The sequence below is a fragment of the Pterocles gutturalis genome, unplaced genomic scaffold (genome assembly GCF_000699245.1).
Source record: "Pterocles gutturalis isolate BGI_N339 unplaced genomic scaffold, ASM69924v1 scaffold28085, whole genome shotgun sequence".
Lineage (NCBI taxonomy): Eukaryota > Metazoa > Chordata > Aves > Pterocliformes > Pteroclidae > Pterocles > Pterocles gutturalis.
The window spans coordinates 1-56,090 of NW_010146697.1; the positions used below are offsets into that span (position 1 = coordinate 1).

At 43.9% G+C, this 56,090-nt stretch overlaps 1 protein-coding gene across 1 annotated transcript; it reads left to right on the forward strand.

Moving 5' to 3' along the window:
* The first annotated feature begins 14,743 nt into the window (after positions 1-14,743).
* AMOT (angiomotin) lies at positions 14,744-46,394 on the forward strand. The gene is made up of 12 exons (XM_010085848.1): positions 14,744-14,903; positions 16,336-17,254; positions 23,705-24,158; positions 25,942-26,086; positions 27,470-27,562; positions 30,212-30,357; positions 39,816-39,965; positions 40,527-40,717; positions 42,590-42,715; positions 43,373-43,605; positions 44,456-44,680; positions 45,697-46,394. Exons 2-12 carry the CDS (start codon positions 16,383-16,385, stop codon positions 45,795-45,797), a joined length of 2,736 nt encoding a protein of 911 aa, XP_010084150.1. The 5' UTR covers positions 14,744-14,903; positions 16,336-16,382; the 3' UTR covers positions 45,798-46,394.
* The last annotated feature ends 9,696 nt before the right edge of the window (positions 46,395-56,090 follow it).

Genomic DNA, 56,090 nt, shown 5'->3' on the forward strand with positions numbered 1-56,090 from the left:
AGGAGCCTGCGCCGGGACGCTGACTTTCCCTTCTTTTTTTGTTTATTCAGCCATTCTTGAGATACCGCTATCCTCCTTCCAAGGGCTGCAGGCAGGTTGTGTCTGACTGTGTTGGATTTTTACCCGTCTATCTTGATTGCCTGTCTGAAAGTATATTGATTTTTTTAATAAAAGAAAAAAATCGAGCCACAAAGCCAGTTGATATCACGTTCCCCTTTCTGTGGAGTCCGGTTTATTTCTGCAGTTAAAAAAGTTTACTCCCCTCCCTTTGGTTTTATTGACACTGAGGATGAAGAAGGATTTGCAAGTGAAAGCGACTTGAAATACAACATCTTTTGGAGAGAACTCTGCAGTTCGCCTGTTGAGTCTTGAATTCCACCCTTTGCCCCTGCTGAATCCACTGTTCTGCCCTTTACTCTCTGGGGTAAAAAAACAAGCAACAACAACAAAAACCCGAGGGGAAAAAAAATACCTTTGGCAGCGGGGAAGCATTGTGTGAATGACCCAACGAGCTACAAGTGTCCAGTTTCTGAAAAGAAGAAAACCCTTTTGTCTTCAGCAGATCAGTAGGTAAGAGACGTGCTCATGGCGCAAGGGACTCTGCATTCCTCCTTGCAGCCTGAACCTGGGAGTTAGACTGGCTCTCTTTTCTGTCAGCTTTTGCCCATCACTTCTCTCTCCTGTAAAGATTACTCTTCATCTTGCGAAATTATTGCAGAAAAAATACACTCGTCCACCCATTTCACCAGTGGCAGTAAATAGTCAAAATTAATAGTGATATGCTTGTGTGTAACTGGGTAAAGTAAAATTCTGTGGAAGTGGCTGAATGGGTTTGTGTCAGGCTGTGTTTGAAAGCAGCCGCGTTTCTTGTGGTGCTCTTTTGAGAAAATAATCGCAGTCATTGTGCTTGTAATCCACGTGTCAAGATTGTCTTTGCTCGTCATGCTTCACGGAGAAGCATGTATGTGCATTTACGTATGCACGTGTGCAAACAGCTTCCGCAATCAGCTGAGATTTCTTGTTTCACACTGGGATTTGTTTTACATTAAGTGCTTTACTACTGTGTCACAAGGTGTAAAAGTGCTGAACTCATAATTAACATGCTTTAACAGATTAAGAACATGGCTAGGAACATGCTTGGCACTGTACAGAGGAGTGAATATGAGGATATGTTTTCTTTGGTTTGAGATTTTTTTTTTTTAAAGTAAGACTGAAAACGCAGCAGGGACATGTGCACATAATAACTGGATGGAGGCCCAGTCTCTATGCAGGGAAACATACTTTGTAGCATACTCTTTCCTCTAGGGGCCAAGCGCTGAATGTGTGCTGTTTTACAAGTGATAATACCACTGTGAATTACTAATTTTCCTTCTCCCCCAGCTCTGTACCCACATACCCGCTTCCCCATGGTCAGAGTTTCATTGCTACCAGTCTCTTGTGCAAGGGAAGGACCTGTGGAATTTTGTGTGGCTTTGCAGGGAGGATTCTAGTGTTCCCGGTGGAAACACAGCATCCCCCAGCAGGAGGATCTGGCTGTTTGTGTGGTGAAGCCAGCCTTGACATCTTGCTCTTCCCCACTGCGTGGGTTTTTCCTGTAGATGTTACAGGAAATACTAAATATTGGTCTGGTGTGGTCCCTGTTCCTCTTTCTTCTTTTTTTTTTTTTTTCTTTTTTTTTCTTTTCTTCCTTTCTTTCCCTTCCTCTCCCCTGGAGGGATTTTTTGTGGGGGGAAAAAAGTGGAAAAGGTGTCCTATTCCTCCCTTAGAGGGGGCAGCAAGTCATCATGCTCTGAGCTGATGGACCCTTGGAGAACTGAGGGTGCTTCAGTCTCTGTTGAGGTGCAAGAGCCAGCAGGGCACCTTGCGAAGGGACTGGGGCGGGTGACTGACCAGGATCCGTCTTGAGGGGAGAGGACATGGCACAGGTTTTGGCCACTGTCTCACTTTTTTTTGCTTCCCTTGACTTTTCCTGTGGACTGAGCCTTTCTGACAAATCAGGGTGGGAACACAAGGACCGTCTTCTTGAGCTTGTCCTGCACCCTTGTGCTGCTCCTGTGTGAGCGATGGACAGCATCACGTCAGTTTTTTAGGGCTGGTATAAAAACATGAACCCCAACATCAAGACCATGACCCTGTTAAATCTTTGTGTCAGACTTTCATCAGAATTGCCTCAGGGACTGCTCCTCCGAGGAGTAGGGTCATGAGTTGACCCTGGAAAATTTGTCCCATAACTGTAGTTGCAGGTTCATCTGGGGCCTTGCTCTCCGTCTCTTTTTCTCCAGGACGCTTATTTGCAACATAACCCCTGTCCTTATGATATTCCTGGGAGCCACAAACACAACACAGAATTACTTGTTTCTGCTCTAGCACTTTCTTGAGGAACGGGTAGGATTTCCAGAAGGAGGAAAAGAGGCGCCTGGTCTTCCCCCAAGCTCACTGTCTTTCTGATTCTGGAGATGTTTGATTCTGGAGATGTTTTGCAGGCGGTGCTGCCTGTCCTGCGGAGGAGGCTGGAGGCAGAAAGGAAGCTGGGCAGTGCGGAGCCAGCAGAATGGGCTGTACCGTGGGACATGGGATTGCAGCGGTGCTGGCACCTCGTAATTGTGGTATTGTTTGGCATGACACACATTAAAATTGTGATGGCTGGTTAATATACCAATAGCATGGTTCATCATTCCACCTGTTTATAGTGACACATGACATCAGATTGTGCCATAAACATGGGAGAATCAAAGCACTGCTCTTTCCTGAGGCATGGTTGAGCGATTTTGGACTAATGTATGCTTTGTAGAACAGAATGCCACAGCTGGGCCAGAGGGTTTTCATATGCCTGTAATACAAACGTATAAAAATTCTCTGTAGTCTGTAATACAGCTCAAAGGGCAGCTGATTTAGATGTGCTTGAGTGTTAAGGTCAGGAGAGCACATTCCAGAGGTTACTAGATGAAAGTGTTTGAAGACGGTATAGTATAAATATTTGATTCATATAGAAGGGATTGGTGCAGATCCTTTTGTCCCTTCCCCAAAGATGTTCTGTAGGCAAAGCACTGTTAGGAGGGAAAAAACACCAAACAGCAGAAAACTTGTAACTTCTTTGTGCTAGAGGAAGTAGGATGGTAACATAGTATATTATTGTTGAATTCTACTAAAATTCTTCTCATGGGATACGCCATCGTCAAGAACAGCTAGGAGAACTCGTGTTTTAAATGTAAAATGACTCATAATGCATGGGCTCTTGAAGTTAGGTTTAACGTTGTATGCAAACATTGCCAGCTGGTGGGGATCTTTCGGGATAAATAAGAACTATATTTGTACAAGAAGGCTTGAATGATGTATTTCAGATGCATCCTGATTAGCATAAGCCATTCACTTTGCAAAAGAATAGCAGGAATCCCAGAAGTGTAGATAATTTAATAGTTCTCTTGTTCTCTTTATCCTGTCTTTCATCAGCAGACTGACCAATCTTTTTGTTTATGTAGAAATAAGGTTGCATTGCTTTACTGCCACATGTTCCTAACCATGACAGTGATATTGTGAATTTGCAGCCCCCAGTTCTCAAAACATAAGCACTTTGTCCTCTCCTATCCCTTCCTTTTGTTTCCAGTAGAGTAGCGGGATTTTTTTGGGGGGAGTGGTGGTTTGTTGTTTTTTTTTTAATGGATTTTTTTCATGGAACAACTTGCACCATTTAACGCTGTGTAGCACCCAGCACAGTGATGTCTTGGTCCATGGCTAGGGCTCACTGTCACTGCAGTGAATGAGCTGCTGAAGTAAAATTTCAGCTTCTTAAAGGCTTTTTTTTTCATAATGTGGAGCAAAATCTGATGTAGATTTAGATTGTTGCTGTATTAATGAATATGCAGAGATAAGACTTTAGTTCTAGAATTATCAACAGTCTGAGTGTATGTTAATGTATAAATACTTTTAGCTGTGAATGAATTTCTCTCTCCATACCTCTCATGGAGCAGAACTCCATTTTTTGCAGTTCTCGCTTCATTCTTACTGATGGCTTTTAAAGAGCTGCAGAACTTTAACCCGATGGAAAGACAAAGCCAAATGTAAGAAAGTTCTTACATGTTAAGAGTTTGTATTAAACGAAAACCTGGCTCCAGACACCTGTAAATTACAAGGTTCTCTGTTCAGTGCAGAATATGGTGTGTGTTAGGTTCTGTTCTGAATTAAAAAGAAAACTATGACCTGGTTCTTGGCAAAAGGTTCTTGATTATTAGATGTTCCCACTTTGAGGTGAAGTGTAAATGCTTTCAGAATAAAGAAAGTTGTCTGTTTTCCTCCATCTAACTACATATTCCTGTATTTCAAGCTATTTTCAGACACTCACTTTTGAAGAAGTCTTCTCAAAGGTTTCCTAATTGAAGCAGCCTTATGGATATTTTTTTTTTTTTTCTCCTTGCTATTGTGGACGATATAGCAGGAGTGGAATGTCCTTGGTTGCCAATGTTTGCTGCTAGGTATCCCCCTTCCATGGCGACCAAATGTTTATAATAGTGTGAGAACGGCCATTCTTGGGGATTGGCAATGAGGTTGAAGGCTCTCTTTCTCCTCTTCTATCCACTGAAATACAAGAGAGGACTTGGATCTCTTGATTTTTCATAGAAGTGTTCCAAATTGCCTGTTGCTGGGGTTATAACGTTTCAGGAAGCACTAGAGGATTTGCTGAAACGATTTAGTCTATTGTGTTGAATCTGGGCCACAACCGATTTCTGTAAGCTCATTTTCTGCTTTCAGGAATTCTTTGCTTGTCTTACTTTCTGGTGAGTAGTTACTTTCTAGATGAGGCTTTCATCTACCTCTTGTGCCTGATCTCTCTGTATGTGCCCCATATATGACACCATTATATTGTAGGCTTTAAATCATTGTCTTTATGAAAGAACAGGCACATAGCTGCCCTATGAGTCCAGTTTGGCTGCAGGAGCTTCTCCATTGTTAAACCCTTTTAGACAGGAGAGAGTGTATTCCCAAACAGCTCTGGAATGCGGTGCCGGCCACAGGAGGAATTGCATACTGCAGCCTCCACACTACGGCCATACCTTCAGCTTTTGCAAAAGTATTTGGCTCATGCTTTGAACAGATCTGATGCTGAAATTGTATCCATGTGAAAATACTGTACTGTACCGAGAACTCTAAAGTCAGCAAATATCTAAATCTTGCACATTACTTGGCTCTCCAGAGTAGTCTTGAAATGTAATCTTCAAGAGGAAAAAAAAAATCTCAACAACTTTGGGGAATAATAATGCAAAAGAGCAATTAATTTTTAAATATGCAATATAATATTTGTCATACTTGCTTACTGTGCCTGTAGGTGAAAGGATTTTTTCAGGATTGATGAGATTTGTGTTTACCTAGACACTTGGATGTGATCTTTTCAGTAAGAATATATTTGAAACATACCTGTGTAAAAATGGCCATTTGGGGCAAACCAGACATTTGATGTAAGCAGGAGATTGGTGAATGAGGAGTGAATAGGTGAATGAATAGGAATGGAAAAAAAAAGTCGTGAGCAAAACAAAAAACTGAGAAGATGAAAAGGCCTGTGGAGACAGAGTTCTCAAAGCCTTCAAATCGTGTCTTAGAGTAGTGGTTATGTGAGGTGCTGAGCTTCGACGAAGGAAGAACATGTGTTGGAGCCTCCTGTAGAGCCTAGGGCTCGCGAGCTGTGGTCACCCCTTGTGATGGTTGTTCCATGGGTCACGCTTTGTTGTGAGCAGTTCCCATATTGCTAGGTTGGCCCTGGAAAAGCGAGTGCTCTCTCCTGTTTCTCATAGCTGAATCGTCTCATATTTTACTGGCACGCAGTCTGCATTCTTGGTCCTGGAGAAGAGGTTCAGAGATAAATACTGCTATTCATACTTGTTGCTTTTTTACTTTCTCATCCTCTCTCAGAATGACTGTTGTCTAGTTTGGTTGTGTCGAAGCTTAAAATAACCTTTTGTTTTTTTAAATACTAAATATTTGAAAATCTTTGGAAGTTTGGAGAGGTCTTTGTTAATTTTCCTTGATAACTCCTGTTGGACTACATAAGGTTAGAATATAGAATCAAGACTTTGTTTAAACCATAAAAAAGTTTGCTAATCTATTAAAATTGGTTTTTAAAGGCCTTGCTATTATTTGTATTAGCAAAGCACTCACAGTGTCTAATTGTAGACCAAGATGTTGTTGAGCAGTTCTCTTGTATGAATGTCTATGAATTAAACCAATTTAAATTTTTGTTTCATTAATTAGTTAGCATTTGTAAAACCTTGCCTAAGAGTTGTATCACAGTAATGTTTGTTTGCTTTAAAATGCTTTGTGTCTCTACACAATTTAAGGGAATTACTTCATCTCTTAGGATTATTTACTGTAAACCTCAGGGAAAGTAATTCCACATTTCAGTGACTTTGTTCACTGCAGGGTTTGGTGGACTTTTCCTGCTGTTCTAATTTGTGTGGTTCTGTGTCCAGCTGAAACAAATTTTATTGCTTCATACTCGGGCTAGCCCATCTTGTTGTGGGGCTTGGGAAGAACAGGGTGGGAAAGCATGCCTTCCTAGTTTTCCCATTGTCTTTTTGAAAAGAAACAAAGCTGAAACCTCCTCCATGTTTCTGGAGACACAGAACACAAACCCAGTGTAAGAGAGCCTGTGGAGGTGCACAAGGAATTGGTAATCTGGAGTTTACTGAAATCATCTCAACCGAATGCTGATATTCGTTATTAGGTAAGAACAAATTTGAAACACTTTTTGCTGCAGAATAATAAAGGCTGAAGAGGCTGAAAGCAATTATATAGTCTATTCCACCCTTCCTTTGGGTAAGATCAAGGAATCAGAGCAGGCAGAAAAGAGTACTCCAATGTTACATGAAAAAACCCAGCTTTTGCTGTTGCTGAGTTGGGATCGGGTGTGGAGCCCTTGGATCTTTTTTAACAAAAGGAAAAGTGATAAGAAAATCTTAGCACTCATGGGGGAAGAGTGGATTTACCACCTGGAGAAAGATCAGTGTGTTTCTGATCTGGACAAGTAGGGATGGCAAGAGGAAATTTGTCTGGGAGGCCACTGACCCCATCCCAAACTGCTCAGGTGGCATTTTGAAGGGATGTTTCAGTCGTGCAGTCTCAAAAGGCTGAAATGGAGTTCAGGCCCGGTGCTGGGTTTGGCTGGGATAGAATTAGTTTTCTCATCGTAGCTGCTCTGGGGCTGGTTTGGGTTTGTGCTGGAAGCAGTGTTGGTAACACAGGGATGGTTCGTTATTGCTGAGCAGGGCTCACACAGAGTCGAGGCCTTTTCTGCTCCCCACCCCACCAGAGAGCGGGCTGGGGGTGACAAGGATTTGGGAGGGGACACAGCTGGGACAGCTGACCCCAGCTCACCAAAGGGATGTTCCAGACCATGTGACGTTGTGCTCAGCATATACAGCTGGGGGAGAAGAAGGAAGGAAGGGATGTTTGGAGTGATGGTGTTTGTCTTCCCAAGTACCTGTTACGCGTGATGGAGCCCTGCTTTCCTGGGGGTGGCTGAACACCTGCCTGGGATGGGAAGTAGCGAATGAATTCCTTGTTTTGCTTTGTTTGCATGTGCAGCTTTTGCTTTACCTATTAAACTGTCTTTATCTCAACCCACGAGTTTTCTCACTTTCCGGTTCTCCCCCCATCCCACCAAGGGGGAGTGAGCGAGTGGCTGTGTGGTGTGGAGTTGCTCTCCGGGGTTAAACCACAACAGGGCCCAAGATGGTGCTTGTGGGAGGCAGACAGCTCTGAAAGAGCACTTCAGCTCTGTGTTGCTTTGTGAGACACAGGACAGCAGGTTTTCCAGCCCAAGTGAGGCCCTAGCAGCCACATTCCTCAGGCCCTGGAGAGCTCAATGCATTTCCTGCTGCAAGCGCTGCTGGCACTGACTACAGCTCTGAGTGAGAGCTGGGGCAAGGTTAATGATTTTGGGTTTGTGCTGAAGGAGCAACGTGGTTTCTCTGCGTTCAGTGAAGTTCATTTTAGTGCATCTCAGTGCTTAAGTGGCATAAGATCGTGGTGGGTTATTAGTTGCTGACACTGCACCATGAAGACACGAACATGCAGATTTCCTTGGTTAGGGAAATATTGTGTCTGCAGCTGCTAGGGATACCTTGCAGACATATCTTCTCCAGCTGTAGAAAATACTCAAAGTTCCCCTGCCTTCTGCTTGCACAAGTTCTGGGATGCCTACATCCTAGATCAAAACCATTTAGGCAGGATTTATGCTTAAAATTTTTGCTGCTCCAGTTATTATGGAAAATCTTTCTTGTAGTGATAAAGTTTATATTAGCAAGGAAGAAGTTTTGCTGGTATGGTTTACACAAGGTTTCCTAAGTCATGTACCTAAAACCAATTGTTTCCTAGTGTAGCTTCATCTGCTTTAGAGTGGTTGCTGGAATAGTTACATTGAAAGAAATCAATTCCCCGAGTGACATTGTTGTGGCAACAAAAACATACGCGTAGGCCAGGACTGAGCCAATCAACACTGCACTAAAACGAACATAGTAATATCTTCCAGTGTGGTGGTGAGGCTTAATTAATCATCTTACAAGTAATTAAAGGTTTTTACAGTGTGCACATGAAAAACCCAGGTGGTTATGATAAAAGTGGTTTTGGTGTTGTTCTTTCAAAACATCCTTGCTTTCGAAAAAATTGGTGGTCTGGATCTTCTGTTGGGTTTTCCTTTTAAAAAAAAAATGCAGATCTATTTATTTTTAACCCATGCTACCCACTGAGGACACAAAATGGGTTTGCTTCATGAGGCTGAGTTGTCCCAGCATTAGGTTTGTTCCCTTCTTGAGGCACAGCATCAGCATGAGCATTGCCAGCTCTGTTAGGTTGACTGACAACTGATAAGTGAACTGTATTTTAACTTTTTATAAAGAGAAAAAAAAAAAAAGCAGCCCTTTGAAAAAAGGAAGGCCCTTGCTTTTCATAGTCTGTGACTAGTCCCGTTAAATTATGTAAAACTTCTTTGTGAAATAAGAAGAGCACCTCCATATAGAGGCTTAAAATAGTTTAAATTGTGGTAATTCTAGAAAAAGCCAGAAAATTCCATGCTAAAGTTAGGCCATAGTGATTGTTTTCTTCTCTACACCCTTCTCCACCCCCAGTTTTTATGTTTGTCAACTTATGACACAAATTTTCAGGATGTCACAACTGACATAAGAGGAAAAATTACCTTAAGGTAGCATAAAGCGGATATATCTGTTTGGGGAGTGCAGTTCCATTGTTTTCAGGACTTAGGCTTTTAGGTTCGAATTCTGACTTTATTTTTAATGTAGATGGTGATTCTAACCTTTATCTCACCAGCAATTAAAACAGCCTGATCCTATCGGGAGGGACAAATGATGCACTGTCAACATTTTGCTCCCTTCTGATAATGCACATGAAACTGGTTTGCGTGTTTGAAGATTACATTTTACTCTCACATGGTTTTCATTATCTGAGAGCCCCGAGGAGAGGCCTGGACTAAATCAGTGAAGGAGTGGAGAAACCACACAATGCAATGAAAATGGTGCGGAGGCATACTTGGGATAGTTGTGGGACAGGGGCTGCTGACGACAGAAGCAGGGCGCTGCCTGAGTGCTAGCAGCAGCAAGAAGTGGAGCATTCTTAAAAGACAAAACAAAACTCAATGTTGAGTTAAAATTGCGTTTTGAGTTTACAAGAATCCCCTGGTTCCACAAGGATAATTACTGGAAATCTGTGAAGTTCGAAGCAGATGAATCTTGCTTGGTATGTGCTGGGTGGCAGTCCTCTGAAGTGAGACCCAGTGTGACTAAACCTGTGTAAGCTTGATTTGGTTTTATCAAGAAGACATCTAAAAGGTGAGATCTTGGCATTTATGAGTTTAGTAGCAGAACTCGCGTTCCCTGTGCTGGAATTAGTGTTTCATTAAATGTGCAGAAACTGCAGTACGTGCCTCTAAAGGGTTGGCTCTCTGCAGATGTGTGAGTAGCGCTTGCTTGTGCTGCCTAACAGTTTAAGTAACTGCATGGTGTGATGTATTCATGTAGAAATATTCCCAATAAAAACAGCTGATGAACACGCCTAGACTGGTTTTGCTATTAGACCGGTATATTCAGGATAAATCTTCCTGCCCCTCTGACTTTTGAAATTCTATGAAGGAGCTTGAAATTCCATAGCACTGTTATCAAAACGTTTAAAAGCTGTGAAGCGTTCCTATTTATGCCAGGTTCTGTAAGTGTTTATTCTTCTCTTTTTTTTTCCCCTTTGTAATACAAAACCTAAATTATGTTGGTGAAGATTGTAGGTTCTTCTCTGTGAAGAAATGGATACTTTATAGTGAGGGAGCAGTAATTCAAAGGTCAAGTAAGGTCTTTGCAGTTTTTTTCCTTAGAGATGTTATTTAGAGGGGGTCTTCCTAGGTTGTCACCTTGGCTTATTTGTCTTAGACCAAGTGACTTGCTGCTTTTTCTTTAGGCCTGCCAGGCTTTCTTGTACTGTTCTGTGCCCAATACCATGAGCATTTGAGGAGAAAGGTTGGTGGGTCTCGGTGAGGCAGTCTAGTCCTTGCTGAAGGTGGACTTGGTTCCTGGAGAGTTCTTAGAACCGAGATCAGTCTTCCAGTGTTCTGGTGGCCTCACTGTAATCGCCTGGTGATCTAATCTAATGGGTATGCGTATTATTTGCACCCCTCCGGGTGACATTGTTCTTGTTTTTGGTTAAAAGAAGGAAGTTTTTCTTGTTTGCCCAGTGACTCTGTCCTTCTGGTATGAAGATGAGTAATGTTGGCACTGCTCCATGCACCTGCTCGGTGCCACCCTCCGAGATCACCTGAGCCGCCGTCAGCAGATCCAGGCAAGCAGGGACGGGATGGTTGAACGAAAGCTGGCGAAGTGATTATGGTTGGAGGCTGAAATCCACTTTTTGGTTAGGAGCAGGTGCTAAAACACTGTCACAGCTCTGGGATTTGTTGTGTGCCGTCTTGCAGGTTTGGGTGTTAGCGCCAAGACGTCGGGAACATTTTTTCTTAAGGACTGTCCTAATGGATAATCTCTCCCTTCTTCCTCCCTGGCTAGGGCTGAAATGAAATGCAGAGCATTCAGTGATAACCTGCACTATTCATTACATAATTTTGGACCTCGCCCTTGCGAGTCTGGTGCTCCTAGCCACTTCAAAGTGAGTGTGTGCACAAAATAGCTGTGTTTCCAGTGGTCTTTTAGGCACTCGTGTTAAGCGAATTTTGCAGGAGCAGGCAATCAGCCTGCTGGGTTTTGTGTAGGCTGTGTAGCAAAGGCATATTTCTGTTAAACAGTGAGTGACTCAGCATGGGAGCTGGTCTCTGCGATTGCCTGGGGACTTCACAGCTGGTCCTTTCTGGGCTATCTCTGTTTTGTGTTCCCTCCTCTATTACAGAGTGCAGGTGAGTCTGACGATAACTCTGCACCTACAAAACCAACCTAAGTCTTCATCTCACTGATAGCATCCCATCACCTGTTGCCAACCAGGATAACCAGTATCACATGCACATCTTTTAAGAAAAACCCAGAATTACTTAGCAAAATTTACCGCTTGAATTTGAAGTCTGTCACTGTCACTGGATTGTTTTGTGCATGCGTGACACAAAATTTAGTAGTAAAACTGAAAGTGTTTAACTGTACTCCAGCCGTTTTGAGGTAGTGAACCTGTTCCCATCCCACCTGATGCGTAAGCTAATTAGCTTCTTGGCTAAGCAGTAGTTCTGGGCAAGTATGTACAGGCTGCCCTCACAGGGACTCTTGCATTCCTCTCCATTTCACAAGCTAAGAAAGATGCTTCTCTTCGCTTGTGAGGTTATTATTGCTCCATGCAGGTTAATTGAGCTCTAGCATTATAGCCAGTCATCAAACAGTGGTGAGTAGCTCACTTGTCTAAGCTTGTTTATTTTTATAATGCTGAAAAATATTTGCATGCTGTACAGAAATGCTCTGCCTTGGTTCCTTACAGCCTGGCAGTATTATCATTTTAAATTCTTCATTATTCTTTCTTCCTCACGAGGGACTGGCAAGGTTCCTGTACATAATTACATGATGTTTAAGACAGAAGCCTCAGCTACTGAGTTTTTACACAATGCCCTGCAAACACGGGTCTTTTCTTCCTCAAATAGTATCAACACTATCTCCTCTTTTATGTCCTTTCTTGATCTCAGCATGGTTACATGCAACACAATTTGCAATTCCTGTTAGTTCTGCCAGTTCTAGGCTCTGATGTTTCGCTCAAGAACATACAGATGTAAAGTTACCATGAACAATTTCAGACTAGAAGTTAGAATAAAATAGTAAGATGATAGAGCTACAATGCTCAAGGACAAACTGCAAAATCGGTTCAGCCTGGGAAATCTACCTCACAGTGGTTCCTTGGAGCAGAATAGATCTAAAACTGAATTTTCCACTTGAAAAGCAAGGTGGTTCTAGGCTTTGTGGTTAAGGAGAGCACAGCATCCAATCCATAAGCCAGTACAGTTTTGCAGAGTTGTTGGTAGTCTGAATTCAGCCCTATCCATTCTAATAGATTTAGGCTATTTAGCCCCAAATGTGTCTGTTTAAAGTGTTTACGGAACCTATTCCAATTTCCTTCCAGCTCTATCATAACAACTTTTCCAGTGCACCTCACTAATTTCCAACTTTGGCACACTGAAAACTGAAATTGCTGGAAGAGCCTAACACAAAGAGAATTTGAAGTCCAAATGAATAACACATGGGCTTCAGTACCGATTGTACTGGTCACTTTTGTGTTTCATTACATAAAAAAGTTAACTGGCTGGTTCTGCCATGACTTTCCAGCTCGCTCAGAAAGCAGATTCCAGGAATGCTGCCACCCAAGTTAATTGCACAAGATTTTCTTTGTTAATTACAAGTAATGGGATAAAACTGGAAAAAATAGGCTTAATGCTACAGTTGGTATTTAAAGAAAGTGGATTTGTTGGCCAGAATATCTTCATATTGCATCTCAGTCTACCTTTTTTTTTTTTTTTTTAAATTTCCAGGCTGATTCCTGGTTTGCATCAACACTGAAATTAGTAGTAATTGGTCCCAGCAAATACTTTTGGTGTGCACCGTACCCTCCCTTCATCAACCAGCAGAATAAGCTTGTATTGCTGTGAGGGGAAACTGTGTGAAATGGTTGCATACAGAATCGCTTCCTTGAACATCTGAAGGAGTTAAACACGCACAGATTGAATTTGTCTGTTGAGAAAATCTTTAAGGCAGAGAGATGGAATCTCAAGCTGGGTTGTATCTTTGTATTAAAAAAATAAACACCACCCTTCCCCCCCCCAGATTTTTCCAGTTGAGACAAAAGAAATCTTTGGGTGGAAAGGCAGCATCGTATTGCATAATAAAAGCCTTTTTATGCTCTAATAAAAAGGGTTGCTTAGGGCAACTTGGTTTTAAAAAAAAAATTAAAAAAAGAAAAAGAAGAGTCAGTGATGATACTGGTATGAGGCAGACAAGGAATCCTTAACTTCTGTTGTGCAACGCTGGGAGAAGAGGCTAGAAATGGCTGTAGTTATCTGCTATCTTAATGCCTGGTTTAAAGGTTCTTTACTGCATATTTGCTGGCAGCTGTTTTCAATATATCCCTCTCGAGCTAAGTCACCAGTCAAGAATTTGACATTAGATGTTTTTTTTTTTTCAACCACCATCTTGAAGTACCATGCCACACAAGTCAGCCTTGTTCCCTAGTTAGATATTGTTCATGTGCCTTGAAATTGCTGTTGACACCTCAAGTATTTAACTTGCAGATCTGAGATAATTTTTGTTGGGTGTGGATGTGTGCCATAATAAGACAGAGACAGAAGTATCCACGTCTGCATTCCTTCACTACGTATGTTCACTTTATTTTTTGCAAACGTTCCAGGAAATGAAGTTAAATTGTACATCTCAATGAATTTTTTAAATTTCACTAGTTCTGTTTTAATTGCCTGCCCTTAAAGGATAAGCACACCGAGTGCACAAGTATGTTCCACTTCTTTTGCATCATTTGCCTTTTTCTTCAGGACACCTTCAGTAGTAGATTTAACTGCTTCTTGAATAACACACCTAAATACACATTTTTCTATGTTCTCCTGATTCTCCCCTCAATGGTTAAAGTTTATTTAGTGCTTTATATTCTGAAAGGGAAAAGTAATGTAATTAAAGAATGTTTTGGGAATTAGAGCTGTGCTCTGCAATGTATTTCTGGCATATACTTGGTCAGTGTCCTTTTCTTCCCCTTGCTTTCCCAGTCTGTAAAATAAAGGTAATACTCATATACTGATCATTCTCACAGTCATTTCTGAGGCATAATTTGTTGAAGTTTAGAAAGGATTTAACCATATCACCTTTCGTCAAAGGATTTCTGCTGATATAGTTTGAAATATAAAGCACCCCTGGAAAAGGAGCCATAAGCACAGGGTATCATCATCTGTGCTGCAGCTTTCATTCTTAGCAAAAAATAAAACAATGGAGTTAAAGAATTAGCGGGTTTTAGTCACTGTTTCACTTGGAGGCACAGATGGGACAGAGCATTACTTGGCAACATTTAATCTTGGAGCAGAAATTGTCATGATTAAAGCAGCAGCTGGAGTAGATTGCTACGGACAGGGGGGTTCATTCATCCTAAAGGGATCAAAATTGTTGGGCTCTGGGAGAACACAAGAAGCTACAAAAGAAAAATCTGAAATATGGGCCAAGGTTTATTATTTCTAGGGTCTCATCTGCTGATTAAAATGATGTTTTCAATGCTTTCCTCAGAATTATTTTGGAAGCGAGGAGAGTATCAAGTGATCTGGCCTACTGAAGAGGAGACTGAAGCCATCTCTGAGTGGAGATTTTGGACTTGCGGGAGGAAGGCTGTGTGTCCCCTCCATGTGGCAGAACTGCTCCTCCTTACCCAGGAAGTCAAAGTGAAGGAAATAGGTATGTGCCCCTTCAAACAGGATTTCAGAAGAATCATGTTCCAAATCATTTAACAGGGCCTCAATTCCTAGTTTGATGAGGTATCCTGGAATGAAGTGGATTTTACCATTCTCTTCGTTAATGTTTGCAGGAGGGTTCTGCCTGCCTGATGTGCTGAGGCCCTGTGTTTCAGGGGTAGATTCCTGCAGCAGGCTGGCCTTGGGGAGGGAGCTGGGTGGTTGTGGAGGCACAGAACAAAGCAGACCCTTCAGGTCTCCTGACTCCTGCAGGCTATCCCTGCTTCTGCCACACAACAAGCTGTTGGGAGCAAGTTACCTTTTGCTAAGGGACAATGTTATGCAGAAAAAAGGGGTCAAAATAAAGTTCTAGCATACCAACATGGGTTCTGCTGTCAGGGCAGAGCCACAGCTTAGCCAACAAGTCGAGCATACTCTCTGTTCTGAACTGTTCTAGCTCAAAAGTAGCTCTGCTTTTAGTTAAATGTCTCAAAGGTATCATTAATTTTGGATACTTCAACTCGCGCAAGGCCAACGGGCTTGAGTTTCCATGACAAATTCCTGACTCCACGGGGAGACTGAGCGAAGTGTGATTGCTGTTGGTCACTGGCTTAATCTGTACTTAGGATGTGCTTGACATTGGCTCTTTGTGTTTCTCCTCCTGGCACACAGTGTTTTTTCCTGCCACTCAGAGGTCTTTTTCTGTTCCTTAGATCAGACAACTCTTTTTCCTCCTGTTGCATTTGCATGCATTCAGCTGACGATGTTTACATGTGTGAGGATTTGGTTGCCTTTGTATAGCAGGAAGTTACAGAGTCCTCACTTGCACCAGTGCATAGTTTTTTCTGCAGCAGGGAGACTAGATGCTGATCTCACTCTGGGTATTTCATAACTCTGAAAACCTGCTGGCTAACGAGGTATTCATTAATTGCTTTAAACGATCAAAGCTAAGAGATTTCTTTACTTCCTTTTGAACCGTATACTATCTCAATGGGCCTGTCTTCTGGTTTTTTTTCTTAAAACTGACAAATTGCTGATTTCACCCTTTAATCCTTGTCTGCCTGCAAATATGGGAAATAATATTTTACTGTTGGTCACCCTAAGTGTAAAGCAAACAGGTCTTAGGCATTTTTACCATCATCCTGTGAATTATAGGTCTCCTCTCTGCCTGAAAGCAGCCTTTCTGTCTGAGGTATTCAGCATGCATCCCTACAGCTTGCAGTCGATTGATATTCCTATAAATTTGCAAGTCACCTTTCATCACCTTTTGCCCCCTGGCATGCAAGTCCTTCTTAGGTCAAGGGCCGTGATGACCCCCATTGTTATGGGAACCTTTGGTAATCTAACCTGCTTTTTTTCTGTATTTCAAGCCATTGCTCTTAAATGTCTCTTGCTTGATCCACTCAGGCGCTAATAACCGTGTCTCCTTTCCTTAGGTCAAGGGCAGCTTTTACATTCCACCCAAAAGACACCACAGTTTGAGATGAGGAATTCAGAAGAGCAAGCAGCTACGACAGTTTTACAGCGCCTGCTGCAGGAGCAGCTCAGATACGGAAACCCAAATGACAACCGTAACCTTCTTGCCTTACACCAGCAAGCCACAGGAAATGCCCCCCCTTTCAACAGCACTGGGAGTCCAGCATCTCAGAACGAAGGGCTGAGCTCCCAGGACCACCAGCTTGTGACTCATGCTGCCCGTCAGGAGCCCCAGGGCCAGGAGATACAGGTGGACAACAGCATCATGGAGAAGCAGCTCTCCCCACGACTTCAGAACAGCGAGGATCTCCCGACCTACGAGGAAGCCAAAGTCCAGTCACAGTATTTCAGGGGCCAGCCGCATGCTAGTGTCGGGGCAGCGTTTTATGTAACGGGGGTCACCAACCAAAAAATGAGGACTGAAGGGCGACCCACTGTTCAGCGGGTGAGCCCAGGGAAGGTCCACCAGGATGAAGGACTTAAGGACCTCAAGCAAGGGCACGTCCGCTCCTTGAGCGAGAGGCTGATGCAGCTGTCCTTGGCCACCAGCGGTGTCAAGGCCCATGCGCCTGTCACGAGCGCGCCGCTCTCACCTCTCTCTCCACTTTCTCCTCAGCAGTCCAGCGACCCTTATAAAAATTCTGGCTCAAATGAGTTCTACAAGAACTCGGTGCAGCCCCCTTCCCAGCCCAACATGAAAGGAATGGAGCAGCGGGGTCCTCCTCCAGAGTATCCTTACAAAAATGTGTCCACCCCGTCTATGAACTGCAAACCTCAGGACTCGGGACATTTCTATAGTGATCATCGCATGAGCCAGCAGGGACGATCTGATGGGCCTATGATGAGGTATCAACATCCCCCTGAGTATGGGTCAGTCAGGTAAGCAAGATCTTAAAACAAACTCCGTGACAGCCACATAAGGAAAGACGGTATAAAACTCTGTCCTTTGCCCTCACTCCAGAGGCAGGTTTTCTTTCAGCAGAGATCCCATCTTTATTATGTGAGATGACATACTGTGTTCAGCTGCTGAGTGCTTCTGGAGGGACTGTGACCTGTTCCAGTAGCTTACCTAGAGAGGCCTGACTCTTTTAAAAAAAAACCCCACATATTAAAAAAAAAAAAACAACTGCACAACGAGCCAGCTTGATTTTATGTCATGGGGAAGTTTAATGCTGAGGTTCCAAAGCCTCACAAAAAGTTTTGTTACAAAAGCCAAAGTTATGCTGTGATTCATTGTAGAAACTTGCAGTTACTTATTGCAAGATTTAAGCTCTTCTTTAATTACATTTGCCCAGGCAAAAGATTTTTTTTTTTTTAGGTTTAAACTGCATCTAAATGCTTCATAGGAAAGGAAAAAGTGAATGAAAGCGATAATGGTGCAGGTAACAAAAATCACCTGAGCTTCCTTTAGAGTTGTTCAAATCTTATTTTCAGTGGACCAATGCGTAGGAGTGGAAAACGGAGCGTGCTTTGTGCCTCATCCCAGGCTTCCTTGTTTAGCTTTTGCTGATTTTCTTTGCATCATTTCAAATCTCAGCCTGTTCTGGTTTCCTCTAGATAAGGAGCTGGATTTGGCTAGAGCCAAACACTGATGTCCATGTGGGTGAAGATGAAGTTTTATTCAGGTTGGCTGAAAATACGGCTTTACTTTACCTGTTTCCTTACCACCTCATCTCTGCCCAAGACCAGGTGGGATTTGGTGTAATGATTTTGGACTCATTTTGACGCTAAAAGGTTAATACAAAGGAGCAACAGGAGGGTGTTGCTACTCTCTGCACTTGCACATATCATGTTGTGTTTTGAGGGGAGCGTGAAGAAGAAACCCGTCTGTATTTGGGAACAGAGTCTCAGCTTTGGGGAATTTGAATCTGCTCAGAACCTTCCTAGTCCTATGGGGAGCTATTTTCAGAGTTTGTCCACCATTGTTTGTGATCTGAAATGACTTCAGCAGCATACAAGCCTGATGAAAAGGCCCTTTGATCTGGCTAAATAAATAATAAAGAGGCCAGGAAAAGGGGAAGTAAAGGGTTTAGGAGGGGTAATGATTGTAGAAGCTCGTTGCAAATGTTTTTGAAAATTCAAAGGCCTCAAATCTCTGTGCACACAGGAAAGGGAAACAGATCCTTCATGGTTATGCTGCATCAGAAATACTCGTAATATTATATATAGTGGATCTGAGACGTAGCCTGCTTGCTGTTTAAGGGAGAGGTATTTGAAAACACGCCAACAGTCAGCTCCTCTAGACAGGGTGATTTTTGTCTGTATTGGATGGATCCTGGCTGCTTTGAAAGAACATGGGGGAGGGAAGGAGGGGGGAGGAGAAAGGTTCAGCTGGCAAGGTTTCCAGTAGGGGAAGCAACTGAAATTTGTCTTCAAAGCATTGGGAATCTAATGAGGTTACTTTTTAACCTAAATAGCTGCACAGAGAAGAGGTTTCCTTTGCAAGCAAATGCTGAAGCAGTAGAACAATTGCAAGACTAATCCATAAATTACAGAGCAGCGTAGCAAAGGAAGGGAGCGAGTCCTCTATTCCCCTCCCTCTCCCACACACTTTAAGAGAAACTGTCATTTAGACAAGTAACCTTCTGTGTTAGTAAAGGTGCAGCTGGGTAATGGTGTGAGGATTTTAAAGGCATACAACTTGCAGGAGTTCGTTTGCCTCGCACCAGGCAGTGCTAACGAGTGTCTTTGCAACCTTGCTGGAATGATAAAGTATTTTCTGAGATGCCAGTTTTCCTGCTCTGTGTTTATCGGGATTACTATGGATTGGTAAATGTGTGCATTTTTTGAACCGTGCGTCAAGGAAACAAAGCCCCTTCTTTCTGCTTGTGAAGCCACACCCTTTTCTGCGGGTTTTTCCCCTCATTGTTCGGGGGAATTTGAGGGTGACCTAACGATGCGGTTAAATAAAACTCGTTGAGCAAGATAAACATTGGGGAATTCACAGCATTCTCATGCTTCACCCTCCCCAGTCTGGGAAAGGAATGGGCTGTGTGGTAAGTTTCAACCAGTCTGCAAACAGTTTGCCTCACCTGCTCTTGGGCGGTGTAAGTTTGGGAACACGTATATATTCATAATGATGTTGATTTAATGTAAATACTGGGCATGCCAGAGGCATCTGTGCTGTTATTTGGAAATTTTAGAGAAAGTTCAGAAGAGGGCTGGCTTCATGTGGAGCTCCAAAATCCTGTTCTGTCCTTAACATCTCAACTTCACTTTAACACTGGTGATGAAAACAAACCTTCAGATCTAAGAGGAGAAGACGGGTGCCTTGGGCTCAGTGTCCTGTGGGGTTGCAAGGTCTCTTGTGGCCGAACAGTGAGAGATGGGGGAGAAGGGGCTCATGTTGGTGTGGTTTTGGGTGCAGAGGAAGCTTGCTGTCTCTCTCATTCAAGCACCATCCTCTGTTCGAAGCCCAAATGACTGAGCTCCTGCTGTGGTGATTAATCCCATTGACTTCACAGAAACTTTCTGAGAAGGAGGTCTGCAGAATTTGTCCCATAATTAGTAAATCGCTTCTGTGCACTGTGTTCCCCTGAGCAGCATCAAAGTAGGGGATAATCAGGTATGACTAGGAAGCAGAACAAAAATGTGTTGGTTTGATTTCAGCTGTCTAATCAAGTGGAGTCTGCTCCCTCCTGCCGCCAGCGTTTCCCGGTTTGTGCAGGAGGGCTGTGGAAGAGAGGGGAGCTATAGCTTCTTGGACATGAAACAGGCTGGAGAAGCTGGGAAGGCAGAAAAAATTTTAACGAGCCAGAGACCTTTTCTGATCTCTTCATTCTTCTGCCCTTCCCCACTTTGTTGCTCTGCCTGCGGATCTTCTGTGTGACTTGATGTTTGCAGTCCTGGCAGCCTCGGGGCTCCTGGTGGTAGGTTTGCTTGCAGAGCTGCCCTCATGCCATATCTCTGTCTTCGTGACTTCAAAGCTGATGTGACCCTTGTAGTTGCAGAACCATAAATCCAGGTTTGTACTTGGCCCATGTGGTGTGTTTCTCTGATACGCGCCAGGGACTGGAAGGGAAGCAGAGATTCTTGCGTGGTACAGTCTTCAGAATGAAGTGACCCTTAAAGTTATGCTTTCAGACTTAAACACTTGCAGGAATCATTACCCTGAGTTGTTTTCCTGCATTTGCGGTTTTTCAGGTCTTTGTGACACTGAGGGAAATGGAAGGAGATTGCATAATTTTATTTTCCATGTATTTTGAGAGTCTTTCTGCATTTTTGCATGAAGTGTTTAGTTTGGATATGATTTTAATTATTACTGCAGTGTTGCCCGAGGACTGATTCTCTCATGGAGGAAAGTTTCTACTACCATTCTATCGGCAATTCTGTTTGGTGACCCCCAGCAGTGGTTTGTACCTTAAAATTTTGCAGTCTGGCTTAAAAATCCTGAGAAGTCCAGTTGTTCATTTACCTTTCTGAATCTCTCAGTCCAAAATTGGTTTACCAGAGAAATAAATTCTGCAATTCTCATGTTAATCTGAGGGATCTTAGAGCCAGGCATTTTGAACCCACAAAATATGTGTAAGTCCTTTATGAGACAAAACTTGAAAGTAGTGGGGATGCTAAAATGTTGTTTGAACGTGTATGTACAGGTGGGCATTTTAAAGGGTGTAGTTGTCACTGTGAGGTTACTAGGATTTTTTTTTTTTAAGGCTGGATGTATTACCCCAGTTGTGTTATCTCGTTTTGCTGGGAATATAAACGCATTTGTGACATTTTGGAAGCTCTAATGCTGTTGGTAATGCAGCAGAACTAGAGGCTCCCGGCTCTCATGTTGCAGCTTGAACCCACGAGGTTGGTATAATTTCAAGATGCAAGAGGCTTTGGATGCGAGTGCCAAGATGCTGGAAATCTTGGAAATGTATCTTGTTTAGAAATACTCAGCCATGATTTCCTAGAGCTGTTCTTTATAATGGGTTTAAAAAAAATGTCATTACCGGTCATGTCAGTACAAAGAGTGTCCCTTCAGAGTTTAGCCGCTGCTGTTGTTTTTCTTTGGCCATCTTTGTGTTCCTTTCATTAGTGCTCGGGTCCTGTGGAAATGGCAAGTTTCTGCCCATGTGTCTCTGATGGCAGAATAACGAGATGCTTTTAGTCAGATCGCTCAAACTGATAACGTTGGCATCTAAATAGTCCTCATTAGGCTTGTAATATTAACACATTGCGATCAGCAGAGCCAGCCTCTCTGAGGAACGGCTTCGGGTTGTTGTCAGACTGGAAGGGAGTATTTTGTAGGAAAAGGTGTTTTTTTGCATCCATGAGGCAGACTGGCAACATTTTTGTTTTGATCTAACCTCTGTAAGTCATCATAGCTTCAATGTCACGCAGCAAGGTTATTCCCTAATTGACTGTAACATCAAAACAGGGGTGCATGATGTCAGGTAAAGAACAGGCTCAAGGAGACAAGTGGTTTCTGAAGATGGAAATTTTCAACTCTGCACATGACTAGGTGAGCTAAGAAAGGAGCTGGAAACTACCTGAGAGAAACCAAGTGACCTTGAGCATGGCATGGGACAGTTTTGCCTCATTCTTCACTATGAGAACTGGCCAATAAAGGTAATGAAGTACATGCAGTGATAAGTAGAGCTGATTTCCCAGGAGGAGAGGAACCGAATTGCTGCTACTAAACTGAACATTCCTGAGGATATTAATTGCACATCTCTCTTCTGCGTGACCCCTGAGATCCTCATGCAGCATGTGATCGTTTCTGGGAAAATACAGCTCCTGAAATCGTGTTGCTGACAGGGACCAGAGTCACCTGAGTGTGAGAAAGAGAGAAACAGTAACTAGAGCAGTAATTATTTGTTTTACCCTAAGTGACAAAGGCTAGATTTGTTTCCCTGTTAAAGAATTGGAGCATCAGCTTGGAGGTTTCTGTGCACCTTCTCTGCTGGAAAGCAGGGAAAATGAGACATAAGATGTACGAAACAGTGAACCCTGCGCTGGGCTGAGAATGTATGAACTCCTACATGCGCTGCCAGCCAGATGTGAGTAATGCAGATGTTTCCTCTTTGGACGGGTATGAAGAGTTGATGCGAGTTGATGCGTTCTTTCTGCAGAGAACAGGAAGGATGAGTGTTTGCACATTGAGAAGCCCGTTGTGTAACCCTTTAGTTCCCGGTACAGCTTCATGCTTGCTGTTGTCAGTTGAGGTGCCACTAACGCTGCTGGTGTGGTGGAGGAGCAATGCTGTGGGCTGCACCCAGCAGAGCAAGCGCGTAGGGTTGTTCCCGTGAACACAGACAACCCACGGGGGTGTTCTGTGGCAGCTATGGCTAGGTGGAACAACAGTATGTGCTTCTCCAGCTGCAGGGTTGAACTGCATCCCGAAGGGTGGGAAATTTTATCAGAAGAGCAGGAGTGTTTCAGAACACGTTGAACTGCCAGCCTGGGTCTGCACCAGGCTGAGGTCTGTGCTTAAGAAGAGAGTGGCTGCAGCATGGAGAGGGAGTGACTTCAACTGTTAGAATAAAGAACATCCAGAGAAGTTAAAGGTTGAATGTCTTTGGAGGAGGAAGCCAAACCTGCCTCCTGAAGTCATCCAAGCACAATAAATCTACAAAATCTTCTAAGAGAGATTTTTTTACTTGGCTAATAAAGCAGAAGTTGAGCTGGGGATCTCCAGTGACTGGGAAATGTGAGCTGATGTAGATTGGAGTTAGTTCTGTGATAGGCTGAAGCATGGTACAGATTGCTGGATCTGTCTTTGATATCCTACAGGTTAGCATTAGGAGCACTAAAGATCCTACTGCATATATCTGAAGGTGGTTCTGCATCAAAAGGCTGCTTCTGACTCTTAGGTTGATTTTCAGATCCTTTAACTGTTGTTTGACCAGGCTACAGCTTGTTGGTCGGTATTTCGGAAAACTCAAATCAGTGGTTCTGGCATACTAACAGAGCGCTCTGTATCCTGAACTGCAAAAGAAAATTCACGGTGTTCTCCATGAGAGATGGCATGTTTCAGGACAGAACAAAAGAGCCCGTTCCTAACAGTTCTCAGGTTAGCTGTTCTATCCACAAAGTGTGGAGAGAATTTATAAAATGATTTTGTTCAGCAATTGTTGATGGAGTTTCTCTTAGTGTTTCTGTACAAAATACACTCAAGAGGAAAGACCTGTGTGCACTTAGAATATATTTTCTGGTAATTATTTGATTTTGAAGCATTTTTTAAAGCAAACTTATAAAAATGAGGAAAGCCTCACATATGAGTTTATGTGTGGGAAGACCTGTGCATAGGAGCTCCACAGGTCATCCCACACCTTGTCGCTGGGTTTGTGCACCATCTTCTGCATGACTTTGACAGAACTTCTGCTCTCTGTTTTCCAGGCAGAACCCAGATGTGCAGCTGCAGTTACAACAGAGACCACCTCACCACCACAGCCCTACTTCTTCCTTGACGTCCTTGGGATCTTTGACTTTGCTTCAGTCTCCGCCACCATCCAGGCTGTCCCCTTCCCAGCATCAGCAACCTCTGACTCCAAGCCAGGGAGATCCTGGCATTCTGCCACGGACCCAGCAGCCATTCTTGTCAAACCAAGTCCACCAGGGAGATTTGTACCGACTATGCCAGCCCTTCCTAGGCCCGCAGCAGCAGCAAGGCGATTCCTATTCAGTAATGTCCCGGGCTCAGCAGATACCTTCCCCATACCAGCAGATGCAAGTAGATCCTTTTGCCATCGTTTCCAGGGCCCAGCAGATGGTGGAAATCCTGTCAGAAGAGAACCGGTCTCTACGACAGGAGCTGGATGGGTGTTATGAGAAGGTAGCCCGGCTGCAGAAGGTGGGTGTTTTTCAATATCAGGCACTCCTGTGTCTAGTGTCATCCATAATTGAATCATCTAATCAGCAACTATTACATTCCTTGCTTAGGGGATTGATTATCTACTTTAGAGTCTTTTATATGCAGATTGATTAGTCTGTATTGTGTCCCTTTGGGCAGCAGCCTAACTTTGTCAGAAGATAGAATCAAAGCCTTCAGTTTTATTCTAACAGCTAATTGACCATGCTCAAAAGCACACCCTCATCAGCTGTCTTGAAGAGGCTGACTGCTGGGCTTGCTTGGTGAAATTGAAGCTGGTGTTCCTATGTCCAGGATAGCAGCAGGCTTCATTTTCCCATCAGTCTGAAAGACTTTAGAGACTGCAAGAAGGGCCTGTTTGGAATGACATGAGACCATAGCCTCTCAAGGAGGCAACAGGGGACATTGCTACGATGCTGGTTGGCAGGACAGTGTGCAGAAGTACAGCTGTGGCTGCATGGAAGACATTTGGAGTGCAGGACTGAAACTAACGCTGCTTCTGTCACTCCCTTAATACCACACAATTGCCATGAAAACTCAGTATCTTGTTTTAGATGGAGCTGTTTGCCACCTTGGGCTTTACAAAACAAGTTAAAAAACTAAAATGCTAAAACATTTTTTTTTTTTAAATCCCAGTGAGACCCATTGTTAATGTGCGTGTTTAGAGGTATTTTCATTGGAGCCTCATAGAAATAACTTTGTGATGACCAGTGGTTTAAAACTGTGCAGCAGGTCAGCTTTGCTTTTGCCTTGCAGCTGTGAAAAGTCGGATGCTACTTGCAATTTAGGACTTTGTTAGCCTTGCTGTGCTCTTTGCACTGAGTAGTCTCCAGGGCCATAAAAATGTGTTAGAACACTTGTTTGAGTTCAGGTGGCCAGTGTGGCTTTCCACACTCATTTACTCCCTATGTTACCTCTTTCCAGGGACATACATTCATTTTGTTGTATTTTTTTTGGAAGGTTCCTAGCCAGGAAATGCCTTAGATAAATGTTTGACAGCTTCCTGATAATGAAAGAAGGATAAAAATGAACTTCCCTCCACCCCCCTGTTGATCCCTTGCTGTAGACAGTGCTCATGCGGTTTGCTGTTACGTGGATCCATCCTTCCATAGCAATGCAAAACTATGCCTGGTGAAGAGAGTTAGAAGTGAATCTCCTGCTCTGGGTGATCAGAGAAGCTTTACACTGGAGGCTGGGAGGAAGGATGAAACATATTTTACTGCAAATGTTTTCCTTCCCCCTTTTAGTAAGTTGAGTATTTAAAAGCACAACAAAATTGAGAAGTGTAAACACAGAACGTCAGGAGGTTTTATTGTAAATTTTGGACCATAACAATTATAGATCTGCAGCGTTCATCAGTGATGCAAGATCTACCACTAGTTTTGTCTGCCATTCTTGTTTTATTTTACTTACTCAACATGATATCGCATTATGTAAGTGCTTTTTGCCCAAACTAACAGTAGTGCCAAACTGCCCCAGTCTTATTAAAAAAATAGATGCATCTGCACTTCTTTGATTTGCCATACCTGTGCTCTGATTGTACTGGGGAAACAGAGCTAGAGTCTGGAATCTTCATTTCAGCCATTGGTATTCTTTATACAGAGGGATCCATCACAAACCTGAGACAGTGTTGTTTTACCTAATGTATAGGTGTAGGTTTCTTTCAATAACGAAAACTTGAGAAAAGGTGATGTACTTTCTGAGACTGAATGAAAAGGTTTGTTAGTGATAAAATAGTAAGTACTTGTTTTCACTTCCACTGCAGCTGGAAACAGAAATACAACAGGTTTCAGAGGCATACAAAAACCTGGAGAAATCCTCCTCTAAGCGGGATGCCCTGGAAAAGGCCATGAGAAACAAGCTGGAAGGAGAAATTCGTAGGCTTCATGATTTCAACAGGGATCTAAGAGGTGAATTAAGTAAAACTTCTCTTCTTCAATTTTATTTCTTTTTTAATTGTTGTACTTACTTGGCAGGACAGGGTTTTGCTGCAGAATTCACATACCTGGAATATGACAGTCAGGATGCTCGGGTATATTCAATAGTCTGAGGTTTTGAGTGCTTGCTGGGAGTATGGAAAAGACAGGTTTAGGAGAGTGCTGTAGTCTCTCATTTCCAGCCTGTTTCTCATTGAGGAGAAGCATGTGATAAGACAAATACCACAAACCAGATGCAAGCCTGGAATTCTCTCTTGTCTTATAACCCTAGACACAATTTGTACAATTTGTTCAGTTTATACAAATGGAAAGCCGTTTTGCTGACTGCCTAATCCCACACCAGGCATGTTCACTTTATTTCCTGTCCAATGACCCTTTTGCACTGACATACAAACTGCAGACTGACTGTTCTTCCTGAAGGTCTTGTCATTCCTTATCAATGTAGGCATCTGGTTTTTTGGATGTCCCTTCCTTTTCCAGAGTGAGGTGTTATTAGTGTCTGGTTCTTGCTAAGAGGCTGAGACAGTGCGACGGCTGGCAGTGGAGAGTGATGTTGAATGGTATTTGACCTTAACATGGGTCAAAGTTTAAGCGTTAGTTTGAAAGGCAAAAAACATCTGCAGTTTGAGATGTCTAAAGGTGTACATTCAGTCTTTTAAACTCTAATTTTTTTGTGAAAGCCTTCTGATTATCCTACATGTCATCTGCTCTTACTGCCCCTAGTCTCTCACTATGGCTGTGCTCCCAGGAATTGTTTTGCATCCAAGAAGTAAGTCCATGCAGTGCCTGGTGCTATCGAGAAGGACGGTACACAAAAGCCTGCATTAAATAATCTTATTCATAATAAAACACAGCATAAACATTTTATTCTTATTTTCATAGACTGATAGAAATTTCTAACAGCCTTCAGCAGCAGAACTGTTAAGCTGTCCTTAGGGTTTTATACTTTTCCCTGAAGTCAGGTAATTGGACAACAGTGATTTAATCTTTTAGCTATTAAGATTTAGTAGAGAATTATAAGGGAATATTTTAATTGCATGGTGAGATTTATTTGCATGGAAAAGTGTCTTAACATTTGTAAAAATTGAAAAAATAAACTTTTTATGTGTTATAATTGTTTAATTTATTTGGAACTTTCATTTAGCCCATTTTATCTCATTGAGAATATTTTCTCAAGGACAGAATTTGAAACATTTCAAAAGTTAGTGCCAGCTTCTCATAGGCTTTTTACTTTTGGCAGTGTAGAATTAGGAGAGCCATTCCCCTAGGTTGCATTAGAAGTTTCCTGATCACACGTGACTTAATGCTTGAAAGTTTTTAATTATTTAGTGTTCTTTTTGTTGAAAAAAATTACAGAACGTATGGAGACAGCCAACAAGCAGCTTGCGGAGAAGGAATTTGAGGGGTCTGAAGACAATCGGAAAACCATCTCTCAACTCTTTGCACAAAGTGAGTTACACAATCATTATGGGTCAGTAGAAATGCTCTGGTCACCCTGGGAAGGATAACAGTGCAGCAGATTAGTGTAGTTCAGATTTGTCGATTTTCTACTGGGACAGAAATCAGGGCAGTGACAGTCCAGAACTGGCAGTGGAGAAAGGAGGAGGGACTCAAGAATTTCTTTTCTGTCAGTATGTTAAGTCCACCTGATGGCATTTATTAGAGATTTTGGACCAAATGTAGTTTGCAGTTAAACTGTAAAATTGGTGTTTACTCCATAAAGTACGGGGTATTTTGTCCACCTATTTTGTCCCCTGGAAGCTTCGAATTTAAACCTTTCCAGGCTGACAGGAGTCCTGGCGTGAGTTAAGGCCAGTGGGACAGGAACCTAGTAGGTGTCTTAAGTTGCTGCTGCTCTGTCCAGTTCACCAAAAGTAAAGGGGATGAACACTGCCTGTAATATGTTGTGCTCTGTAAGGGTCAAGAAATCTGTCCACAAGCAGTGGTTTTATCACAAGGCAAGCCAAAATGACGGGTGTGAAATGCTGCTTTTCTTTTGTACTGAAATGTCTTGAGGCCGACGGCAGTGAGCCAACTTTCCCTCATCCCGTAGTGTACTCCACCCTTCTGACAATGCTCGCTTTTCTCCAATTGTTATATAAAAAGGTAATGCAATGAAATTGCAAAATAGAGATTTTCTGTGGTGTAACACACACTGCTGCTCCTGACAAATGCTGGTATCCCTTTCTAGTGTTGTCTTTAGCTTATTCCTTGTGGCTGACGTTGCAAGCAGATGGCTGTCAGCCTGTGAATTCCAGACTCCTGGTGGCAGTGGAAAGTCTGTGCGTTCAGTCTCGCATTCAGACTGGTTGTGTGGACTTTGAGGTTCATAGGTTTACCCAGAGAGGTGGGAAGGTCAAAGCTGTGAGGCTTTACATTCACTTTCTCCTTTTGGGTGAACTTGGGAACCATAGCACTGCATTTCATTAGTCCCAGCATTTCCAGGGGTGCTGTAGGCACTTGTCAAGCAAAGCTGTACTCGTTTGGGGAAAAGTCTGGAACAAAACCTCCAAAAGCCTTGCTGCAAGCACTTAGAGATTAACAAACAGACTGCTGGCACTGATTGATACCTGCTGGCGTAATGCCACCCTGTCTCATCTCTGCCCATTTTCTGCAATACATTTTAGCATGCTGACACTGTCAGCAACTCATTTCCTGGGTGGAGGAGAAATACTGGGATGGGAGAGATGCAGAAAAGAATAGGCAGGTGGTGACATTAGCCTTGTGTCTTATGTCTCAGGCTAACTCTAAGTTACAGTCAGGGTTTGCTCTGCAGAGTTCTGGATGCTGATCATGGACAGGTTTGTTTTGCAACCTGTGTGTGGGCTGCATTGATTCCCCAGCAGAAGGGAATCTTTAGCTATTCCATGTTGCTAAAGCTCTGCTCCTGGCTCTCTGCTGGCAGAGGAAAGGGAATAATTGTGGTCCTGTAAATATAGTTATGCACATGCTTGCACAAACGGGCCTGTGTACTCTGTATGCAGTCTGTCCTAACACCCAGGATCTAGTTCCTGTTTTTCAAGCCTTCCACTCCTTGTCCTCATTCCTTTGTCGTGGGATATTGGTTTCTGGAATGCAGTTTCTCTGGTGTCATCAGTCCTGGGTGTAGATCACTCCAGGGAGTATTCTGTGGCTGCGTATCCAGCAAGTGTGTTAATGTTAACATTGCAGCTGATTGGCTTGAGCTGGGAATGGCAGCATACACAGAGGACATCAGCTCTGTGTTGTGGCTTTGCTTTACACCCTCATGTGATAATTTCTCCAGTCCCCAATTATTTTATTCTATTTATTTTTTTATTAAGGTAGTTGCCCTTTTCCTGAAACACACAACATACCTGCTCCCACTAGGACCAGCTCTTTCTGGAGAGCAGCAGGAAAGGACGGGCTGTAGTGCTTGGGGTGGCTTTAAAGCGTCAGACATGAGCTCTCAGTGCTGGGTGAAGGGCTTTCTTGAACTGCAGGTCTACTTTGAGCAGTGATATGTGCCTTAGTTCTGGCCCTGGGGGTCGTTTTTAAGGGCAGTAGAGGAAGACTGAGGAGTTCTCTCTGCTCACTTGTTTTCTGACTCCTCTGGTGGTACTGCCAGCAAAGTGGGACAACTGGCTGTTACATTGAGAAGGACAGCTGCCCCAGGCAGAGCAACATTCCATTTGTGGGGTCAGTGTGAAAAAAAGGAACTCAGGTTTTTCAGGCACGGAAGTCTGCCATGTCCTCTCACCAGCCTGGCATATTAAAGTTACCCAGTTTGTTTTCCACTGCTGAAAGCTCAGAGGTAAAGAGGTGCCAAGTTTCACTAACCATCTGCATAACCAGAGCAAATTACATGACTGTACTGAGTGATGCATCTTCTATTCCTTCTTGCTAGCATTGTGGCTCCTTGTTACTTGAAGGTATCATGCTTGTTTTTCAAGGTTACGAGTCCTTCTCTTCCTTGAAAGCCATGTACTTTTTTGTTTTTTTCACCTGAGGACTAGATTTGCGTTCTCTCTCTTGTGAGAAGTTCCAGTACAATCTTTCCTTCACCTCTGGAGTGAAAGACTCCTGAAAGCTGGGTAGAGATGAGTGCTGCCATTGATAACTGTCACTTTGTTTTGCTAGACAAGGAAACGCAGCGGGAAAAAGAGAAACTGGAAATAGAACTGGCTGCTGCACGCTCCACCAACGAGGACCAACGAAGACACATTGAGATCCGAGACCAGGCCTTGAACAATGCTCAGGCCAAGGTGGTGAAACTGGAGGAGGAGGTAAGGATGCTGGGAGAGACAAATTAGGGTAGCTTGGGCTCCAGTAAAAGTGACTGTGGGAATGAGTTTGTCTTGTGCAAATTATAAGGAAATCTGCTTGCTTCAAAGCTGTTTATATCGGCTTAGCTTTGTGTTGGTTAGCTAAACCACTGAACTGTGCACAGATAAGCCACAAATCTGTATTTCCTTGGAAGTGCTTTCGTCTAAGCAGCCATGTTTCATTTTCTTTTTGTTTCAACTGATAAAAGTGAGCTGGAACTGAAATCCCAGCCCTGGCAACTTCCTGAACTTGGCAGAAATTCAGATCTGGATGGACTTTTAATATCAAATGAATGCAGCTTGTCCCCTTGCCAGGTGTTCCACTTAGCAGGTTATCATGGTGCACAGTGCAGATCGCCGTATGTGCCTGGCATTTGTAATAAGCTGGGCATGACCTTGGTTGTTTTCTCTCCCTTTCCTCCCAAGAGGGGATAATGCGTTTGAGCTGCTTAGCTGGGCAGCTTTCACGGCAGTTTCTTTTGTAGCCTTACCTCTGCCATTCACACATGGCTCTCACTTCACTGCCCTTCTGCCGTCTTCTTTCCTCCCGCCTACTCCTTTCCTCTCAAAGGCTCCATTTCCCACTCCCAGCCTCTGTTTCCTTTACTCCTACTCTTCCTCCATTGAGAGCCTCTGGAGGAAATCTCATGACCAGGCACATTTCCTCCACTGCAGATTTGTTCTCTCCTCCTTCAATTCTGCCATTTTCCTGCCTGCTGGCACTTACCGTCGCTGAGCACAACCCTAACTCTAATGCTGCAACTTGCTGTCTTCAGAGGCATCCCTCAAGCCCTCCCCTTGTCTCCTTCTACTCCTCTCTCCATTCAGGATCTCATTATGCCAAGAGAGGAGGAATGATCAAATACAAACTGAACATCCTCCTATCTTATCTTGCCTGTGGCCCTCCTGTCCAAGGTACAGCTGGAGCCACTTCTTAATTTTAGCGTGCTCTTCTCTAAGCTCTCTATTTGCCTCAGTAGCCCTTCCCCCGAACCTTCCTTTGTTTCTTTCCCTGGTGTCATTTAATTTTTACCCCTTGCAGTACCTTTCTTTTAATCACTTCAGCTTCATGGAAGCCCTTCCTCAGTCTGTCCCCTCCTGGATCAGCTTTGCTCATTCAGGATGTCATTGCAGGTTTGCCTGCCATCATACCTTAGTAACCTTTCTCCCCAGTGCTCCACCTTTTTCCACCACATCAAATTCAGGCAGTTCCTCTTTGCTTTCCAGGCCCTTCAGGTGTCCAGGGCAGGGAGCTTTCATATTACAGCGCTTAGCATCGCCAGGCTGGGGTCCATTGCTGGGGAACCAGGTTCTGTGCAAAACAAATCGTAAGAATAAAAAAAGAAGGACAGAATCAGAGGAATGCTTAAATATCACCGGCCACATTCAGCCTTGTGCAAAAGTCCGTTGATTTCATGGAAAGTGCAGCATCTCCTGGTAAGGCTGACTTGTGCCTCTGTTGCTCAGGGGGACAGGAAGCTTTAGGGTAATTTAAACGGGACATGATTCTCTTTGGCTCTAAAACCATTCTGTCATTTGCTCCTGCAATTTATTGGAGCTCTTTAGCTTTCATTCAGATTTCAGAACCTATTTCACTAAAAGTTTGATGTGTGACTAACTTTAAGCACACCGGACATCCGTGAGACTTCCCTGGAACTGTTCACAGTCTTGGAGTCAACGTGTACGAAGGTGCTGTGATCAGCCGGGGCCAGCACACACAGCACTTGGCTAGGTTGGACCTCTGTGTAGGCACTAATATTGACCCTCTCACAGACAAGTTGAAGCTTTTAGGGGTAATAATGATTGTATGTTTCCTTTTCAAAAGACTTTTCTCGTTTTACTTGAAGAATTGGGTTGCAATGTATTTCTGCCTAGGTAGAATAGTAAAATAGGTAAGTAATTTTGGGTTAGATTGCATGATAGCTTAAAAAACCACACATATGCTGATATAGAGTGAAATGCCCTCCATGAGGGCTTGTGGTCATTTGCATCCAACCTTTGCTCGAATCCCAGGGTGTGCAGGAAGTGCCACCCTTCCTGTTGTAGATAAATATGGAAGCGTCTCAGTGAGGGAGCAGGAATTAACTCTGCCTTTTCCTAGAGGTGAGGGGGAATGTGGGGAAGCAGAAGGGGTAAAGAGTCACTTTTGCAGGTTTCCCAAATCACTTTTTAATGAAATACTTGAGATTATAAAGCATTTGTTGCCTCATTAGTATTAAATTATGGAAACTTCTCAAATCCCTGAGCTGTTTGATAACTTTCCGGAAGACAGCCAAGCAAGCTGTTCAGTGCTCAGGGCACCATTTAGGAAGGGACTGTAAATGTCAGCCTGAGTTAGTGACGTTCAGTAACCAAGATATATGAACAATTTGTCAATTATTTTTTTTATTGCTGCCAGTTTAATCTGAGTTACTAGTCCCTGTAATTGCCAGGAATTTCCAAACTAGTCCCGCAGAAGAGGGTGGAGTTTCTTACGCTGAGGTTTGGCAGCCACTCTGGCTCAGGGCCTGAGGGGGAGTGTGCATATTTCAGTTCTTGCATCCTGTAATGTAAGTTTTCAGCTTTTTTTTTTTTCCTTCCGTTTTGACTTCCTATTAAGCAGAGTTACCCTGCCTTATACGCACCAGATCCTTTATAAAAGGAATATTTCCGTTCTAATGAGAGCTGTAAGCCATGTATTACTATAGCTGAATTTAAATGTTGCATTGGAATTGGAACTTCCAGATTCTTTTAAAAATCCTTCGCCTGAATAGTGTCAGTTTGGACAAAACCACCCATCTGTAAAATGTAGATACTTGTCTACTGCTATGGAGCTTTGACAGTTTTTGTATACGTTGGATTTTAGCATCCAAGTTAGAGGGAAGGAAAAGAGAAAGAGGTGCTGTCTGTGATGGCGAAGGGAATGATCGTGGAGATACTGGAGTATAGTATGAAGCTGCTGGAAGTAAAAGCAGAGATTCACAGAATACGTTCCCTGGTCTGTTAGCAGGGGTGAGCTGACTCTTGAAATTTAGAACGAGCTGCCATTAAAGTTTTATATAGTGTGAAGTTTATTTCTGCAATGACAAATTCTCATTTTGGAGCATGGATTGCCACGGTGGTCTCCGTTTTGATGTAAACATTTGAATGGCTGCAGCGTGCAGCAGGTTTGTAGCTGGTGGATGGTCACAGATGACCTGTACGGGTGAGCTTGTAAAATAGTCGTGTTACCATGATTTAACCAGCCTCTTCTAGCATACACCTTGAGAGCCTTCAGCACACAGAGCAGACGGTTAAGTTTCGCTTTGCTCTGGGCCAAAGGCGGAACTGCTGGGTTTGCAGAAAGGACCACCCGGACCAGCCGGAGACTCTGGGTAAATGCTGGCTTCTTCCTTACCAGGCTTGTAATATTGCAGGAGGGAGCTTGATGCCAAATACTTTATCTAACCACAACTGCTGGATGTAGAGGGTACAATTGCTACTGTTTTTACACTTGGAAAAAAAAAAAAAGAATTTCCAGAACTTCTATTGAACTTGGTCATTTCTGCTTATCCCGGTTAATTCATACCATGGAAGACCACACTTCAACTTAAAAAAAGTTTGTGGTTTTTTTTTTTTATAGTAGTGTAACTTGTATTCCTTAGCTTCACCACTTTACAAGCCACTGTTTTAATTAGTGCCTTAAGGAGACAGCTTTGAAAAATAGTGACTACCCCTGAGCAGATATAAATACCTACTCTTTGCCATCCTCACGCACACACCTTGTGGTGGAAAGGAGCCAGACATCCTCTCTAATAGGTGCAAGTTGGGGGCTGGGGGAAGGGAAGAAGCTTGAATGGAATATCTTTTCTAGAAGTGGCTTGTGTATAGAAGCTATAAAATCTTTCAGCCATCAGAATTCAACATAAACCAGATACCAGAGCTAAGATATTATGTTCATTTCCCACTCAGCTACTGTGGAGAGAAATAGCGCACTATTTCTGATAACACTGAGGGTTCTGTCTGTGGGGAAATGCGGAAACGTTCATTTTCAAATGACATCTATTGTACTTCATACGCTGTATCTGAGATACTTTCGGAACAGAGCTCTGGCTTGTAGGAAAGAGATCCAGAGGAGAGTCTGTGTGCTTGAAGGCTTGTCTGGTTTTTCCAGTCCCTTCTCTGGGTCTATAAAAAGATATTCCTACTTAAATGCTTAGCCTCTCAGAGCTACATAAATACTAATTTCAGGACAGAGCTGCTTTTGAAGGGGACACTTTTTGGATGGCTTATCATTCATGGATGGGTAGAGTGGAGAGGAGAGAAAACTCCCTCTCTTCACTGTGTCTTTAATGAGCTGCGTTCTCGTAACAATGCAGAACTGGCTTTTTATTGCTGTGTCGCTACCTCTCATATTCTGCCTTTGAGAGTTATAACTTATTTTAACACCAACAAGCAGAGAGATGACATTATGGTGTTCCCTTGCAACAAACAATATTCCCTAGCAAGAGAATAGTGTTACCAAATTGCTGCAACGTGAGTTCTTGCTGAGGCCAGTGGTGCCTTACTGGGCCTGAATTCAAACCAACTGAGGGTTCAAAGGCGTCCTGGAGGAATCTATTCCAACTGCAAGAGGGAGAGGTGGTTTAAACGTGCTTGCTGTCTTTTTTTCTTTACTGCATTTCTGCCATAGCAGGCAAATTCTTGTGGGGAAACATGTTTTCAGCTGCATCTGAATGAATTCAGCTTTAGAATAAACCAGAATGTAATGAAAACACCCTGAATATATTAAACAAAGGACTTTGAAGATTTCAGAAATAGTGGGTGGGAGACAAGCAGATGCTGACGAGTGTTACCAATTTGCTGAAATAGGAGCTGTCCGAGATGAAGAGGGAAATGGCTGGGTTTGTCAAAAGGCCTGGGAGAGTTTCTGAATCGTTGCTGGCTATGCAGGAAGCCTTCTCTTCTTCCCCAGAAAAATTCTTTGCTGAGTAACGCATCTGGAAGTGATGAATCTCTGTACAAGAGAAGATCCTTCCTTCCCCCTCACCTGCTGTGTCCAGGACTGCGTTTGTCCCGCAAAGGCAGCTCCAGTCCGGAGGATGTCACAGCTTCTACCTCCCTTGTGTCTAGCGACCTGACAGTGAAAATCCCTCGTTCCTGGATGTCTCTGCTCCTTGTGCTATGTGCAGGAAACCTCCCTGCCCTCTTCAGAGCCTTTCTCGTGCAGGGACCTGGGATCCCTGAAAGAAGTTGCATGGTTTGTCAAAGACTTTGCCGAAAAGCCTAAATCAAATGAAGGAACAGGGTTTGTTTGGCTTTTAGAATGTTAATCCCTTTTCTGGTGGGCAGTTGTGGTAATCATGAAATGTCCCTAGTTCTGACGGGAGCGCTTTGTCCTTGGCCATCGATTTGAGACCATGCAAATGCTTTGTGTAGTGGAGAACCTGCCGGTTGCCTGCTGCCAGGCGTTTTGTTGTCTTAGGAAGTCTTTTCTCCTATGAAAACGTTCTGAGGACTGGTTTAATTTTTCTAGGTTTAGTGAATTTGTTTAATAATTTCATTCCTGTATGTTTAGAGTGGTTGATTCGTTTTCCATTGCTGGAAACCCTGCTGTTTGGGGATATCGCTGTGCAGACATTTTTAGGCAGTAAATCTTTCTGACTCACTTGGAACCAGATTCCTCTTCAGGTCAGCCAGACTCTTGTGAGCAGGAAGCCTCTGAATCCCAAGCGTATTCTGCTTCTCCCAGCTGGCTCTCAACTGCAGAAAGCAATCTTGAGAAGGGATAGAGGAAATAAAATGAAGACAGAAATACTTGATCGGGAGGCCAGAGAATCTTTCAGGGGTATTCCCTGCATCAGTTCACATTTTTGTGTACTACATTTCTACAATCGCCCCAAGGCACTCCTTGCTTGCTTTATTTTTCTTGTCCTCAGTGCTGCTGCAGAATTTACGTAAACATCGTAGTGGATGTGAACTGGAGAGTGACTGCTCATTTTTAAAATGGTTTAATTAGGAAATCTCCTTGATAGAGTTAAAACCTGACCTGGTTAGGATGTTTTCCAAAGCAGTCAGGGGTTGACCTGGAGAAGATGTGCACATGATTAAAGTTGTGCCCTGTGCTGTAGGAAGTGCTGGGAAGGGATACAGTCAGGCTGAAGTGCTCTGCTGCGCTTTCAGACGTGCACCAAGGTTATTTGGGATCTTACGGTCTTAAAGAGGTGCTATAATAAAGATATTCTAATGAGTGAAATGCTCTGCATTTCCGGAGCACCCTTCGCATTTTCAGAGCACCCTTCAAGGCAAAACAGTTACAGTACATTATGTGAGCATGAGCTGGCTTCTTAGTTAAATGCAGGACCATCAAAAGGAAAATTACTGCCTTGGCAAATTTATTTAAAATTACATATGGAAGGGTGTGACTGCATCCTTGTAAAGCTTCAGGAATGAACTCTTATCTAGAGCACGTGTTCACTGCAAGGCCTGTTGCAGAGGAGAGAATTCCAGCATCCTTTGATGCCATCTCCCCCCGTGGTAGGTGTTACTGTCGCCCTTGGCACTGAGCAGCCAGTTTTGGCTCTTGGCTGGAAGAGAGAGGGTGGGGAATCCATGGCAAATGACAAAGAACAAGCCTCATCATGCTGTCTTTTTCCCTTCCTCCCATCTCACTTATGTCTGCAGCACCCTGGCAATACTCAGGAAACTCTGTTTCCAATTCCTGTCTTAGGAAAACACGATCATACTCTCAGTTTATGGTAATGAAATCCCTCTGTGCTTGGAAGAATTATTCCTGATCCTCTTCACATTGAGAGGATAGATCAAGTCAGAAAGGTTTTAAAAAAAATAAAATAAAATTACATTCCACTACTACCACTCCTGGAGAATCCTGGTTCACAGAAAGGTAAATTGTTCTTCACAAATACTCGAAGTAATGGAGATGGCAGAGCTGGAAATCAATGACACTGCCAGAATATGCAGCGGGTTGACTGAGTGCCTCAAGTACATGATTGGAAACAATCTCATATATGAAGGATAATTGTGTCAAAAGACATGTTGGGAAAGCTGAGTTGTCAAGAGAACATACGTGCCTTTAAAGGTTGTTGAATGTCTGTGTTCCTAAAAACTTAAAATTATTTCAGAGCTTCCTGAATTTATTCTGGTTTTAAGCCATTAAAAAAAAAACCACACACATACAACCCCAACATTTTCTGACATTCCTAATTCTTCCTGATGCTGGATGATGAAGTGTATTTTATGAAGGGGGGGAAAAAAAAAAAGTTGTCTTTCTGAAAAGCCACTGAACAAGCCGTGCCTGTCCTTTAGGTCTGGCACATGAGTTAGGCGTGTGCAGGCAGTGCTGGCAAGTTGGGCAACAGCTTGTGTTGCAATGTTTCACCTGCAGGTTGGGCTGATGGGAGCACTTTCAAAGTGAACGTTTCAGTGGAATTTCGGTGTCCTAATTCTTTTTTGGCTGGGCTCTTGGTATTCTTTGACTGCAGGCCAAAACGTTAATCCACACATACGCGTACTCGTGTTTATTAATTATGAAACAACTAAAATGTTGTCAGTGGCGACCTTTTGCAAGGAGAATTTTACCTGTGTGTTAAAAAACTTTTCAGCAATGTAAATGCTTGGTGGTAGATAATAAGAGACCAAATGCCTGTCCGACCTTCCTTAATTTTTTATACAGAAGAGTGAGGGAGAAGAGTTGATTTTCAGGAGATTATTATTCAGCTCAATGAGTGATATTAGGTTGTTCCCTACTCTTGTCCAGGTCAGTAAGCTCATATGCAAAACCAGGATGCTGGGTGCTCTCCATTTCTAGGTTCTACTGATGACTCATGGTTTATATTTTTTGGTTAGTTACAGAGTTAGTTTGAGCTGCTGTTAATGTAAGTGTAAAACTAGTGCACGAATCTACACTTTATTGGGGTCTGAGAAAGTTTAAATCAGTGTTATTAAACACTGTGATTGGGAATAAAAACATCTATTAAGTAGAACATTTTTATTAATTATCTGCAGAGCAGCAATGGAATATTAAGTTGCATTAAAATGTTCTTGTCCCTCCCGTTCCAAACAAGCGTGAAATCTTGAGCAACCAAAGAATAAAAATACCTCTCTACGTACATGCGCTGGTGGGAAGGCATTTGGCTGGATTACTCACCATTTATTGTAACTTTTCAAATAAAATACTTGTTTGGGGAAAATCCTCTAGGGCAGCAGCATTCATGCTGTGAGATTAGATGCCTGCTGACTTTATGAAGAGAGGGAAAGGATACCATGTCTGGGATTAATAATGTTTGGAGATTTCTCTCTCTGCTATTCACGTTGCAGTCTCTGGATTGCCTCAAGGAACAGGAGTGTGGAAAGGGAAAAATTTGAAGAAACACATGATAAGACCTTTTCAGAAGGAAGGTGTGATGTAAGAATGGCTCATGTTGTTCACATCAAAGCCCAGCAAGCCTAGTATCCTGCTTCTGCCGAAATTTGCAGCAGATTCCTAGGGAGCGCTATCAGAATGGGGCCAGCAAACAGCGATACTTTCCCAGAATATTTTCCGCTTCCAAGAAGGACTTCCTGAGCCAAAAGTGGTGTCTTTTGTCTTTAATATCCCTCAGTAGACTTTTCTTCCATGAAGCTGTAGAGTAGCTCTTTTGAACTCACATAAGGGAGTCTGTGTTTTGCATTCTGGTGCTCCTCTGGACTTTGGCTCAGACTGTTGAGAAGAGTTGCCTTCGTCCTGCTTTTTTTGCCTTTCAGGGTTTATGACAATCAGAGCTAAAAAAGCAATGCCCCAGATTTGCTGCAGAATGCCAGCTAATTATGATAGTCTTAAGGGAATGTTGTGTCCATAGGTGTGCAGTATTCTATATATTAGAATAGAGCGGGGCCCTGCGTGTGGTTTATTCCTTTTTTAATTCCTATTTTAGTGTGGAGAGAGCACAGGCCATGTCTAGTGTGTGGTTTGATCCTAATCATTATTTTTTTGTCGTGGGACTGGAGAATAGGACCCTGCAAGTTTTGATTCAGTTCCTGCTTAATCTTGTAAAAACACTGCCAGTAATTTTCAATATTGCACTGACAAGTGTTCCCAACTTCTGGACCAGCTCTAATCCCTGTCTTTCCTACAATTACCTTGGTAATGTGCGTCGTCACTTAAACACTCGCTGTTATGAACCCAGATGCCCTTTCTACACCATTGCTGCTCTCAGTCGTTTCCCAAAGTTTCCCCATAATTACTATGGGGTTGCTGAGGACAAAAAGAACAAATACACCTAGCAGGAAAGCAAAGATGGGCAAGACTCGTAACTTCCTGAGTGTTGAGTCCAAAGCAGGAGTCTGAGGCACACTGTTCTTCCTGGCTGGTGTGTCTGTGCTCTGCGATGTGTACAAGCCCAGACTTTCACTCACTTGTTCTCATTATTTAACTTATGTTGCATTTTCTTCTTTTGTTTCAGCTCAAAAAGAAGCAGGTCTATGTCGAGAAGGTGGAGAAGATGCAGCAGGCCCTGGTTCAGCTGCAGGCAGCATGTGAGAAACGGGAACAGCTGGAACACCGGCTGCGGACCCGGCTGGAGAGGGAACTGGAATCTCTCCGGATGCAGCAGGTACCCGCTGTTTCCCTGTGCCATACCCTACACCACACATAAAAGTAGGGCAGTGGTTTCTTCCATCGTCTAAAATTAGCAACTTTTTCTTTTGGGAGCTAGAATCCTGGATTTTCTGGCTGTTATAGGTTTTACTTGATTTAATTTTTCCATTCCAACCAGAAAATTTAGATACGAGAGCACACTAGCATGGGTGCTGTGACTTAAGCTGTCTTTCTGGGGAGCAGTGTGTGGTGTTTTAGGACTTTTGAACTTCAACATTTGGAAAATAGAAAGAGCCTTTCTCTTGCTTTATATGAGCTTGTTTCCTGGTTTTGGCAGAGTCAGGCTGAAGTGCCCCTGCAGATGTTTTAGATTAAGCTCTGAAGGAGTCTGTTACCATCACCTAGTCTGCCCAGCATGGCCCAGGCCACTGCATTTCAGTCTGAGGGGTTCTTGCATCAAACCAGTGCTGCTCTAAACCAGCCTCTCTCCTTCAGACAAAAAGCAAACAAATCAAATCAACCCTGAGCCTTACAGATGCATCCTGAGACTTTTTTTTTTTTGTATTTTGGAAACCAGCGTCAGGGTACATCTCAGGCTGCCAACGTCTCGGAGTACAATGCCACAGCGCTTATGGAACTCCTGCGCGAGAAGGAAGAAAGGATTCTTGCTCTGGAAGCTGACATGACCAAATGGGAACAGAAATACCTGGAGGAGAGTGTGATGAGACAGTTTGCTTTGGATGCAGCTGCAACTGTGGCTGCTCAGAGGTAAAGGAGACTTTTCAGAGTACAGGGATTATTTTCTTTTTCCAGTTGGATGTCATATTTCCCACCAAGGAATGTTGTCATAACACCCTCCCATAATACCTCTCCTTGCGGTCTGAACAGCTTCTCAGACCTCTGCATGCAAATGGAGCTTGGCTGCTTTTCCCGGGAGCCATGCAATTGCCAGCAATTAGAAACTTTTTTCTGGGGGAAGATTCCCCCACATGCAGGAGCCATTTTCCAGACTAGAATTGTTCTGAGCCATTCCTAGAAGCTGTTTATTCAAAAATAGATGTATGAGGAGCGTTTTGGTTTTTTATTTTTTTAAACAGGAATCAGTCCTCACTGAAGTCATGTGAGATGGGGTAAGCTTGGTGATTCACATCACTGACCCTGAATGGCTTACTTGTTCTCCAGAATGTTTTTGCAGATTACTTTGTGGTATTGTCCTCAGCATGGTTACTAACCAGAAACATCTACTAGGAAATTCTGCTCCAAACATTCTGCTGTGTATGGAGAGCACTGCTTTTCAGGGTGGGAAGGGAAGGGTGTCTGAAATTTGGCAACAAGCTCGCATTCCAAGACAACTGTACGGGAACACTCCTTATGGCTGTAAATAGGCCCAAGTGCTTTGGCTAAACAAAAGCTGTTATTGGAGTGCAACTCTTTAGCGTTAGGTATTGCTTACATATCATTTCATTGCTCACTAGTTTCTGGTTCTTGACAGCAGATTTTATTTTAGATTGTCTCATGAACCAGATTCAAATAGGGATGTTATTGCAACTGACTCCCCAGCTCGTCAGATCATACTAGAATTACAGGGGTAAAGTTGCAGATCTGCTGTGTTAGCATTTAAAGACTTATCTTATCTTGCTCCAGAAGCAGGCTGTTATTTTAGGGTATTGATGCTTCTTGTGCGCTGTTTTCCGCCTCCCCAGAGATTCTCTAAAGGCTCTTGCTACTGCTTGCCCTTAGAGGCATGTAATATTTTCAGCGTGTGCTGATAAGTAGGGGTCTGGTCTATTGTTTGTCGTGGAATGAGAGGGGATGTGTTAGGCCCGTTCAAATTTTGCTAAATGAACAATAATGCCTTCCAGTAAGGAAAGAGCCAACGTCCATTTTTCTATTTCCTTCTAGCTACTTCTCCCCTACAAGAGAGCATTCCATTAGTGTCAATACTTCTGCCAGTTTATATGCAATTGGCACTGATAGCATCTCCTTCAAAAATACAGGCTGCGAGAGATTCCTCTGATTCCACCGCACAAATTTATTTCCATTTTCTTTGATAGTGGAAAATAGCACCCCTCAGGAAGCTGAGGTTGCAGGAAGGATACTTTACAGCACAGGCAGGAATCTGGATCAGGTTAGGTTTCTTTGATGAGTGACCTTCTTATACTGTTCTCATTGGTGCTTTGCCATTCCTGATCTGAACTTGTGCAGAGATAAAGGTACATTACCATGCAGTTCTTAGACCTGATGGGTCTGAGAGAACAGATTTCTTATTACTTTATATCTGAAGCGAAGTTTGCGCTGTTTCAGTTGAAGAAAAGTGCCTAGTGCTCTATACCATCCTTCTCCCTCCCCATGTCCTTGAATTTGCCTCATCAATCAGTTTACAATAGTACAGTGGATCAGTTAGATTATAGACTGGCCCGGGATGGACCGTAGATTAGCTGTTGTTGTAATGACTTGTGTATTTTTGTAATCCTTCTTTCATTAGGACTGGGAGTTGGATTTTTGGAAGACACTGAGCCAACCTAAACTAAAAAAAAAGTGGATGTTCTTGTTTGTTACTTTTGAGCAATAATTTTGTGATTCTAGGAGGAAAAAAGCAAACTTAGCTGGTCCTTCATCTGTTCTACTGTTTGTTCTCAGGGACACGACGACGGTGATCAGCCACTCGCCTAACCCTAGCTATGACACCTCGCTGGAAGCTCGCATTCAGAAGGAGGAGGAAGAGATCCTGCTTGCTAACAGGAGGTGTCTCGACATGGAGGGAAGGTAAAATGCAGTTTCGTCCTATGTGGCTTCTTTAGGACAAGGTTTTTAAATTAGTTGTCTGCGTAGACGCCTCAGAACCAGAAATTCTTGTGTCTTCACCAACAGCATGCCAGATGCTCATTTGGCCAAGGAAGTACCTACATAGCAATCCAAAACCTGTCTTGATACTGAGGACTAATGGAAAAAAGGCTTGTCTTAGATTTTTTGCACCTAGCTGGTTCCTCTTCTCTCTTCAGGGCATCTTCATCAGACCCCAGGCTCCAGCCACCTTTAATGGTCTCCCAGAAGTGTTTTCCCTGGAGTTAGGTCCCCAAAAGTGTGTTAATCCTCATCTTGCTGTTGGTCTCATGTCCTGTCCATAGCTCCCAGCTTTGTCTCAGAGCCCCTTCCGTGGCTGTTCAGAGCAGTTTCCCGTAGACAAAGTAGGTAGATATCACAGTGCTGCTCTCTCCTGCATGTGTACACGAAGTCTTAGACATGATCTGCGCTGGTGGGCTGGTGAGCAGCCAGAGTTCAGGGCAATAAGCTCACGGGCATCCTCTCTCCGCCTCCCCAAATGCCTCCGGGAGTCGTAGTCACAGCCATGGGGACACTGAGGCCTCGGTCCAAGGAGACAGGAATACAAGTACATTGTTCTTCTGTGTTATTCTCAAAAAGGATCAAGACTCTGCACGCTCAGATCATTGAGAAGGATGCCATGATCAAAGTCCTGCAGCAGCGCTCCCGGAAGGAGCCGGGTAAGACAGACCAGCTCTCCTCAATGAGACCCGCCAAGTCGCTGATGTCGATATCGAACGCTGGCTCGGGCTTGCTGTCCCACTCGTCGACACTGAGCAGCACACCCATCCTGGAGGAGAAGAGGGAGGACAAGAGCTGGAAAGGCAGCCTAGGTAATTTTTAAATAACAGTGGCAATTCAGATCCACAAGTCACTGCTTAGAGAGGAGGTAGGAGCAGCAGAAGGAAGAAGGTGTGTCGGACAGACAGGTCAGCCGGCTGTAAAGCTGGCTGCAAGCAAGATGGGACACATTTGGAACAACTGCTTGTTCTAATCACTTCTGGAAAATAGTGACTTCTGATGTCCAGGCTCTGTCATTAAAATACGTAAGCCTTTATTCCCAGTTTGGTACCTGACTTCAGGGATATTTGATATCTCGTTTTCAGACTTCCCAAGTGCTTGCTTTCAGCTGTGTAAAGTCTGAAGGTGTAAAGTCTCCTTGAATAGGAGCAGAGATACTAACCAGGATTGCTGTCCTGTGGTGGTGTGCCTGCACTAACGTGACTTTTGTCTGGAATGGCTCAACACCACTGTTCGGAGAAAATGAGTTGTAACAGAGCAAATCTTAGATGTGTTTGGTTTTTTTTTTTTTTTCTGGGGGTAGTTAGGACGAAAGGCCCTCCCTATGAGACTAAAAGACACTGAAATGTAAAAGATAATCTGTTGCAGCTGATTTTAGAGTGTGCAGATTTACCCTGCCGTAGATGGGCCACTGCTCAGAGACAGGGAAGTAAGGTGTTAGTACCCAGTTGCGTATCTTTGCATGCAGCAACATGAGGATACTGCGGTTCTTCGGCACTTCAGCACCCAGTGGTGAAAGGTGCTGTAGAAATGTAAATAAGTGCCGTCTGCTGAAGCACGGAGTGCTTTCCAGATCCTAGAGCAAGTGACTACAGAGGGGTGCAGAACTGATACCAGTTAGTTTTCTGGGATTGTGAAATTTCCTTCTCTTTTTCCACAAAGGTGTTCTGCTGGGAACAGAATATCGCTCCGAATCCATTCCCTCCACCCCCTCTCCTGTCCTTCCTTCCACACCGTTGCTGTCAGCCCACTCGAAAACCGGCAGCAGAGACTGCAGCACCCAGACTGACCGGGGGAATGAGCAAAACAAAGCTGCACCTTCCACTGCAGCTCCCGCACCAGGACGACTCCCCAGTACCAGCCTGGCCTACAGTGCAGACAAAACAGGTAATGAAGCTCAGCTGCTCTCTTAGAGGGGCCCCTGCCACTGAGTTGCCACCAGTTCTGCTCTGTGGGCCAGGCCCTGACGTCCCTTTTCCTGTTAGAAAAAACTGGGTTTAGTTTTTTGTGAGAACAGATGGGCTCCAGAGGCAAGCTTGACAATGTTCAGAGGGGTCTCAAAAGCCTTGAAGGAAAAAAAGCCTCAAGAGTGGTAGCATAAGCATGGACACATTGAGTAGAGAGGTGTAGCGAGATTTAAGAATTGGAGCAAATGCAAATCCCAGGATAGTCTCCGAGTCAGCATCTACTCCAAAGTAAATTGCAAGTTGAAACAGCATATGAAAATAGGCTGTAGAAACTGGCCATTGCATTTTAGTGGGTATTCAAAGCAAAGTGGGCTCAGATAAGGGGGAGGGAGAAGAAGGAAAGGTAACTATCGTGATAAAGCTGTCTTGCTATCGTACTGTCCCAGTCGCGGGACCGACTGCAGCACTGGCGTAAGTAGATCCAGTTGACAGTGGCTGTCGCAGAAGCTGAATTTGCTTCCCACAGAGCTCTGAGCTGGCAAGAGCTGCTCATTTTCCAGCCCACTCTGCCAAATCAATGCAGATTACACAACCTTGCCTCTTCTACTCACAGACACATTACAATTATGTTGTTCTTTATGGAAGAGTGGATTTGACTGGTCTGCTGTGCGTCTTGCCCATGCTATGCTATTTAATGGGTATCGAGGGAGACAGGGGAACAGGTTTAGTGCTGAAAGTCTACACTGACTGCGTTGGTTTAAATGCAGTCGCTCCAGGTTTGAATACCATTGTGTATCAGTGGGAGAAACCCAAAGGGAATTTGATAAAATATCTTTCTTTATCTGGCTACATGCATGAAGAATTGAATTTTTAAAAATTAAATAAGGAGTTGTTTGGCCAATGATAGAAGATGACTTTTGAAATGTTAACATTGTTTTTCTAAGCTCATCGACGTTACATCTTTGATTGTCTCTCTTGTTTTTCCTCATCATGTAGATGGGCCACTCTTCCACTCCAGCACTCTTGAAAGAAAAGCCCCTGTTCAGAGCATGGGGCAGGACCTCCCAGATGGAGAGATGGTAGAATACCTCATCTGAAAGGCTGTACCAGGATCTGAGCTGGGATACAGTAGCAAGAAATTTTTAAAAGACATTTTTATTGGGGAAAAAATTGTAGTACCTGAGTAATAAAAGAACACTTAGCTGTTTGCTCTTGTATATTATGTCTCAAAAGTATGGACAGGTTAATTTATAATTTGTTCTAAATTATAAAAAACCCGTAACACTTGTTCTTTGAAAGTTTCCCCCTTTATATTTTAAATACTGGTTCTGGTAACATCTGGAGAAAAAAACCGAGAACTTAGGTGCACTACATCTGATATTTTGTTTCAGTATTTTTAAAGTCTCTTAAACAGGAGTACCTGCTCTCACAGGTGTTGGTTAAATGTCTCACTTGAACGCTGTAGGATGAGTGCCATGGCCTTATAACAGTCAGAACCAGGGACTTAGTTGTGAGCATCACTTAATGGTTTTAGCATACAGGTGTTCTGAGAAACTTCTGTAAATTTGAGCTGTGATCAAGGGAGACCTCTCTTTACACCTTCTCTCTACACTCAGTGTAAGAGCTCAGAATAGGTATTTCACATTCATAGGCTGGAATTTTCAGTAATAACTTTTTTTTTTTAACTTCCCAAATTGTGTTATTTCTTATTAAAAAAAATGACTCCGGTGATTAATGTCGCATTTCACATTTTTAGTTTCGTTGAAAGATTTGACACACTTTTATACTTAAGTACTTTTTCAATAATTTGTACAGTGGATAGTAAATAATATATTGCATTCATGTTTTACGTAAATTAAAAAAGGAGAGTTTACAGGCTCAGCCCTGATCTGTTAGATCAGATTTCTGCCGTTGTAATTCCATTGGCTTTAGTGGAACTACTCCAATTTACCATAGTGCAAATGGCAAGCCCTGTTGCTTTTCAGTGTTAGCAACTTAATCTACTGCATCTGTGGAGATCTTTCTCCGTAGCAGATTTTTCTGTATTTCAAATGCCCTTTTTCTTTGTGTGTCCCTCCTTCTTGGACATACTAGATTCTTTTTCATACAGCAAAGCTGCAGAGGTGGAGCTTTAAAGAGAAGCTCTGTGTAAAGTTTCAGATGGCAAATTCTCTCCTGACAAAATATTTTTTTTCTTCATCTAACTGGAGAGAGCAGCTGAAAGGAAGTCCCAGAGGCATTAGAGAAGAAAGTTACACATTTAAGTCATCAGGTTCACTTTCAGATTTTTGGGAACTAGCACAGATGCAGCAATGCTGTGGTTGCAGATGCTATAAGGAGATATCAAGACCAATAGAGGTAAATGAGTATTTTCTGTTACTGTCTTTGCATTTTATTAAAACACTTTGATACTAATTTCTGTTAAAAAATACTTTCTTTTTACTTGAATGTTAAAATATTTAATTAGCCAGTGGTCAGACTTTGGGAACCTGGCTAGTCTCAGCTTTCTGTGCAGCATTAGAGTAGCCAGATTTTCATTTCAGATCATTTCACCCCAGAAATAAGGAAAATCAGCAATTAATTATCGAACAGTTAGTGAAGGTCTGCGGTTCCTACTTAGCTGACACTACTGATGTGGTGTCCAGTTGAAAGGGCCTTACCAGGTGTAACATGAATTTGACAATGTAGGGTTGGGAGGTGGAAGAAAGTGCCTTCTGTCTGCTACACACGTGTCTTAGCAGTGCCTAACGGTCAGCCCTGAGCTGGATTCTGTGTGTCTTCTAGTGATAATCATTTAAAGAACAAGGAAAACACTTCCCATCATTTCTAGCAGATTTGCTGCTTCTTAGTGTTCTTCAGGCTGTAATGGGAGTTAGAGATGGCAAAGTGCATATGGTAAGATGCAAATTAAGTCAACCTAGCCCGGCTTTACCAGTGACTGCTCCAAGGGGCAGCACAAGCTCCCTTCCGTCACCACACTCAGAGGGGCACTTTGAGGCTTTGGCTGTCTCTGCCATATGGGACAACATCCATCTGGACAGTGTGGATTTCCCACGTGTATTCTGATAATCTGAATTAGTTCTCCATCCTGTTCTAGACAAACTGTTCACAGCCTCTTCATTCTCATCCCTAAGGATGTCTTACATTTATTTCTTTTGTCTTAATTCCATCCCATTATATGAAGTATTGCCCACTCTGGATGATCTGAAGTGATTTCTCTTCCCTCTCCACAGTTGTTGGAAATGCAGGAGACGCTTTTCTCATCAGCTCAGGGTGTCCATCTTTGTGCCATTTCAGCATAATTTTCTGTATTATATTTTGTGGTCTGGGCTTAGAATGAACAATAAGGGAGATTAGATACCACTGACTCACTATGTGAGAGGGGGGGAAGACATGTTTGAGTCCTTTTCTTTTAAAGTCAGGAAAAATTATATTCCATCTTTACAAGTGCTTCTCAGCAGTAGGAAAGAAGTTTTGCAACTGTAGGGCTCCAGATAAACAGTTCCAACTCAGTTCATTCACATTAATTCTAAAACGTCTAGGAAAATTAGGATCCTTTGCAGATAAAATCTGTTTCAGAAAATTGATTTTCCCCAGTCAATATTGGCTGTTCAGCTGGACTAGGTAAAAATAATCCGTTTATCCTCCTTGCAGCTCATTGTTTTCAAACTGAATGCCTCTGTAATCTATTTTTACAAGGAAAAAAAAGGACATAATAGCTTTCTGTGGATAAAATACAGGTTATGGACAGCAACTATCTCCTCCAGAAATGGAAGCCAGGTGAACCCTGACAGTCCAAGCCATCAGGATTGCAGGAGCCTTAGGAGTTGTATGACTGTGGAGGGAAATTTGGAAGAAGATGGTGCAGATTTCCATTGTTTAGGTCAGGTTCTTTGCCTTATTTTGTAGTTTTGATTTCTTCTGAAAGTAAAACCCCTGAAACTTTTGACATGGAAGTTTGAGGTCATCTTCCTGTGCTGACAAACTAGGAGCCATCAGGAATGTATTCTTTCCCTCGAGCTTCCTCAGAGCCATCCTGATGTGAATGTAAAAGAGCTGCTTGCTTTGAGGAAGGAGTGTACTATAGTCTTCAATCTCTCTGTACAGATTTTTATTTTGTTTTTAAACAGAAACTGCTTTAAGGAATCAAACTGCACACCTAGTTCCCTTTCCTTCAGTTGAGCTTACTTCTAGTAGAAAGTGATTTTTAACACAATGATTGCAATGACCTTTGCAAACCAAAATTTTAGACTAAGAGTTTTTCTTAAACTCGGCTATTAGAAGCAGAATTGTAGCTTTTATAAAGAAAGCCACATATTCTTCTTTGTAGAGCAAAAACAAGAAAATCAAGTTTAGTTATTTTTCCTCTTTCCTTTCACTGCTTACAGAATGGCCAAACTCACAAGTCCTTCCCTTGGGCAGTTCCTTTGGGATTTGGCGGCTCAGGGAACGGCTTGAGATCTAAAGGCTCTTGTTCCCATCTGGCCCCATGTCATTTTTAACTCCAAACAGCTCCTACCTGGCAACTCCTGTGGGGTGGAGAGCTGCAATTTTCTGTCTGTGGTCTGAGGGCTCGCGGGGATCTGTGAGTTGCTCCGCAGGAGTCTGCAAAGGGTGGCTGAGGTCAGCGAGTGCCGTCAGGGGCTGCAATTCTCTATGTGTGGTCTCTGCCTCTCTTAGAACGTTTGTAGATGAGAGGCTGAAAACTGGCCTTTGCTTTGCTTCATTTCTGAGGCTGCGTGAACAAGAGGACTTGCAGAGTTTTAGGCCAGAAGCATTTCCAAGGACACCTCCAGCTCCAGGAGCTCACGCTGACAACCAGCAGCGCGTGAGACCTGTAACAACCGCATCCCGTGAGCCGTGACACCCGTGCAGTGAATCCCGACAGCTGACGGTGTGCTTTTTCCATTGCTTATAAAGGGCTGGCGATGTAAAATCAGTGCAGTCAGGGCAAGCAAAACCCCGGGGGTAATTTGGCTTTCTCTCCCTCCCTGCGAGGGCTGGCACACGTTCGCCCGGGATTCACTGTGCTTCTGCACGCCGCGGCCGATGGTTTTGGGGGGGCTATGGGGAGGGAGGGTCTCTTTTCATGTATTTGTATAGGAACTCTTTTTTTAAAAGCTAGCGTTTTTATGTCTAGAAAGTAAAAAGACGTTGTAAGATGTAATTGTACTGTATTTATGAAGAAAATACATTTCTTTTCAAAAAGATCGTATTCTAAGTTGGTTTTAGAGTCTGACTTCATCTCTTAAGCTTTCCAAAGCATTGAAACCCACCAGGTTTGCACCGTTAGGGCTGTGCTCAACTATGGAGATTTAAGAAAAAGGTGACCACCTGCCCTCCTAACTCGAGCAAAACCTGTGTTGCTCCGAGGTCTGATTTGAACACTTGCTTTCCTCCAGCTTGGGCTCTGCTGAGGATCAGCAGTGGAGAAGCTGAAATAACCAGAGAGCAGTCGGGAGCAACGCAGCTTCCCAACCTTGCCTCCGTGGAGAGAACGGGGAAGCAGCTGCCCTTTCATTTCTCTGTTCATCCCCAGGAGAGGTGTCACTCAGGATCCCCATGTAGGTCTCTTCCATTCGTAGAGGAGGAGCTTTGGGGGGCAAATGGCTTCAGCCCAGTTTCCTTTTCGGCACAGTTGTGGTCTAAAAGGCGAGGTGTGAGTGACCGGTTAGCGGCTTCTTTTTAGGAGCCAAAATATCAAAGCATACATTAAAATATGAGAAGTTTGCCATTTCACAACCTTAGAAAATGTGTCAGGAGAATGATCTTCCCTGTATAAATCTGTATTGAAGTGAATCATGTGGAATATTTTTTCCTCTTTATTTAAACCATCAAGTTTATTTTGTAATTTGTGACCGAGCTGTTTTGTAATTCAGCTGTTGAAACAGCCCTAAAGTCTTTGAAGATTATGACAGCTTTAATTCTAGGAAAGAAAACAAAAAAGTAAGTGTAAATAGGCACTAAGAGATCTTGTAAATGTCTGATGTTATGTTTGTTAGCTGTAAAAATATTTTGTGTGTTTTTAAAGAATGGATCCTGTGGTTTCAATTTTTTCCACTGATTTACTCGATTTGCAGTAAATTTTCTTAGTATGAAAACCTTATTGTTTATAAAACAAAAGCAATCTTCACCTTATTTAATCCTCGCTGCAGCTTGGCCTCTGCCTTTAGGTTTCCAAGTCCTTAGATTTTGCAAGATAAAATAATTGTGCATTCCAATCTCTTCCCTTAAGCATCACTTTTTAACTCTGCCGGGTCCTGCAGCTGCACACAGCTCTGCACGCTCTCACTCCTTTTTGATAATCAGATTAACAACGCTTGCCTACCATCACTTTGAGCTGCGGTGACAGTGCCGGGCATCTCTCCTTTGGTGGCTGGACCATTTTTCAGATGTCTGAGGGTAACAGCACGTGAGTAGCCTGCAGTCATGTGAGTACTTTCTACACCAATGTGCTTTTTGTTCATGAATTTTTGGTGTGTTTTGTTGCCTCCGATTTCTCTTTTCTTTCTCCTCCTGCTGTCGGTGGGAAGGAGCAGGGGTTACTGTGAAAAGCGATCAGCCTTGATGCATTTTCACTGTTGACTTTTGAATTTGATCTTAACAGAGTTGTGCTCTCCCCTGGTTGCCAGTGCTGTAATAAATACCAGCTTGGCAGGTCCGGGGGCAGTGGTCAGTTCAGCACATACGTCCCCGACGCTTTCAGGCCTTTTGATGTTGTTTCTATAAATCTCTCTGGCATGCCAGAGTAGAAACAAGAAGACCAAAAAAAAAACCCAACCACCAGCTACAGAAGCTTGCCCAATAACTGGCTTATTTAACAAAACAACTGTGGCCCATCTGCAGAGGGGTGTGAGCGGAATGTTTGGACGTTTCCCAACGCCCCTGGTAGCATGATGGGCTGGTCAGCGCGGCTTCGGCTGAGCGGAGGCTGGAGCCAAACACCCACCAAAGACATCCTGCAAAGATCCAACCTGGCTCTGTGGGGAGCAGCGAGGAGCCGTGCAGGGCTGATTTGGGTTTTCCTGTCCCCTTACCTTTCTCGGAAGAGTGTTGACCAGCCCACTGGGACATCACCACCTGCCGAGGGCTGTCCCCTCGGGGTGGCTGGATGCGGCGCTCTGCTGGATGCATCTGTTGGATGTGTGCATGGTAAAGCCAGACAGGATTTGGGGCTTAAAAGGGGAGAAAAAGATTAAAAGGTTGGTTGGTTTGTTTTGTTTTTTCCCTCTCAGCCTTTAAATGAAAAAGCCCCTTTGCTCCAAACCCTTACTAAGTGCAACTTAGGTAGCGGGCAGTTGTTTTCCCGACATTCCCGCTGCTCCCGGGGGTGCTGGAAGGGAGTTAGAAGCTAACACAGGGAATACAGCACAGTCCCAAGTGTTGCCCTCCCATTATTTTCTTTATTGTAAAGCATTGCCTGTCATTGCTTTTAAATAGCTGTGAAGAAAAGCAAAATTCCATCATAACGCAGAATTTCTCGAGTCAGATCTCTGCCTCCCCTTCCTGCTCCCCAGCACAAACAAAATTTGAAGCATTTGATATATTCTGGAATATTTATCTGAATTTTGTAAGAAAGAGTAATATAAAAAGGCAGCAAAAGGCTGGCCTGGGAAAGGTGCCTTCAAAGCGCTATTTAGACAGAGTGACATGTTTGAATGAGATAATCTTCACTTTGTGTTTGGAAGTTAAACTTCAGAGGAGAATTTCCATTGATCCCTTGCCAAGAGGAGTACTAACTTCTTAAATATAAGGGCTTTATATAGATGTATATATACACACACATATAAATACTTACAGTATGTGAAAGCTGGTAATTTTGGGAACCTCATTGTAGAAGATGAAATTGTCTTTTCATCCCTTGTCATTTTTTAAGCATAAATGGTCAGGTTTGGAGCTCCATTGTTTCTCTACCCTTCTGTTGTCTATTGCTGCATTTTAGAACTAAAAAACAATAAGAAAGAAACCCTCTTGTCTGCAGCATTTCAATTCTTTATTTCAGTATTTTGGGGGTGTTTTAGTTGCTTTACCCTTGCAGATGGGCAGAAGCACGAGAGGACAGGGCAGGGATTTGCCTCCTGCCGAAGGGACACGTGGAAACAGGGCTGTTGTGGCTGTTAAGGTGCTGAGCACGACCCGGGCTCTGTCCTCACTGAGCTGCGATGCTGGAGTGCGGCGCTCGGCGGCACCCGGCCCTTACCCTCATTAGGTTTCAGTGTTAACAGGGCTCACCGCAGCCTTTTTGTTCTGCTCTAGCCCTCCTGCAGCCGGCAGCGATGCTCCACGGCAGCAACCCCAAAGGCACCGCAGGGTTTTTCTTTCCTTTGGAGGGTTTGGGTTTTCTGTGACTGCCCCACAGGGAGAGGCTGTTCCCAGTTTGGGGAGAGGAACATTTCTGCCTATTTCCCTGCTTGCCAAAGCTCCCGAGCTGCATTTCTGCTCACTGCCCAGCTGCCCCAGCCCAGACCCCAGCCCCAGCCCTGGCTGCAACAGAAGGAAGAAGAAACCTCAAACATTTTCCTCCTGGAGCCAACCATCATCAAAGGGGCAACATCTGGCGAGGGCTGTGCGACCGCTGCGTGCTCCGGGAATGCATCCCTTCGGCCCGTCCTGCCCTGGGAAATCCCATGGAAATGTGGTAGGTCAGTTGGTGGGCCTTTCCCAGATAAATTTTCATCTTGATTCATCTCATTCCCATCCTTTTGCTTTCCCTGCACAAAGCTGAGAGCAGTCTGGACCCTTTGGTCATCCACAAGAGCTTTCCTAGAGGGAAATATTTACCCACGATTGAATCCCGAGTCGGTGGAAAGACCCCAGCGCCAAGCAAGAGTTGGTGCTGAAGAATCTCGGCTTCTTTCCAACTTGCAGCGATGCATTTAGGGGCCGGGGGAGGCTGCTGGGTCTCCTTCCAGGGGGGTTAGTCAGGTGGTGAAACAAATTCCTCCCACCAGAAGCCATTTACAGAGCACAGGATTTGGGATTTTACATGCTGGAGAGTTCCACGAATGTCACTTCTCGGGAGCTGAAGGAAAGCTGCTTCTGCCCCGCTGGGCAAGTCCCACGGTGGGACAGCCGAGAGGGCACCAGGAGCTTTAAAAAAAAAAAAAGAGAAACCAGAAGGATTGGGAAATGCTTAATTCGAAACAGTTTTCTCCTTTGATGTTCTGCAATTACTTTGAGGTCAGCAGAATTATTAGTAGTATTAATCACCGAATTTCCAGAGAACTAGAGCTAATAGTGCGGTAATTGGGGTGTACCGTCCAGCACTAATTGCTGAGTGCCAGCCGGCAGCTCGTTAACGTCTGCCAGCCCTTCTCTCTGGGCAGATCTTACTTCTTCTAAGTCTGCATCACGGATAACTCAGCTGCAGAGGGTTAAAAACTGAGGTAAGTGCCCCAAGCAGCCTGGAATCTGCGAGGATGAGGCTGGTAAGGACTCTGCCCACATTTCCAGCCCTGCCATCCTTCCTTCAAGAGGCTTCGCCTGCATCCTGCCGCGGGCGAGGAGAGCTGCCTGGCGTCAGGTCCTGCAGCTGGAGCTGTGCTGATGGTTTGGCCCCGAACGGGCTGGGAGAAATCCTTTCTGCCCGGGTTTGCTGCTCCGTGAGGTTGTTATCGCTCTGCCCGCAGGGAGGGAAGGGGGGTTGAGATGGTTAAGCTCGAGCAAGGAAGGTCAGAGGCACGTTTAGGTGGTAAGGAGTGAAGGATGGGGGGCTGCAGGATGGGAAATAAGGGATTTCCCAGCCCGTCATTTGCAGAGGGAGTTCTTCTCAATTTGCCAACCCTCGGCGAGTCTCAGCATCGGAGGAGAGCTGCCGCTCCAGCTCCTGCTCACGCACCGAACCGTCACCTGCCGCTGATGCCAGCCCGCCCAGCGCTGGGGTGGGGGATCTCCTGGGGTGTGTCAGAGCCAAGAACCAAAAGAAAAGATGAAGAGCAGAAAACGGGTATGTTCCCTAGTCCTGCTCTCTGACTCCAGCAGCCCGGCCAGCTCAGGGCTAAGCTGGAGGCTGAGGATGCTCAGAGGGTAGGGGACAGACATGAAAGCTGGGGCCCAGGAGCTCAGGTCTCTGATCTACACAATCACACCTAAACCATCCTCTTCCTCCGTAGCAGAGGATGGTTGCTTTGCACAGCCAGCTCTGCAGACCCCCAACACTTCAGCCCCTTGCACTGTGTCCCCAAGCCCCCACCCCTCTGCCATGTCCCCCAGCCTGGCCCTGGGGACAGTTTCTCCACCCGCCCTCGCCAGCTGCAGGGGACCGGCCCCTCACCGGGTCCAGCACTGGTGGAGGGGACCCCGTCCCCAGTGACCCCCAGCCCTGAACCCTTGTCACTGTCACCCACTGGGTGCCACAGGGTCTTGCTGGCTGCAGCATCTGCCTTCGCTCCGTGGTGGAAATTTCTACACCTGGCTGCCGGAGTGTTTTTAGAAATTGGAGAACGCATGGAAATCTTCGCTGCCTGGCTCTAGAATAATAATAATTGCAACATCGCCGTGTTGGTGCCAACTGCAAATGACCCGGGTGTGGAAAGTGAGGAGGCTAGAGCTGCCGAAGGAAACAAGACGAGTTAAAGATGCACCAGCTGGCGTAGCCGTGCAGTACCGATAAACCCCAGGTTTAACCTGGAGAGTCAAACCGGTTCCAGGTCGCTCGTGCAGACACTGGGGGAGCGGCTGCTCCCCCCACGTCCAGCCCCAAGTGAACGCTGCTGAGCGACGCCCTACGGTTACCAACCCGAAAGCCGAATTTAGCCCGTCCCACAGCCTGTAAAGATGGGCTGGAGACCCCCGGCTGCGCCTGCTCCGCATTTTCCTCGTTTTGTTTTTTTTTTTTAAACGTGAAGGAAGGGAGGAATGGAACCATATGTTTGGGGAGGCCGGGGACGGATTCCAGGGAAGTTTTGTTCTGGGTCAATGTTAAACATTTCCCTGGCGCTTTGTCTCCGAGCGTGTGTGTGTCTGCGCATTGCTAGTCTTTGTTTTAAGCGGCCCATCGTAGTTATCCCACAGCGCTGAAAGTAAATAAACCTCCAAAAAAGTGTTTCAGCAGCTTTCACGGCTAAATTAATCCTCCCATTTTATTTTTTTTTTCTCTTTGCATAGGGGCCATTGGGGAAAAAAAAGCAATATTTATCTTTGGGGGACAGAGCTGAAATCATCTTTATTTTTTAGATTACGGTGAGTTTTAAGCTCAATCCTAAACTTTGCTAGAAAGCTTAAGTTCCTTTTGAAAAATTTCCTAAAGCCTCCAAGGAGGCACTTTCCCCGGAAAGGTGCCTTGTGTTTCCCCTGGGCTGCAGCTCCCGGGGCTGGGCTGTTTGGAGCAGCCTGGGTGGGAGGGGAGGGCGGCGTGGCTGGGGAGGACCTGCCCAGCACATTTTGGGGAA

Bases quoted from the DNA above. Each gene is read 5' to 3' on its own strand.
- AMOT (XM_010085848.1), top strand. From the start codon at position 16,383: ATGAGGAATTCAGAAGAGCAAGCAGCTACGACAGTTTTACAGCGCCTG. The intron at 40,718-42,589 runs GTAAAGGAGACT...GTTTGTTCTCAG, and splicing joins GCAACTGTGGCTGCTCAGAG to GGACACGACGACGGTGATCA. The intron at 43,606-44,455 runs GTAATTTTTAAA...TTTTCCACAAAG, and splicing joins GAGCTGGAAAGGCAGCCTAG to GTGTTCTGCTGGGAACAGAA.